At 53.0% G+C, this 56,568-nt stretch overlaps 2 protein-coding genes across 2 annotated transcripts; both read right to left on the bottom strand.

Moving 5' to 3' along the window:
- Positions 1–21,768: 21,768 nt before the first annotated feature.
- On the bottom strand, positions 21,769–43,999 carry LOC135877833 (coronin-1B-like). Its single transcript, XM_065403375.1, has 6 exons — positions 43,975–43,999; positions 42,364–42,467; positions 40,349–40,522; positions 39,780–39,902; positions 39,400–39,529; positions 21,769–21,842 (listed from the first exon to the last, which is right to left on the bottom strand). The coding sequence occupies exons 1-6, from the start codon at positions 43,997–43,999 to the stop codon at positions 21,769–21,771; spliced, it is 630 nt and encodes a 209-aa protein (XP_065259447.1).
- Positions 44,000–45,794: 1,795 nt separating this feature from the next.
- On the bottom strand, positions 45,795–46,766 carry LOC135878766 (probable G-protein coupled receptor 152). Its single transcript, XM_065404514.1, has one exon. It carries the CDS (start codon positions 46,764–46,766, stop codon positions 45,795–45,797), a length of 972 nt encoding a protein of 323 aa, XP_065260586.1.
- Between the last annotated feature and the right edge of the window lie 9,802 nt (positions 46,767–56,568).

The following is a 56,568-nucleotide window of genomic DNA, read 5'->3' as shown; positions in this document are numbered from 1 at the left end:
TAACAAACCAGCGTGTGGAGCCCCAGTGCCTCTACAATAACAAACCAGCATGTGGAGCCCCAGTGCCCGTACAATAACAAACCAGCGTGTGGAGCCCCAGTGCCTCTACAATAACAAACCAGCATGTGGAGCCCCAGTGCCCGTACAATAACAAACCAGCGTGTGGAGCCCCAGTGCCCGTACAATAACAAACCAGCGTGTGGAGCCCCAGTGCCTCTAAATGACCCTATAATAACCAACCAGTGTGCATAGCCCTTAGCATCCATAAGTGACCCTATAATAAGCAAACCAGTGCCCTGAGAGACCCTACAATAATAACAAACCAGTGCACATAGTCTTAGTGTCCCCGAGTGATCCTACAATAACAAACCAGTGCATAGCAGCCCGAGTGACCCTTCAATAACAACAAACATGCACTGCCCTGGCATCCCTGAGTGTCCCTACAATCAGTGGTGAACTGGAGCCGGTTCGCGGGAACCGGTTGTTAAATTTAGAAGCCCTTTTAGAACCGGTTGTCCCGCATGGTTCTAAAAGGGCTTTTAAATTTAACAACCGGTAAAGCTCTGGCAGCTCCCTGCCCCGTCCCTGGCCCCAGCTCACCTCCGCTCCGCCTCCCCCTCCTCCCCTGAACGCTCCGCCCCGCTTCTGCTCCCTCCTGCCACTTCCCGCGAATCAGCTGTTCACGCGGGAAGCCTGGAGGGCTGAGAAGCAAGCAGCGGCTTTGCGCTCAGGCCCAGGGAGACGGAGCGGAGGTGAGCTGGGGCGGGGGGTGCGAGGAGGGCCACGCGGTGCAGCAGGTGACCCCCTGCTCCCCCCCTAGCTACGCTACCCCGCCCCTAGGAGCCAGAGGGACCTGTCGGATGCTTCCCGGGGCAGCAGGGGCAGTGCCAGGCAGGCCAACCTGCCAATGGAAGGGACATGGAAGAAATCAGGACGGGGCTTCTCTCCCAACCATTGCCCCTAGGACATGGGCACTGCCAGCTTCATCTCCTGCAGGGGAAGTGTGGTCCAGTGGCTAGAGAACCAGGTGGAGACCTAGTTCTGCCACTGGCCTGGGCCTCCTTAAGCAAGTTACTTCCCCCTGGTGCCTCAGTTTCCCTTCCTCACTCTGAGTCTATATACCTTGACAGCTCTTTGCAGGAGGGCCTGTCTATCGCAGGCTCTCCAAGTGCTAGGAATAGTGATTACACCTTTGTCTCCAGGGGGAATTTTCCCCAACTCACTGTCAAGGAGAGGCTGGCACATATCCTGAGAAGGGAGGTGTTGGGGGTGGGGAAGGTCAGGACTCCTGGGTCCTATTCCCGGCTGCTTCGATGCAGCCAGCTGCTCCTGTCATGGATCCTGTGTAGGTTTGGCACCACAGGGGTTTCCATCCAACAGCGCCACCCTTTTCGCTCTGATGCCTGTGGGATTAGCCGGTTTGTCAGCCCCTTTGGGGCCCCTACAGGGTGGCAGTCAGGATTAGGAATGAACATTTACCTTGTCAATGGCATTGTGCTAGCACCCCAGCTGAGATCTGCACCCCACTGAACCAGGTACTGTGCAGAGGGACAGTCCCTGCCCTTAAAAACTCTCAATCTAAACAACAACCCATAGAGAGACAAAAAGAAGAGGAGTACTTGTGGCACCTTAGAGACTAACAAATTTATTTGAGCATAAGCTTTCGTGGGCTACAGCCCACTTCTTCAGAGGCATAGAATGGAACATATATTGAGGAGATATATATACACATACAGAGAGCATGAAAAGGTGGGAGTTGTCTTACCAACTCTGAGAGGCCAATTAAGTAAGAGGAAAAAAAACTTTTGAAGTGATAAAGATAGCCCGGTACAGACAGTTTGATAAGAAGTGTGAGACACTTGGTGTGAACACTTGGTGTGAACACCTCACCCTCCCTGATTGAACTAACCTCGTTATCTCCAGACTGATTCTTGCCAGCGTATTTATACCTGCCCCTGGAAATTTCCATTACATGCATCCAACGAAGTGGGCATTCACCCACGAAAGCTTATGCTCCAATACATCTGTTAGTCTTAAAGGTGCCACAGGACTCTGTTGCTTTTTGTCAAGATATCTTCACCCCCCCCCCCCCCCACACACAACTCTCAGTGATTTCAGCTGCCAGTGGATACTGGATAGGTTCTTGCAATAGAGACAGTGTCTCAAAGAAGGTCTAATACTTAGAAACTATTTCATCTGTACTCTTTTCATACTATGATAGAAGAGCTAATCTAGATTCAATTGAAAGCTAAAATCACTGATACCTAGAACTAAGACCCTTAAACTGGACCACCCCTAACAACTCCATATCCTTATCCCCACCCTCTCTCAACTCATTGGGCTTTGGAACCCATGTCCCTTGCCTAGCAACTGCTATTAACTTGAGGGTGAGTCCCTCCATGCCAGGTACAGTTCTGCTGCCCTCGGTTCACACAACACGGATAACAACACTTTATTACTCCTGCCTCAATAACAAGGAGACTGGGGATCCAACACCAGCGTCAAGTGATCATTTGGACAAGCAAACCCATCATGCTGAGCACCTAGTCCAAACCCCTGCTCAAAGCAGGACCAATTCCCAACTAAATCATCCCAGCCAGGGCTTTGTCAAGCCTGACCATAAAAACCTCTAAGGAAGGAGATTCCACCACCTCCCTAGGTAACCCATTCCAGTGCTTCACCACCCTCCTAGTGAAAAAGTTTTTCCTAATATCCAACCTAAATCTCCCCCACTGCAACTTGAGACCATTACTCCTTGTTCTGTCATCTGCTACCACTGAGAACAGTTTAGATCCATCCTCTTTGGAACCCCCTTTCAGGTAGTTGAAAGCAGCTATCAAATCCCCCCATTCTTCTCTTCTGCAGACTGAACAATCCCAGTTCCCTCAGCCTCTCCTCATAAGTCATGTGCTCCAGCCCCCTAATCATTTTTGTTGCCCTCCGCTCGACACTCTCCAATTTTTCCACATCCTTCTTGTAGTGTGGGGCCCAAAACTGGACACAGTACTCCAGATGAGGCCTCACCAACGTCGAATAGAGGGGAACGATCACGTCCCTCGATCTGCTTGAAATGCCCCTACTTATACAGTCCAAAATGCCATTAGCCTTCTTGGCAACAAGGGCCACTGTTGACTCATATTCAGCTTCTTGTCCACTGTAACCCCTAGGTCCTTTTCTGCAGAACTGTTGCCTAGCCATTCGGTCCCTAGTCTGCAACAGTGAATGGGATTCTTCCGTCCTAAGTGCAGGACTCTGTACTTGTCCTTGTTGAACCTCATCTGGTTTCTTTTGGCCCAATCCTCTAATTTGTCTACGTCCCTCTGTATCCTATCCCTACCCTCCAGCGTATCTACCACTCCTCCCAGATTAGTGTCATCTGCAAACTTGCTGAGAGTGCAGTCCACGCCATCCTCCAGATCATTAATGAAGCTATTGAAGAAAACCGGCCCCAGGACCGAACCTTGGGGCACTCCGCTTGAAACCGGCTGCCAACTAGACATGGAGCTGTCATAACTATAAAGGGAAGGGTAACAACTCTCCTGGGTACAGTGCTATAAAATCCCTCCTGGCCAGAGACTCCAAAATCCTTTTACCTGTAAAGGGTTAAGAAGCTCGGGTGACCTGGCTGACACCTGACCCAAAGGACCAGTAAGGGGACAAGATACTTTCAAATCTTGGGGGGGGAAAGGTTTTTGTTTGTGCTCTTTGTTTGGGAAGTTGTTCGCTCTTGGAACTGAGAGGGACCAGACATCAATCCAGGTTCTCCCCATCTTTCCAAACAAGTCTCTCATATTTCAAACTTGTAAGTAAAAAGCCAGGCAAGGCGTCTTAGTTTACTTTGTTTTCTCAACTTGTAAATGTACCTTTTACTAGAGTGTTTATCTCTGTTTGCTGTACTTTGAACCTGAGACTAGAGGGGGGTCCTCTGAGCTCTTTAAGTTTGATTACCCTGTAAAGTTATTTTCCATACTGATTTTACAGAGATAATTTTTACCTTTTTCTTTAATTAAAAGCCTTCTTTTTAAGAACCTGATTGATTTGTCCTTGTTTTTAGATCCAAGGGAGTTGGATCTGTATTCACCAGGAGTTGGTGAAAGGAAGGAGGGGGGGAAGGGTCAATTTCTCCTTGTTTTAAGATCCAAGGGGTTTGGATCTGTATTCACCAGGAGTTGGTGAAAGGTTTCTCAAAGCTTCCCAGGGAAGGGAATTAGCTTGTGGCAATGGTGGCAGCGGATCAGATCTAAGCTGGTAGTTAAGCTTAGAAGTCTTCATGCAGGCCCCCACACTTGTACCCTAAAGTTCAAAGTGGGGATACAGCCTTGACATGGTGGCAGAGTGGTGGAGATCGTTTTAAACCCAAAAGCCAGTAAGATTTTTTTTTCCTTCTAGCTGCTTGGAAAGCAGAGCTGAAGGTAGATGCATATCTTATCTCTCCTTGCCTGAAGGCAGAGGTGTTAAGTTTTTTTAACAAGAGCCTTTGTTAAGAGAAGGGTTCAATTAATGAGCAAACGACTGGTAAAAGGAATTTACAAGCTGAATTGTTTTTTTTTTCTTTTTACATCCTCGGGAGTAGCTAGTTAGAAAGTCTCTGTTAACTCAGCAGGAGCCTGAGCTAAGTGCATCCCAGTTTCAGTCAACTGCAGAGGGGTGTGACCCAGCACAAGAAAACAGGAAAATGACTACAAAAGAAGAAAAAGCCAAAGAGGAGGCCCACAAGAGAGCTATGGAGCTAAGAGAACGAGAAGAGACAGCCAAAGAGGAGGCCCACAAGAGAGAGATAGAGCTAAAAGAAAGAGAAGAGAAAGCCAAAGAGGAGGCCCACAAGAGAACTATGGAGCTGGAGAAAGCCAAAGAGGCGGCCCACAAGAGAACTATGGAGCTGGAAAAAGCCAAAGAGGAGGCCCACAAGAGAGAGATGGAGCTGAAAGAAAAAGAGATGGAGGAGAGAGAAAAAGAAAGGAAGCATGAACTGGAAGTAGCAAGGGCTAGGCCGGATACAACAGCCAGTCCTAACAACCCCTCTCCAGGTACCACTTCCCATCCCAGGAAATTCCCCACCTACAAGGCAGGCGATGATACTGAGGCCTTCTTAGAAAATTTTGAAAGGGCCTGCCTTGGATACAGCATCGCTGCAGACCAGTACATGGTAGAGCTGAGGCCGCAGCTCAGTGGACCCTTAGCAGAGGTGGCGGCTGAAATGCCTAAGGAACACATGAACAGTTATGAACTTTTTAAAAACAAGGCCAGACTCAGAATGGGGCTAACACCCGAACATGCCCGTTGGCGGTTCAGAGCCCGAAGGTGGAAACCAGATGTGTCATTTACCCGGCATGCCTACCACATTGACAAAAATTGTGATGCCTGGGTATCAGGAGCAAATGTTAAATCTCTGGAAGATCTGGTTTCCCTAGTAAAAATGGAGCAGTTTTTAGAGGGTGTTCCTGAGGAAATAGAAAGGTACATCCTAGATAGGAAGCCCAAAACTGTAACCGAGGCGGGGGAGATTGGAGCCAAATGGGTGGAGGTGGCAGAAAAGAAAAAAACTAGTAGCAGTTGGAGTGAATACCAGAAGGGGCAAGCCGAAACAAAACCTTACCACCGGGGACAACCCAGGGCCCCACCCACATCCCAAGGGAAACCCCAGACGCCTTCTCACCCCACCACACCAGTCTCCACCAACCAACATCGCTCCGGTGATACCTTAGCAGGGCGATGTTTTAAATGTAATGAACTGGGACATATAAAGGCTCACTGCCCCAAGAACCCCAACCGATTACAGTTCATTACACCACAATCACACCAAAGATCCCCAGACCCAGATGCCTCTCTCATACCCTCGGAGGGAAGGGAAACCTTGAGAGTGGGCGGAAAGAAGGTTATCGCTTGGAGAGACACTGGGGCACAAGTGTCAACTATCCACCAATCCCTAGTGGACCCCAAACTCATCAACCTGGAGGCTCCAGTGACAATTCAACCCTTCGTGTCACAGTCTGTAACCTTGCCTACAGCCAAGTTGCATGTCCAGTACACGGGCTGGTCAGGAATGTGGACTTTTGCAGTCTATGACAATTATCCCATTCCCATGCTACTGGGGGAAGACTTGGCCAACCATGTAAAGCTAGCCAAGAGGGTGGGAATAGTCACCCGCAGCCAGGCTAAGCAAGCTTTCACCCCCATCCCTGTTCCTGAGCCATCCACCAGGGCCCCGTCTGTGTTACCAGAGACCCAAACAAAGGTGGTGGAACCGGATCCCCTGCCAACGACTGCAACAGCCGTAGTGGATCCAATCCCAGAGACCCAGCCAAAGCCAGTCCCAGAACCGGAACTGGCAAGGCAACCAGCACCAGAACCATTGCCAGCACTGAGTCCAGCGCTTGCAAACCCGTCTACAACTCCAATGCCAGAGGGCACCAGCAAGCCTGAACTGGCGGAAGCAGCAGATAACCCTACCCAAGAGGCTCAGCCAGAGCCTGAAATACCACATAGTGCACCAGCGGACAGCGGTTCACAGTCAATGGAAACAGCCCCAGCACCTGCATCGCTTCCAGAGGGACCAAGCCCCAGTCCACAGTCCAAGGAGGAACTGATGTCTCCAGCATCAAGGGAACAGTTCCAGGCCAAGCAGGAAGCAGATGACAGCCTTCAGAAAGCTTGGGCGGCGGCACGGAGCACCCCACCGCCTCTCAGCTCTTCTAACCGATCCCGGTTTGTTGTAGAACAAGGACTTTTATACAAGGAGACTCTTTCTGGTGGGCACCAGGAAGACTGGCATCCTCAAAGACAGTTGGTAGTTCCCACTAAGTATCGGGTAAAGCTCTTGAGCTTAGCCCATGATCATCCCAGTGGCCATTCTGGGGTGAACAGAACCAAAGACCGGTTGGGGAAGTCCTTCCACTGGGAGGGAATGGGCAAGGACGTTGCTAATTATGTCCGGTCTTGTGAGGTGTGCCAACGAGTGGGAAAGCCCCAAGACCAGGTTAAAGCCCCTCTCCAGCCACTACCCATAATTGAGGTCCCATTTCAGTAAGTAGCTGTGGATATTCTGGGTCCTTTCCCAAAGAAGACACCCAGAGGAAAGCAGTACATACTGACTTTCATGGATTTTGCTACCTGATGGCCGGAAGCTGTACCCTTAAGCAACACCAGGGCTAAAAGTGTGTGCCAGGCATTAGCAGACATTTTTGCCAGGGTAGGGTGGAGCTCCGACATCCTTTCAGATTCGGGAACTAATTTCCTGGCAGGGACCATGAAAAACCTGTGGGAAGCTCATGGGGTGAATCACTTGGTTGCCGCCCCTCATCACCATCAAACCAATGGTCTGGTGGAGAGGTTTAATGGAACTTTGGGGGCCATGATACGTAAATTCGTAAATGAACACTCCAATGATTGGGACCTAGTGTTGCAGCAGTTGTTTTTTGCCTACAGGGCTGTACCACATCCCAGTTTAGGGTTTTCACCATTTGAACTTGTGTATGGCCGCGAGGTTAAGGGGTCATTACAGTTGGTGAAGCAGCAATGGGAGGGGTTTACGCCTTCTCCAGGAACTAACATTCTAGACTTTGTAAGCAACCTACAAAGCACCCTCCGACACTCTTTAGCCCTTGCTAAAGAAAACCTAAAGGATGCTCAGGAAGAGCAAAAGGCCTGGTATGATAAACATTCCAGAGAACGGTCCTTCAAAGTAGGAGACCAAGTCATGGTCTTAAAGGCGCTCCAGGCCCATAAAATGGAAGCGTCGTGGGAAGGACCATTCACGGTCCAGGAGCGCCTAGGAGCTGTTAACTATCTCATAGCCTCCCCCACCTCCAACATAAAGCCTAAGGTATACCATGTTAATTCTCTTAAGCCCTTTTATTCCAGAGAATTAAACGTTTGCCAGTTTACAGCCCAGGAAACAGATGACGCGGAGTGGCCTGAAGGTGTCTACTACGAAGGAAAAAGGAATGGTGGCGTGGAAGAGGTGAACCTCTCCACGACCCTTGGACGTCTGCAGCGACAGCAGATCAAGGAGCTGTGCACAAGCTTTGCACCAATTTTCTCAGCCACTCCAGGACGGACCGAACGGGCATACCACTCCATTGACACAGGTAATGCTCACCCAATTAGAACCCCACCCTACCGGGAGTCACCTCATGCCCAAACTGCTATACAAAGGGAGATCCAGGACATGCGGGTATAATCCGCCCCTCTAATAGTGCATGGGCATCTCCAGTGGTTGTAGTTCCCAAACCAGATGGGGAAATACGCTTTTGCATGGACTACCGTAAGCTAAATGCTGTAACTCGTCCTGACAACTATCCAATGCCACGCACAGATGAGCTATTGGAGAAATTGGGACATGCCCAATTCATCTCTACTTTAGACTTAACAAAAGGGTACTGGCAAGTACCCCTAGATGAACCCGCTAAGGAAAGGTCAGCCTTCGTCACCCAGGCAGGGGTGTATGAATTCAATGTACTCCCTTTCGGGTTGCGAAATGCACCCGCCACCTTCCAAAGACTTGTAGATGGTCTCCTAGCGGTATTGGGAGAATCTGCAGTTGCCTACCTCGATGATGTGGCCATTTTTTCTGATTCATGGACAGAACACCTGGAGCACCTGGAAAAAGTCTTCGAGCGCATCCGGCAGGCAGGACTAACTGTTAAGGCTAAAAAGTGTCAAATAGGCCAAAACAGAGTGACTTACCTGGGGCACCAGGTGGGTCAAGGAACTATAAATCCCCTACAGGCCAAAGTGGATGCTATCCAAAAATGGCCGGTTCCAAAGTCAAAGAAACAGGTCCAATCCTTCTTAGGCTTGGCCGGATATTATAGGCGATTTGTACCACACTACAGCCAAATCGCCGCCCCGCTGACAGACCTAACCAGAAAGAAACAGCCAACAGTGGACTGATGAGTGTCAAAAGGCCTTTAACCAGCTTAAGGCGACACTCATGTCTGACCCTGTGCTAAGGGCCCCAGACTTTGACAAACCGTTCCTAGTAACCACAGATGCGTCCGAGCGGAGCGTGGGAGCAGTTTTAATGCAGGAAGGACCGGATCAAGAATTCCATCCTGTCGTGTTTCTCAGCAAGAAACTGTCTGAGAGGGAAAGCCACTGGTCAATCAGCGAAAAGGAATGCTATGCCATTGTGTACGCGCTGGAAAAGCTACGCCCATATGTTTGGGGACGGCGTTTCCAACTACAAACAGACCATGCTGCGCTACAGTGGCTTCATACCGCCAAGGGGAATAACAAAAAACTTCTTCGGTGGAGTTTAGCTCTCCAGGATTTTGATTTTAAAATACAACACATTTCGGGAGCTTCTAACAAAGTGGCTGATGCACTCTCCCGGGAAAGTTTCCCAGAGTCAACTGGTTAAAAATTGTTCTTGGAATGGAACATATTGTTAGTTTTTATATAATCAGTAGTATGTCTAAAGGTACATGTGTCTTATTAACTCTGTTTTCTCCTAGAGCTCCAGGAAGAAATCACAGCCAGTGTGGAACCGGCTGTCCAACACTATCTGTGATTTGGGGGGCGTGTCATAACTATAAAGGGAAGGGTAACAGCTCTCCTGGGTACAGTGCTATAAAATCCCTCCTGGCCAGAGACTCCAAAATCCTTTTACCTGTAAAGGGTTAAGAAGCTCGGGTGACCTGGCTGACACCTGACCCAAAGGACCAATAAGGGGACAAGATACTTTCAAATCTTGGGGGGGGAAAGGTTTTTGTTTGTGCTCTTTGTTTGGGAAGTTGTTCGCTCTTGGAACTGAGAGGGACCAGACATCAATCCAGGTTCTCCCCATCTTTCCAAACAAGTCTCTCATATTTCAAACTTGTAAGTAAAAAGCCAGGCAAGGCGTCTTAGTTTTACTTTGTTTTCTCAACTTGTAAATGTACCTGTTTATCTCTGTTTGCTGTACTTTGAACCTGAGACTAGAGGGGGGTCCTCTGAGCTCTTTAAGTTTGATTACCCTGTAAAGTTATTTTCCATACTGATTTTACAGAGATGATTTTTACCTTTTTCTTTAATTAAAAGCCTTCTTTTTAAGAACCTGATTGATTTGTCCTTGTTTTTAGATCCAAGGGAGTTGGATCTGTATTCACCAGGGAATTGGTGAAAGGTTTCTCAAAGCTTCCCAGGGAAGGGAATTAGCTTGTGGGAATGGTGGCAGCGGACCAGATCTAAGCTGGTAGTTAAGCTTAGAAGTCTTCATGCAGGCCCCCACACTTGTACCCTAAAGTTCAAAGTGGGGATACAGCCTTGACAGGAGCCTTTGATCACTACCCGTTGAGCGCGATGATCTAGCCAGCTTTCTATCCACCTTATAGTCCATTCATCCAGCCCATACTTCTTTAACTTGCCGGCAAGAATACTGTGGCAGACCATATCAAAAGCTTTGCTAAAGTCAAGGAATAACACATCCACTGCTTTCCCCTCATCCACAGACCCAGTTATCTCCTCATAGAAGGCAATTAGGTTAGTCAGGCATGACTTGCCCTTGGTGAATCCATGCTGACTGTTCCTGATCACTTTCCTCTCCTCTAAGTGCTTCAGAATTGATTCCTTGAGGACCTGCTCCATGATTTTTCCAGGGACTGAGGGGAGGCTGACTGGCCTGTAGTTCCCCGGATCCTCCTTCTTCCCTTTTTTAAAGATGGGCACTACATTAGCCTTTTTCCAGTCATCCGGGACCTCCCCCGATCGCCATGAGTTTTCAAAGATAATTGCCAATGGCTCTGCAATCACATCCGCCAACTCCTTTAGCACCCTCGGATGCAGCGCATCCGGCCCCATGGACTTGTGCTCGTCCAGTTTTTCTAAATAGTCCCGAATCACTTCTTTCTCCACAGAGGGCTGGTCACCTTCTCCCCATAGTGTGCTGCCCAGCGCAGCAGTCTGGGAGCTGACCTTGTTCGTGAAGACAGAGGCAAAAAAATCATTGAGTACATTAGTTTTTTCCACATCCTCTGTCACTAGGTTGCCTCCCTCATTCAGTAAGGGTCCCACACTTTCCTTGACTTTCTTCTTGTTGCTAACATACCTGAAGAAACCCTTCTTGTTACTCTTAACATCTCTTGCTAGCTGCAACTCCAAGTGTGATTTGGCCTTCCTGATTTCACTCCTGCATGCCTGAGCAATATTTTTATACTCCTCCCTGGTCATTTGTCCAATCTTCCACTTCTTGTAAGCTTCTTTTTTGCGTTTAGGGTCAGCTGTTCTTTGAGCTGGTGGTGGTGGGCAGATGAGAAGAAGCGGTCCCCGTGCCAGGCACAGATGGGCCCTGCACCCAGTTGGAGTGAGGAGTGAGCGGGCACTGGGTAGCCGGGGCTGGTGCCCTCAGCAGCAGCAGCTGCCATGCCAATCAGACCTGCCCCACCCCCTTTCTGGGAGAAGCAGGATGGGCTGAGAACAGGTGCGGGGAGAGCGGACCCAGCCACAGACCGAGAGAAAGGGACAGTGGCTGGATGGAGAGAGGGTGAAATGTGGGAGGGGAGGAGGGGAAGCCCCATCCCAACCCCTCCTGCTCTGGCTCAGGAAGGCGGCCCCCACCCCGAGATGGGGAACCCCTGCAAGCCGCCCTTTGGCACCTCTCCACCCAGGAGCTTGTGCCTCCTGCTGCTGCCATCCTCCCACCCACAGGGACCTCACTCAGCACGGGGGCAGGGCAGCCCCTGCTCTCCAGAGGGGGAAACTGATGCACAGTGCTCATCTGGCCAGTCAGCAGCAGAGCTGGGGATAGAACCCAGGTGTCCTGACCACACCCTCCCCCACTCCTAACACCACTGCTTGCTCACTGTTAGTGGCTAGGTCTCTCTGTTCTCCATACCCTGGGCACCCCCTCACTGGGCCAACAGTCCCTGATTGGCAGGTCTATGCTGCTCCGCAATGGGAGGGAGGGAGTGGGTTAGAGCCACTCTGTGCTGTCCAGCTTGGAGCTAGTTAGAGCAGCCCTGAGGCTGCACAGCCTGGCACACCTAGGGCAGGTCTCAGATCAGGGCCCCACTGTGCCAGGGGCTGCACAGGGTAAGAGACAGTCCCTGCTCCAAAGAACTCATGGTTTAACTAGACAAAGGATGGCTCATCATTCCCTATGGTTGCCTGTGGGAGAGGCAGACATTGAAGCCAGATCTCCTGGGTCCCACCCCAGTGCATCAGCCGCAAGCCCAGTTGCCCCCATCATGCTGTCTGGAATGGCTCATGAGACTGTGAGTGCCAACCTCAGGGCAGGCTGTCAAATACAGGGCAGACACCCCAAACTGGTGGAGTGTCTATCATTAGATTTCACCAACCAAGTTCCAAATGTAATCTCCTGGATCACTATACCAGTGTTCCCTCGGAGTCACAGACGCTCCACTCTATCTTGCCACCCAGACAAACTGGACTTAGTGATAAATGGTCACTTACACCAAAAATCACAGGTTGCTCCCAGTTCCAAGAGTCCAGTCACTCACCCCAAATCAATTGGTACCCTAGATCTTACACCAAAGACAACACCCTGCAACAAACTATCTAAAGGTTTATCAACTAGGAAAGAGAAATAAGAGAGTTATATACAGGTTAAAGCAAAGCAGATGTAAGCAGAGTCTGAATGAGCTCTCCCCTGACATCTAGTGGTGAGCTGTGGAAAAAGACTTCAGAAGCTGATCTTCTTTATATGGACACACCCACCCTGCCTAATGACTGTGGAAGTAGAGCAAGAACTGACAGGGCTTTGAAGGGGATCTCAATACAGACAGTCCCCTCTGTGAGCAAGAGTCAGGCTAGCTGTAACCCTAATAACGCGAGATTTGTAGAAGCGAGGATTGTGTGAGGCGAATGGGAAAGAACGGTGTGAGAGGTTGTTTTGACCCTGTGTTAAGATAAAAATGGAATGCAGACTATAGCAGAAATTGTTGAGAGAAATAAGATATCAAGAAGGAATATGTATAAACAATATGCAACTGTTGCTTATTATTGTATGTAACCAAAGCTATAAATGTTGGCTGTAATTGTTTATCTTTAGAGAGACCTGCCTAGGAGGGGGAAACCCTGTATCCTAGTGCACTCTCTCCCTCTATGCAATTGCTTGAGAATAAAGTATTTGACTTGCTGCACCCAACCAAAAGAATGAGAACTCTGTTTTTCTCCAACATCAGTCAGGCTGAGAAAAAGATCCTGGTTGTTGGGGAGAACGTTGTGCTGTGTGCTCTCCGCAAGCTCGTCCTCTTCCTCATCATCATCTTCCCCGTCCGCAAAATCCTCAGGCATGGCTGAGAGTAACCCCTCATCGGAATCCACGGTCAGGGGTGGGGTAGTGGTGGCAGCCCCCCCTAGAATTGCATGCAGCTCAGCGTAGAAGCGGCATGTCTGTGGCTCTGCCCCGAACCGTCCGTTTGCTTCTTTGGTTTTCTGGTACGCTTGTCTGAGCTCCTTAACTTTCACACGGCACTGTAGTGAGTCCCTATTGTGGCCTCTCTCCATCATGTCCTTGGAGATTTTTTCAAATGTTTTGCCATTTCGTCTTTTGGAATGTAGTTCTGCTAGCACGGAATTGTCTCCCCATATAGCAATCAGATCCAATACTTCCTGTACGGTCCATGCTGGTGCTCTTTTTCGATTCTCGGACTGCATGGTTACCTATGCTGATGAGCTCTGCATGGTCACCTATGCTGATCAGCTCTCCACGCTGGGCAAACAGGAAATGAAATTCAAAAGTTTGCGGGGCTTTTCCTGTCTACCTGGCCAGTGCCTCCGAGTTCAGATTGCTGTCCAGAGTGGTCACAATGGTGCACTGTGGGATAGCTTCCGGAGGCCAATACCATCGAATTGCGTCCACACTAACCCTAATTCGAACCGGCAATGTCGATTTCAGCACTACTCCCCTCGTCGGGGAGGAGTACCGAAATCGATTTTCAGAGCCCTTTATGTCGAAGTAAATGGCTTTGTTGTGTGGACGGGTGCAGGGTTAATTCGATTTAACACTGCTAAATTCGACCTAAACTCGTAGTGTAGACCAGGCCTATGAGTCAGCAGGACATGTAGGGACATGCCTGTGGACAGGGAACTGCAAATACTTTTCCATGCTCATATGCTGTGAGCTTGTGTTTGGGACAAAGGATGTACAAGCCACATGACAAAGGATATAAAAAGGCAGCTGCAGCACATCCATTTTGTCTTCAATCCTGCGTCTCACCTCTGGAGCAACATCTCTACAAATTGAAGTTTTGGACAAAGGACTGATAGACCCATCCAAGCTTTGGATGTGTTCCAGGGGAACTTCACAAGCCAGCAAACTCACCAATGCTGCTAAGAACTTGATATATGGACTCTGAAGTCATATGTATGTACCTGGTTGCTTTGACCATTTAACAACTCTCTTCGCATTCTTTTCTTTTATAATAAAACCTTATGAACCATTGTGCCCCCACCCCGGGAGGCAGGGCAGTGCTGTGATCCCCGTTGCACAGATTGGGAAACTGAGGCACGGAGCCGCTAAGGGACTTGCTCCAGGTCATGCAGGGAGTCTGTAGCACAGCAGGGAATTGAACCAAGTCCCAGGCTAGTGCTTTAACCACTAGACCATACATTCCATCCCATTTAGCAATATGAAGGGGCAGGGCAGGTGTGACCTCCCCACACCTCCAGTTGAGACCCCCTGTCCTAGTTATCCCACCCCCTTCCTCAAGAAAATAATGAGCCTGAGCCATCATCCCCACCCAGGGCTCAATAGTCCTTGTGCTCCCTTGTGGCAGACATGTGCCCGCCCCTTCCTGCAGGGGTGACATGGGGACCCAGGCCTCCCACTCCTCGGGCTTTCTTCCAGCCCAGGAACCCTGGAGTAAGCAGCTCCATCCATCCCACTCAATGCTACTGCCCATGGCCACTTCCTACCTTCAGGCTGATGCCAAGTCTGCTCAGGTTGCCTGGCCACACAGCCCCGAGCAGGCTGGGCCCATTCCAGATCCCTGGGAGGCCCCTTGTTCAGATGCTGTTCTGGCCCGGGTCTCTCTGCCCCTGGGAGCTCAGCTGCTCTCTCTCTCTAGGAGGCTTCTCTTTCCAGGAGCAGCCTATGAGCTCAGCTGTTGCTAGTCAGCAACTTCCTCACAGCACTTATGCTCATTAACCCCTTTGTGGCTGCTATAGTGTGCTACACTATAGCTATGCCGGTCAGTTTCTGCAGGAAGATAAGTCTCAGGGTGTGTCTGGTTTAGTTTTCAGAAACTAAAGGGACTTTTCCATCTCAAACTCTACAGTTCTGGGCTTTGGCAAACCCTGATTCGTCTTTGAGAGAGGAAATACACTAATGGTGAAATCCAGAGCGCACGGAGGCGGATGAAGACACTCCCATTGGGGTCTGGCTCAGTGTGCAGTGAGCATCCTGTACTGGTGGCTATAATGGATTGTGTGTTGGCCTTTCAGAGCTTGGAAGCTATTGAAAGGCTGTGGGTTTGACACACATTGCTGATTCTTACCCCCTGGGAGAGCAGTGTCTGTGTGAGTGCAGATAAATGAGTTCCTCTGCCGCAAGATATTCTAGCCTGTGTTATGCATGTGACCAGATGATCATAACGATCCCTTCTGGCTTCTAAATCTATTATTCTTACTATTTGTATTTATGGCAGTGCCCAGAGGTTCTGGCTGAGATCAGGGCGCCATTGTGTAGGGCGCTGCACAGACAGTCATGGAGATGTTCTGTTCTGCCGGTCTCTGCATAGACACAGTAAACGAGATTGGGGCCCATTGTCCCAGGCACAGAGTGAGAGGGTGTCCCTGTCTGAAATGCTTGCAGTCTAAATAGATGAAACCAACCGAAGCTGCATCATTATCTTGATTTTGCAAGTGAAGTCCGAAGAGGAAGTGACTTGACCAAGGTCAAACAGTGAATCTGTGGCAGAGCAGGGAATTGACGATGGGTCTCCTGCATCCCAGCACTGATCCTTAACCAAATTCTTTAGGGGATAGGATTGTGTTAGCCTTAGGGAAACTGAGGCACGGCTCGGCATTGCTTCGGCCAAGATCAATGCTGAAAGAGGGGGAAATTGAGGCACAACTCTGCATTGCTTTGGCCAAGACCCCAGCTGAAAATGGGGAAACCGAGGCAGTTGAGGAATACTCCACAATATGTGATTCCTATGCAAGATTGGAAAAAGCCCCTGCTACGTGTGCAGTAGACAGGAGACCACTGCCTACGCTAGATGCCCCTTTTCAGAGGGTGTCCATAGATACTGGGGGACAGCTCAGTCACGGGGCTCGACAGCAGCGATGGATGAATTAGACTCAAGCTTGTGAAGACCACGATGAAAAAGAGCTGGAGAAATATTTGCTGCCAGTTTGCATCCAAACTTTAGCACAATAGAATAAATTGGGGATTGGTCCTGCTTTGAGCAGGGGGTTGGACTAGATGACCTCCTGAAGTCCCTTCCAACCCTGATATTCTATGATTCTATGAAATAGATACAAACCTGTTTCTCTCCAGATACTGGGGTGGTTCTAGGATGGAGGTATTCCCACACACTTGTCATTTGTCTCCTGCTTCTAGGAAGCAAGGCCAGATTCCTGGGAAGGCAGAGATGGGATTTTTTTCATAGCGGGATGGAATGTTTTTCTGTCTCAATTTGCTATATCCCTGTAACCCCTGCAGCACCCCCTTCTGGCTGGGGGGAGGAGTCCAGATCCCGACCCCCAGAGACAGCTGCCCCCCTCCCCACCCCAGCTCCTCGGCCATGCCCATGTTCCACACGATCACCACGTTATCACAGCCTGGGGGGACCAGTCCATTACACCCCAACCCCCAAAGACAGCTCCCCTGCCCGCCCCCCGCCCATGCCCATGTTCCACACAACCACCACATTACCACAGCCTCGGGGGACGAGAACTATTCTCCACCCCCACTGTCCCCACTCCAGAGAGCATAAGAATGGCCACTGGGTCAGACCAACGGTCCATCTAGCCCAGTATCCTAGCCACTGCCAGCGACCAGATGTTTCAGAGGGACTGAACAGAACAGGGAAATTATCGAGTGATCCATCCGCTGTCGTGCAGTCCCAGCTTCTGGCAGTCAGAGGTTTAGGGACACCCAGAGCATGGGGTTGTGTCCCTGACCATCTTGGATAATAGCCATTGATGGACCTATACTTTGGCCTTCACAACATCCCCTGGCAATGAGTTCCACAGGTTTGACTGTGTCATGTGAAGTACTTCCCATGTTTGTTTTAAACCTGCTGCCTCTTAATTTCACTGGGTGACCGCTGGTTCTTGTGTTATGTGAAGGAGTTGGTAACACTTCCCTATTTTCCACACCATTCATGATTTAATAGACCACTATCATATTCCCCCTTAGTTGTCTCTTTTTGATCTCTCCTTATATGGAAGCTGGTCCAGACCCCTCGTTGTTTTTGTTGCCCTTCTCTGTATCTTTCCCATTTCTAATATTTTTTTTGGAATGGGGAGACCAGAGCTGCACACAGTATTCGTGGTGTGGACATACCACGGGTTTATATAGAGGCATTATGATAATAAGACAAACTATCTATCCCTTTCCTAATGGTTCCTAACATTCTGTTTGCTTTTTTTGACTGCTGCTGCACATTGAGTGGATGTTTTCAGAGAACTATCCACAATGATCCCAAGATCTCTTTCTTGAGTGGTAACAGCTAATTTAGACCCCACCATTTTGTATGTATAGTTAGTATGTTTTCCAATGGGCATTACTTTGCATTTATCAACATTGAATTTCATCTGCCATTTTGTTGCCCAGTCACCCAGTTTTGAGAGACCCCTTTGGGTATGTCTACACTACGAGAATAGTTTGAGTTTACTTAAAGCGAATTTGTGGAACCGATATTACAAAGTCGAACGTGTGTATCCACACTAAGGACAGTAATTCGACTTTGTGAGTCCACACTAACGGGGCAAGCGTCGACATTGGAAGCGGTGCACTGTGGGCAGCTATCCCACAGTTCCCGCAGTCGCCGCTGCCCATTGGAATTCTGGGTCGAGCCCCCAATGCCTGCTGGGGCAAAAAATGTGTCGAGGGTGGTTTTGGGTAACTGTCGTCATTCAACCGTCACTCCCGCCCTCCCTCCGTGAAAGCGCCGGCGGGCAATCAGTTTGCGCACTTTTCTGGTGATTGACAGCGCGGACGCCACAGCCAGGGCCGGCTTTAGGAAGTGCGGGGCCCAATTCGAACAGTTTCGATGGGACCCCAGCAGGGATGACTAAAAAAAAAGCCACTTTAAAAGAACCCTTTCATTTCTTCCATGTATTATTTACTTTCCATGACTATATAAATAATAACAAAATTATATATTACATACATTGCGTCATATATTAATTAGCTGATTTTCACTTTCATATTAGGAAAATAATTCATGTTTTGATAGTTGTACAACTGATTTTCTTCAATAATGTTTATTTTATTAAAATTTATAAAATATTTCCTTATTAATATAAAATTGTGCCTTCCTCCCCCCCCCCCCCCAGCGCCTCCCGGCCCACGGAAACAAACCCTGCTTCCCCAGCGCCACCCCGCCGAAACAGCTGTGGGCCGAAAAGGAAGAAAAGGAAGGTTTTGGGGGGGGTGACATAGGGTGACCAGATCACAGCAGTAAAATAGGACCCGACCCCTCCCCGCTCAGCCCCACCATCACACCCCTCTTCACCCCCTAGCCCCCTGCTGGCTTGCTGTGTCCCTCCTAGTCAGTCCCCCACCCACCACTTGCCTCCTTTCACCTTCTCCCTCCCCTGCCAGAAACCCCCATGCCTGCCCCTAGAACCCCTGCTGGCTCACTGCTTGCCTCTTTGCCCACCCGCCGCTTGCCCACCCGCTCGCCGCTCGCGCCCCCCCCCCCCCCAAGTATAAAGCCTCATTCAAAGACCCAGGGCTCACTATGTTACTGCACACAGCAGTCAATCAGTGCAGTTGAAGATAAATCTCTGCATTATGCATTTTTGTATAACTTTTATATGACTTTGTATTGAACCTTGGTAATGTTATAGCTGGCCCCTAAGGTAGTATAATTAAGGTAAAAGAAAAATGTCTTTTTGCTAGAAGTAGAATAAGATCTTCCCCCCACTTTGTAATCAATTGACTGTTGAATGAATGAGGTGTGAATGAGGAAGGTGTGGAAGGCAGGCACTTCCAGACAGCTGCAACCCTTGGAGAGGGGCTGGGAGCCAGCCAAGGAGAGCTTTGCCCAGGGCTGAGTGGGACAGAGTTTGGGTGCAGGGTCCGGGCTGGGGCACGGTGTGGGGTGCAGGATGGGTGGAGGGGTGCAGGCTCTGGGAGGGAGTGCGGAGGGGTGGGTGCAGGCTCTGGGACAGAGTTTGGGGGCCGGAGAGGGGGTGGTGGGTGCTGGGGGGGAGGGGACTGCCATCACATGTGGCTTCCTTCCTCCCCTGCTGCCCCTCACCATAGCCTCGGTGGGGGATGGGGCTGCCCCTTGCCCAGTGTTTGCAGGAGTGGTGGCTGGGGGGAAACCCAGTCAAACTCTGGTTTTACTCTTTCATTGATGGGTCACTTTAACCCCTTACAAATCCCTTCCTGCCTCTCTCATCCCCCTTTTCTACTGGGCTTGTTTGATCTTTTCAGTGGAGCCAGATGAAAACCACAAACCCCAGCGAGAGCAACAGGCTGGAAGACTAGACTGAACCCACCACCCACCCAGTCTAGTCCATCCCAGAGCCCAGGACTGAGGGCAAATGTCCCCTCACCCCCGGACCACCTGCTTCCACTCCTGGCCTCTCCTAGCGCCGCCAGAGATTCTGTGTGGCTGCATCGGGTGGGATTTCAACCGGACCCCCCCCCCCCGCTAAATTCACCCCTGTTTTGCGACCACTCTGCACCAAGAGCACCTTCCTTCCCTGCCCTAGAGATGCTGGATGGCTAGAAAGCTGAGCTGGGTGTTTGATTGATCCAGAATATTATCGTGCCCCCCCCTCAAAAAACTTAATGTCCACACAGCTTGGGGGGGGGGGGATATTCCTCCCCCGCAAAGCCGGTCTATTTTATTGTTGCAGGGCAAATGAAGGAGCCAGAGTTTAATGGAAATATTCAGCCCCTACAGTGGTCTTGCAGCAGGGGAAGCAGAATTGATGGAAAGGGAACTGGTTTGCATAGGAGCCCCCCGTCCCCCTCCTTTGCAAAATAATTTGGGGAGGGGAATCAGATCACTCCGTGCCTCAGTTTCCCCTCTCTCGGGGGAGAAGGGAGAGATAAAAGTCTCAGCCTGCCGTGTTGCAGACCTTTCGCATTCTCCCCTCTTGATGTATTTGATTTCCTCCTCCAAACCTCCCTCTCTCTCTCTCACCTGGAATTCACAGCACTAAGTACTGGCTCGGGGCTTTCTTCCTGGGTTACATGATCCCGAGTTTAGTTTTGAAACAGACACAGGCAGGCACAAACTCACCCTCAAACAGCAACACCACCGAAAACCACAAAACCAACCCAATATTACAAACCTATGGGGAATCACGGGGTCAAACACTCACCGACCAAAGCCCCAGCAGTTGCTAAGGTGAGTGAGGTCCACTGCAGAGATTCCTGTCTCCTACCGGACCGGAAGCCCCCTCGGTGTCTCCTCCAGGTGAGTGCTGGGGAGAGGGGAGGGGAAGGCTGCAAAGCACATGTGCCTTCTCCTCCCCTCCCCCCTCCTGACCTGCAACAGCCGCTGCTGCCTCTGCCTCAGCCCCCTGCCGGCCAGCGTCTCTCGTTGCCTAGCAGCCAGGGCCGGCTTTAGGCCGATTCAGCCGATTCGGCTGAATTGGGCCCCACGCTAAGAGGGCCCCGCGCTGCAGCTCTCCACCACGCCCTCAGCTCACTTCCCCCTCCTCCCCTCCCCAGAACGCTCCGCCCCCTCAATCTCTGATTCGCGGGAAGTCTGAAAAGAAGCAGGGGCGGGCAGGCAGCACCAGGTAAGCTGGGGTGGCGGGGGGCGCGAGAAGGGTTCCGGGGAGGCGCGGCCCAGTCCGGCCCTGGTTCCGGCCGAGCACGCAGGCCCGGCGCAGCTCCGGCCCAGCGCGGTCCCTGCAGCGCGGCTCCGGCTCCGGCCCCGGCCCGGTCCCCGCGGCGGAGCTCCGGCTCCGGTCCCGGCCCGGTCCCCGCGGCGCGGCTCCGGCCCCGGCCCGGTCCCCACGGCGTGGCTCCGGCTCTGGCCCCGGCCCGGTCCCCGGGGCGCGGCTCCGGCCCCGGCCCGATCCCCGGGGCGCGGCTCCGGCTCTGGCCCCGGCCCGGCCCCCGCGGCGCGGCTCCGGCTCCGGCTCCGGCTCCGGCCCCGGCCCTGGCCCGGTCCCTGCGGCAGAGCTCCGGCTCCGGCCCCGGCCCGGTCCCCGCGGCGCGGCTCCGGCTCCAGCCCCAGCCCAGCCCCCGCGGCGCGGCCCGGCTCCGGACCCAAGCCCGGCAACCCCGGCTGGAGCGCGGCTTGATTCCTGGGGGCGGGGCTTGCAGCAAGCCCCGCCCCCAGGAATTGGGCCCCACTCTTGCTAAAGCCGGCCCTGCTAGCAGCAAGAGCTGCTGCTTCCGGGAGAGCCACGGAGCTTTGCTTCAGGCAGGGACACTGCCCGATCTGCGCGGGGCCCTCTTAGGGGCGGGGCCCAATTCAGGGGAATCGGTGGAATCCGCCTAAAGCCGGCCCTGGCCACAGCACTGCGAGCATGGAGCCCGCTGCGATCATCGCTGCAGTTATGGCCGTTGTCAACACCTTGCACCTTATCATCCACCTTTTTCAGAGGCAGATGCTGAGAAATCGGGCAAGGAGGCTACGGCAGCGCGGTGAGGACATTAAGTCTGAGAGGGGCACAGACCTCTCACAAAGCATGGGACCCCGCGTCGTGAACATTATGGTGGCAATGGGTCATGTTGATGCTGTGGAACGGCGATTCTGGGCCCGGGAAACAAGCACGGACTGGTGGGACCGCATAGTGCTGCAGGTCTGGGATGAATCACAGTGGCTGCGAAACTTTAGGATGCGTAAGGGAACTTTCCTGGAACTTTGTGAGTTGCTGTCCCCTGCCCTGAAGCACAAGGACACCCGGATGCGAGCAGCCCTGACTGTCCAGAAGCGAGTGGCGATAGCCCTGTGGAAGCTTGCAACACCAGACAGCTACCGGTCAGTCGCGAATCACTTTGGAGTGGGCAAATCTACTGTGGGGGTTGCTGTGATGCAAGTAGCCAATGCAATCGTTGAGCTACTGCTCTCAAAGGTAGTGACCCTGGGAAACGTGCAGGTCATCATAGATGGCTTCGCTGCGATGGGATTCCCAAACTGTGGTGGGGCTATAGATGGAACTCACATCCCTATCCTGGGACCGGCCCACCAGGCCAGCCAGTACATTAACCGAAAGGGCTACTTTTCAATGGTGCTGCAAGCAGTGGTGGACCATAGGGGACGTTTTACCAACATCAACGTCGGATGGCCGGGCAAGGTTCATGATGCTCGCGTTTTCAGGAACTCTGGTCTGTTTAGACGGCTGCAGGAAGGTATTTACTTCTTGGACCACAAAATAACTGTTGGGGATGTGGAGATGCCTATAGTGATCCTCGGGGACCCAGCCTACCCGCTAATGCCCTGGCTCATGAAGCCCTATACAGGCGCCCTGGACAGTGAAAAAGAACTCTTCAACTACCGGCTGAGCAAGTGCAGAATGGTGGTGGAGTGTGCTTTTGGACGTCTGAAGGGGAGATGGAGAAGCTTACTGACTCGCTCTGATCTCAGCGAAACCAATATCCCCATTGTTATTGCAGCTTGCTGTGTGCTCCACAATCTCTGTGAGAGCAAGGGGGAGACGTTTATGGCGGGGTGGGAGGTTGAGGCAAATCTCCTGGCTGCTCATTACGCCCAGCCAGACAGCCGGGCGATTAGAAGAGCCCAGCAGGACGCGCTGTGCATCCGGGAAGCTTTGAAAGCTAGGTTCCAGAGTGAGCAGGGTAACCTGTGACTATTAAGTTTGTTTAAACAGAAGCTGAACCTGCCCCCGTTTCTTTACCCAGTTAATGTTGACTATCCTCTCCAGTTACCAACCCCCTTCCCCCCCTTCCAAGACACCTTTAAAAATAAATGAAACTTTGTTCATTAACACCGTTTTCTTTATTAAGGATTTCGTGGTAAAGTGTTGAAACTGGGACGCAGACTGTGGTGGGGAGCGGTGTAGTGATGGAAAGGACGCTTCTAAACTCGAGGAATGACAGGCTCCTGCTCCTAGAGTGGTCCGCAGTGGTGGACTGGTTGTTTCAACGGAGCCTGCCACCCCTCCTTTTCGGGACTCTGTGTGTGGGGGCTATGTGACTTTGTGGCGGGGGAGGGCGGTTACAGATCCCCTGCTGCATGGCTCTGTCATCCAGGCTAAGGACCGCTGCATAAGATCTGTAACCGCCCTCCCCCGCCACAAACTCACATAGCCCCCCCACACAGAACATGAAAACCACCTCCCAGACTGATCAGGGTGCCTAGTGACTGCAATGTGTGTGTGACCTTCTGCTGAACCTGCCCCCATGTCTGTACCCTGGTAAAGGTGACTGTCCTCTCCAATTACCAACCCCCTTCCCCCCCTTCAAACACACTCTCCTCTAAAAGAACATGACGGAAACAGTAATTAACAGAAACGTATTTTTTATTAACAACTACACAGTTAGGGGATGAAACTGGGACGGGGGCTTGGGTGAGGTGCTTTTGGAATGAAGGAAAGGACTTATCAAATCTTTGGGAATGGGAGCCTTCTGCTACTTGAGCAGTCTGCAGGGGTGGAGTGACTATTTTCACGGCCCCTGCCGCCCCTCCTTCTTGGGACTTTGGGTGGGGGGGGATGGGACTTTGTGGCGGTGGAGGGCGGTTAGAGATAGAATGCAGCGGGGCTCTGTCCTCCTGCCTCCGGTCCTGCAGAACATCTACAAGGTGCCGGAGCGTGTCCGTTTGCTCCCTCATTAGTCCAAGCAGCGTTTGAGTCGCCTGCTGGTCTTCCTGCCGCCACCTGTCCTCCCGTTCGCAGTGTGATCGCTGGTATTGCGACATGTTCTCCCTCCACTGGGTCTGCTGTGCCGCCTCGGCTCGGGAGCAGCCCATAAGTTCTGAGAACATCTCGTCCCGTGTCCTTTTCTTTCGCCGCCTTATCTGCGCCAGCCTCTGGGAGGGGGATGCCGGGGTAGCTCGGGAGACACTCGCAGCTGTGGGATGGGAAAAAGGGAGTGAATTCCTCACAAAGATACAGTTTTGCGAACAATGAATATAGTCTTTCTCTGTGAACAAGACCATGCACAGTACCTATCACATGCGCACTCAGTACAAGGTCGAATTCTCGGCCTTCCCATTGAGTGCCTGGGGTCTTGCTGTACAGATCACACAAGCAGGGCCGGACAACGGAATTCGGCTAGCAGGCGGACATGGTAAGCCGTAGACTTTTGGCTGCTTAAAGCTTAATTTATAGCAGTGCCCTCCTTTCACGTTCCAAGCAATGCTCCTAGCGTTGGCCAGTTCCTGCTGCTGGCAATCCGGACAGCATGAACTCTGCCCCTGTCCCACCCCCCTCGCGGCTGTCCCCGGGAAAGATCCCTGCATGCTGCCCCTGTCCCGCCTCCACCGCGTGGCTGTAAACCGCCGGTTACAGTTATGTAAAGGAACAGGCAATCAGTCCCAATACTAACATTCCCCTAATTCAAAGCAGGTCACCATGAGTGATATCACTCTGATGAGGATTTCGGAGACAGAGAAAGACCGCATGCTGCGTGAATGCCAGCAAACACCAGGACCGTATGCCGCCATGCTTTGCGAGGCAATGATCCCAGAGTACTTGCTGCTAGCCTGGCGCGGAAAAGTTTCCTACCATGGAGGACGCAATAAGGCCGCTCTTCCCAGGAACCTGATGCAAAGGCTTTCACAATACCTCCAGGAGAGCTTCGTGGAGATGTCCCAGGAGGATTTCTGCTCTATCCCCGGACATATTGACAGAATTTTCCAGTAGCTGCACTGGCAAGGACTAAAAACTAAAGCGCCTAGGGCAAACTAATCATGAAAAACCCATTGTTAAGATACCATTCCTATTCTGTTCAAAATAAATGTTTAAAACACTTACCTACTGATCCTTCCCCTGATTCACGGTCCAGGTTACCGCCTTGGGAGGGTTGGTAGGGGATCTCCGTGAGGGTGATGAAGAGATCCTGGCTGTTGGGGAAATCAGCTCTGAAAGCGCTGTCGACTGCCTCGTCCTCCTCATCTCCTTCCTCATCTTCCCCGTCTGCGAACATCTCCAAGGAAGCGGCCGTCGACAATACCCCATCGTCAGAGTCCACGGACAGTGGTGGGGTAGTGGTGGCGGCCGCACCTAGAATGGAATGAAGTGCCTCGTAGAAACGGCATGTCTGGAGTTGGGATCCGGAGCATCCGTTTGACACTTTGGTCTTCTGGTACCCTTGTCTCAGGTCCTTGATTTTCATGCGGCACTGCGTTGCATCCCGGCTGTATCCTCTCTCCGTCATGGCTTTTGAGATCTTCTCGTAGATCTTCGCATTCCGTTTTTTCGATCGCAGCTCCGAAAGCACGGACTCATCGCCCCACACAGCGATCAGATCCAAGACTTCCTGATCAGTCCATGCTGGGGCCCTCTTTCTATTCTGCGATTGCATGGTCACCTCTGCTGGAGAGCTCTGCATCGTTGCCAGTGCTGCTGAGCTCGCCACGATGTCCAAACAGGAAATGAGATTCAAACTGGCCAGACAGGAAAAGGAATTCAAATTTTCCCGGGGCTTTTCCTGTGTGGCTGGTGGCTGGTCAGAGCATCCGAGCTCGGACTGCTGTCCAGAGCGTCAACAGAGTGGTGTACTGTGGGATAGCTCCCGGAGCTATTAGCTTCAAATTCCATCCACACCTACCCTAATTCGACATGGCCATGTCGAATTTAGCACTACTCCCCTCGTCGGGGAGGAGTACAGAAATCGATTTAAAGAGACCTCTATGTTGAAATAAATAGCTTCGTTGTGTGGATGGGTGCAGGGTTAATTCGAGTTAACGCTGCTAAATTCGACATAACCTCCTAGTGTATACCAGGCCTTTGTAAACCTTCACAGTCTGCTTTGGATTTAACTATTTTGAGTAATTTTGTATAGTCTGCACATTTTGCCACCTCAGTTTATCCCTTTTTCCAAATCACTTATGAACATGTTGAACAGCACTGAACACAGTACAGATGTATGGGGGGGCCCTGCTGTTTACTGTTCTTCACTGTGAAAACTGACTATTTATTCCTACCCTTTACTTCCTCTCTTTTAACCAGTTCCTGATTCATGAGAGGAACTTCCCTCTTATCCCATGACTGCTCAGTTTGCTTAGGAGCCTTTGGTGAGACTTCTGACAAAGGCTTTCTGAAAGTCCAAGTACACTATAGCCACTAGATCACCCTGGTCCATGTTTGTTGACACCCCCGCCCCTAAGAATTCTAATAGATTGGTGAGGCATCATTTCCCTTTACAAAAAACGTGTTGACTCTCCCTAACATATCATGTTCATCTATGCGTCTGCTAATCCTGTCCTTTACTAATTTGCTTGGGATTGAAGTTAGGTTTATTGCTTCAGAGCCATTTAAAACCAAAGCAAACAAACAAGGCTTTACATTAACTATCCGCCAGTCATCTGGTACAGAGCCCTCCACATATAGCCCCACCTGCTCCCCTTGCTCCCCTGCAGGGACCCTGCCCCGCCCCACCCCACACGCAACCACAGAGATACAGCGCTGGGGGAGCCTTTACAGCGCTGTAACTCGCAAGTGTAGCCAAGGCTGGGGGAGCTTGTACAGCGCTGTGAGTTAAACCTGACTTTGTGCAGCTGAGTAGGGAAAGCGCTGCAGTCTGTCCACACTGACAGCTGCCCAGCGCACTGTCGTGGCCACATTTGCGGCAATTGCAGCGCTATTGGGAGTGGTGCATTATGGGCAGCTATCCCACAGAGCACCTTTTCCCATTCTGGCGCCGTGGGTTGTGGGAAGGGGGCGTGGGTGCGGGGGATTCTGGGTCCTGTCCCAATGCCCTGTGATGCATCGCTTCGCATCCCAGAAATCCCTTTGTTTCCGTCCACCTTTGGCGCCATCTTTCAACGGTTTCTGTGCAGCGCAATCTGTCTGCGGGAAATGGAGTCCGAACTGCTGAGGCGTATGCTGACGAGTCTCGCCAGCACGTCACGTTTGGCTGTCGAACTATTCCTTAAGATCCAAAGTGAGAGTGAGGGTGAGAAGTCCGACGATGCTATCGAACCGCGTAACGTGTATGACATGAAATTGCTTGTGGCATTCACGGACATGCTCAGCACCATGGAACTTCGCTTTTGGGCTCGGGAAACAAGCACCGAGTGGTGGGATCACATCGTCATGGAAGTCTGGGATGACGAGCAGTGGCTGCAGAACTTTCGGATGAGAAAAGCCACTTTCATGGGACTGTGTGAGGAGCTTGCCCCCACCCTGCAGCGCAAGGACACGAGATTGAGAGCTGCCCTGCCAGTGGAGAAGCGGGTGGCTATTGCAATCTGGAAGCTGGCAACTCCAGACAGCTACCGATCGGTCGCAAACCAGTTTGGAGTGGGAAAGTCGACCGTTGGAATCGTGTTGATGCAAGTTTGCAAGGCCATTAATCGCATCCTACTCAGAAGAACCGTGACTCGGCGGCGAACAGCAGAGGCTAACAGAGGGAGTTTGCCTGGGAGCTGTCCGAGAGGAGGTACGCTAAGTGCTGCATTAGGGGGGCTGTGTTGGTGAGTATCTGAGGGTGTCTACACTACGAAATTAGGTCGAATTAATAGAAGCCGGTTTTATAGAAATCGGTTGTATACAGCCGATTGTGTGTGTCCCCACATAAAATGCTCTAAGTGCTCTAGTCGGCGGACTGCGTCCACAGTACCGAGGCTAGCGTCGACTTCCGGAGCATTGCACTATGGGTAGCTATCCCACAGTTCCCGCAGTCTCCGCCGCCCATTGGAATTCTGGGTTGAGATCCCAATGCCCGAATGATGCAAAACAGTGTCGCGGGAGGTTCTGGGTACATGTCGTCAGGCCCCTCCCCCTCCGTCAGAGCAACAGCAGACAATAGATTCGCGCCTTTTTACCTGGGTTACCTGTGCAGACAACATACCACGGCAAGCATGGAGCCCGCTCAGCTCAGCTCACCATCACCATATGTCATCTGGGTGCCGGCAGACGTGGGACTGCATTGCTACACAGCAGCAGCAGCTAACTGCCTTTCGGCGGTAGACGGTGCAGCATGACTGGTAGCCTTCATCGGCGATCTGGGTGCTGGCAGCTGTAGGGCTGCATTGCACCAGCCCCTTGCCTTTTGGCAGTAGATGGTGTATTACGACTGGTAACACATTAGCAGAGTCTTCCCTGAGCAGCAGATCTTGCAATAGGCCTGAAGGCCATCGTCATCATACAGGAAAAATGTGGCTATCAGTCTTAGTACACTAACTGCCAAGCGCCCAGTATTTGCTGCCAAGCACCCAGAAGATGCCGAGGGCTATCAGTCATGCTGCACCGTCGTCGTAAGATGTAAAAAATAGATTTGTTCTGTATTCATTTGCTTCCCCCTCCCTCCGTCAAATCAACGGCCTGCTAAACCCAGGCTTTTGAGTTCAATCTTTGGGGGGGGGCCATTCTGTGTGACAGTTGTTTGTGTTTCTCCCTGATGCACAGCCACCTTTGTTGATTTTAATTCCCTGTACCTGTACACCATGTCGTCACTCGCCCCTCCCTCCCTCCCTCCCCTGGTCCGTCAGATACTAGTTTCGCGCCTTTTTTCAGACCAGACGCCATAGCTAGCACTGGGATCATGGAGCCCGCTCAGATCACCGCGGCAATTATGAGCACTATGAACAGCACGCGCATTGTCCTGGAGTATATGCAGAGCCAGAACATGCCAAAGCAAAACCAGGAGCAGCCAAGGAGGCGATTGCAGCGCGGCGATGAGAGTGATGAGGAAATTGACATGGACATAGACCTCTCACAAGGCACAGGCCCCAGCAATGTGCAAATCATGGTGTTACTGGGGCAGGTTCATGCCGTGGAACGCCGATTCTGGGCCCGGGAAACAAGCACAGACTGGTGGGACCGCATCGTGCTGCAGGTGTGGGACGATTCCCAGTGGCTGTGAAACTTTCGCATGTGTAAGGGCACTTTCATGGAACTTTGTGACTTGCTTTCCCCTGCCCTGAAGCGCCAGAATACCAGGATGAGAGCAGCCCTCACAGTTGAGAAGCGAGTGGCGATAGCCCTGTGGAAGCTTGCAACGCCAGACAGCTACCGGTCAGTCGGGAATCAATTTGGAGTGGGCAAATCTACTGTGGGGGCTGCTGTGATCCAACTTGCCAGGGCAATCAAAGACCTGCTGATATCAAGGGTAGTGACTCTGGGAAACGTGCAGGCCATAGTGGATGGCTTTGCTGCAATGGGATTCCCAAACTGTGGTGGGGCCATAGACGGAACCCATATCCCTATCTTGGCACCGGAGCACCAAGCCACCGAGTACATAAACCGCAAGGGGTACTTTTCAATACTGCTGCAAGCCCTGGTGGATCACAAGGGACATTTCACCAACATCAATGTGGGATGGCCGGGAAAGGTACATGATGCTCGCGTCTTCAGGCACTCTGCTCTGTTTCGAAAGCTGGAGGAAGGGACTTTCTTCCCGGACCAGAAAATAACCGTTGGGGATGTTGAAATGCCTATCGTGATCCTTGGGGACCCAGCCTACCCCTTAATGCCATGGCTCATGAAGCCGTACACAGGCAGCCTGGACAGGAGTCAGGACCTGTTCAACTACAGGCTGAGCAAGTGCCGAATGGTGGTGGAATGTGCATTTGGAGGTTTAAAAGCGCGCTGGCGCAGCTTACTGACTCGCTCAGACCTTAGCAAAAAGAATATCCCCATTGTTATTGCTGCTTGCTGTGTGCTCCACAATATCTGTGAGAGTAAGGGGGAGACATTTATGGCGGGGTGGGAGGTTGAGGCAAATCGCCTGGCCGCTGATTATGCGCAGCCAGACACCAGGGCGGTTAGAGGAGCACCACATGGCGCGGTGCGCATCAGAGAAGCTTTGAAAACGAGTTTTGTGACTGGCCAGGCTACGGTGTGAAACTTCTGTTTGTTTCTCCTTGATGAACCCTCCGCCCCCCCCCCCCCGGTTCACTCTACTTCCCTGTAAGCCAACCACCCCACCCTCCCCTTCCCCCTTCGAGCACCGCTTGCAGAGGCAATAAAGTCATTATTACTTCACATTCATGCATTCTTTATTAATTCATCACACAACTAGGGGGATAATTGCAAAGGTAGCCTGGGATGGGTGGGGGAGGAGGGAAGGAAAAGGACACACTGCAGTTTAAAACTGTAACTCTTATTGAAGGCCAGCCTTCTGATGCTAGGGCAATCATCTGGGGTGGAGTGACTGGGTGGCCGGAGGCCCCCCCACCGTGTTCTTGGGCGTCTGGGTGAGGAGGCTATGGAACTTGGGGAGGAGGGCTGTTGGTTACACAGGGGCTGTAGCGGCGGTCTCTGCTCCTGCTGCCTTTCCTGCAGCTCAACCATACGCTGGAGCATATCAGTTTGATGCTCCAGCAGCCGGAGCATCAACTCTTGCCTTCTGTCTGCAAGCTGACGCCACCTATCATCTTCAGCCCGCAACTTGCTCTGTTCATCCAGCACGCCACCTCTCCTCTCGTTCATATTGTGCTTTTCTGTAATCAGTCATTGACTGCCTCCACGCATTCTGCTGTGCTCTGTCAGCGTGGGAGGACATCTGTAGCTCTGTGAACATGTCATCACGCGTCCTACGTTTTCTCTTTCTAATCTTCACTAGCCTCTGTGAAGGAGAAACATTTGCAGCTGGTGGAGGAGAAGGGAGAGGTGGTTAAAAAAGACACATTTTAGAGAACAATGGGTACACTCTTTCACGTTAAATTTTGCTGTTCACATTACACAGCACATGTGCTTTCGTTACAAGGTCGCATTTTTCCTCTTATATTGAGGGCCTGCCGGTTTGGTGTGAGAGATCACTCACGCAGTGCCAGGCCACAGATTTCAGCTTGCAGGCAGCCATGGTAAGACACAGTCTTTTGGCTTTTTTAACCTTCTTAACATGTGGGAATGGTTTCAAACAGTAGTGCTCTCATTTCCCATACCAAGCACCCGTTGGGTTGGCCATTTAAAATGGGTTTGCAATGTAAAAGGAGGGGCTGCGGTTTCAGGGTTAACATGCAGCACAAACCCAACTAACTCCCCTCCCCCACACACCCAATTCTCTGGGATGATCACTTCACCCCTCCCCCCACCGCGTGGCTAACAGCGGGGAATATTTCTGTTCAGCAGAGCAGGAACGGGCACCTCTGAATGTCCCCTTAATAAAATTGCCCCATTTCAACCAGGTGACCGTGAATGATATCACTCTCCTGAGGATAACAAAGAGCGATAAGGAATGGATGTTGTCTGCATGCCAGCAAACACCGGGACCATACGCTGCCATGCTTTGTTATGCAATGATTCCAGACTACGTGCTACTGGCCTGGCGTGGTAAAGTGTCCTACCATGGCGGACGGGATAAGGCAGCCCTCCCCAGAAACCTTTTGCAAAGGCTTTGGGAGTACATGAAGGAGAGCTTTCTGGAGATGTCCCTGGAGGATTTCCGTTCCATCCCCATACACGTTAACAGACTTTTCCAGTAGCTGTACTGGCCGCGATTGCCAGGGCAAATTAATCATTAATCATTAAACACGCTTGCTTTTAAACCATGTGTAATATTTACAAAGGTACACTCACCAGAGGTCCCCTGTGTGCCCTCAGGCTCTGGGAGCACGCCTTGGGTGAGTTCGGGGGTTACTGGTTCCAGGTCCAGGGTGATAAACATATCCTGGCTGTTGGGGAAACCGGTTTCTCCGCTTCCTTGCGGCTGTGAGCTATCTACATTTTCTCCATCCTCATCTTCCTCGTACCCCAAACCCGCTTCCCTGTGTGTTTCTCCAGTGAGGGAGTCATAGCACACGGCTGGGGTAGTGGTGGCTGCACCCCCTAGAATGGCATGCAGCTCCGCGTAGAAGCGGCATGTTTGCGGCTCTGCCCCGGACCTTCCGTTTGCTTCTCTGGCTTTGTGGTAGGCTTGCCTTAGGTCCTTAATTTTCATGCGGCACTGCTGTGCGTCCCTGTTATGGCCTCTGTCCTTCATGGCCTTGGAGACCTTTTCTAATATTTTGCCATTTCGTTTACTGCTTCGGAGTTCAGCCAGCAGTGATTCATCTCCCCATATGGCGAGCAGATCCCGTACCTCCCGTTCTGTCCATGCTGGAGCTCTTTTGCGATCCTGGGACTCCATCATGGTTACCTGTGCTGATGAGCTCTGCGTGGTCACCTGTGCTCTCCACGCTGAGCAAACAGGAAATGAAATTCAAACGTTCGCGGGGCTTTTCCTGTCTACCTGGCCAGTGCATCTGAGTTGAGAGTGCTGTCCAGAGCGGTCACAATGAAGCACTGTGGGATAGCTCCCGGAGGCCAATAACGTCGAATTCCGTCCACACTACCCCAATTCCGACCCCCTAAGGCCGATTTTATCGCTAATCCCCTCGTCGGAGGTGGAGTAAAGAAACCGGTTTAAAGGGCCCTTTAAGTCGAAAGAAAGGGCTTCGTCGTGTGAACGTGTCCAGGCTTAATTCGATTTAACACGGCTAAAGTCGACCTAAACTCGTAGTGTAGACCAGGCCTGAGTGTCTGTTGCTGGGACAGTTTGTCAGTTTGACCGTGTGCTTGATTGCTTGCTTGTTTGTTTGAAAAGTGTGAATTGGGAGTGCTTTGTTCCAGGTGGGCCTGACTGGTATATAAGGGCAGTCAGCAGCCAACCAGCTGAGCGGCGAACAGCAGAGGCTAACAGAGGGAGTTTGCCTGGGAGTTCGCCTGGGGAGAGCTCACTGAGGCTTTCATTTGCAGGTTTCTCTGACTAGGTACTGCAACAGCTGAGGAAGCTCTTAAGGGGAAGGTGATATGGAAGGTGAGCAATCAGCTGTTGTAACCTGCACAGGTTGTGCCATGTTTGTCTTTCTTCCACAGGACAGAAGCGACTTTGTCTGTACAAAGTGCAAGCTGGTCTCCATATTGGAAGAGAAGGTTCGAGGTCTGGAGAAACGAGTATCGACTCTGCGTTGCATACGAGAAAATGAAGATTTCCTGGACAGACGTCAGGAGATGCTTCTACGGCCACAATGTTCTGAAGATTCAGAGCAGCCGCAGCAGGGACAGAAGGATGATGAAGAAGTTTGGCAGCATGTGACCTCCAGAAGGAGAAAGAGGAGCATCCATGTACCAGCAATGGAGATACAGGTGAGCAATCGTTTCCATGTTCTCTCTACAGGTACTAATGCAGAGAGTGGACTAGATGACATATCTGAAGGAAGGGAGCAGAAGGAGACTCCACCACAGGCTTTGGATTCTTCGACCATGGGATGGTGTTCCAAGAAGGAGGAGTGCTAGGCAGAGACGGGCTCCACCTAACGAAGAGAGGGAAGAGCATCTTCGCCAGCAGGCTGGCTAACCTAGTGAGGAGGGCTTTAAACTAGGTTCACCGGGGGAAGGAGACCAAAGCCCTGAGGTAAGTGGGGAAATGGGATCCTGGGAGGAAGCAAGAGCAGGAGAGCGCAAGAGGGGAGGACTCCTGTCTCATACTGAGAAAGAGGGACAATCGATGAGTTATCTTAAGTGCCTATACACAAATGCAAGAAGCCTGGGAAACAAGCAGGGAGAATTGGAAGTCCTGGCACAGTCAGGGAACTATGATGCGATTGGAATAACAGAGACTTGGTGGGATAACTCACATGACTGGAGTACTGTCATGGATGGATATAAACTGTTCAGGAAGGACAGGCAGGGCAGAAAAGGTGGGGGAGTTGCATTGTATGTAAGAGAGGAGTATGACTGCTCAGAGCTCCGGTATGAAACTGCAGAAAAACCTGAGAGTCTCTGGATAAAGTAGAGAAGTGTGAGCAACAAGGGTGATGTCGTGGTCGGAGTCTGCTATAGACCACCAGACCAGGGGGATGAGGTGGATGAGGCGTTCTTCCAGCAACTAACAGAAGTTGCTAGATCGCAGGCCCTGGTTCTCATGGGAGACTTTAATCACCCTGATATCTGCTGGGAGAGCAATACAGCGGTGCACAGACAATCCAGGAAGTTTTTGGAATGTGTAGGGGACAATTTCCTGGTGCAAGTGCTGGAGGAACCAACTAGGGGCAGAGCTTTTCTTGACCTGCTGCTCACAAACAGGGAAGAATTAGTAGGGGAAGCAAAAGTGGATGGGAACCTGGGAGGCAGTGACCATGAGATGGTCGAGTTCAGGATCCTGACGCAAGGAAGAAAGGAGAGCAGCAGAATACGGACCCTGGACTTCAGAAAAGCAGACTTTGACTCCCTCAGGGAACAGATGGGCAAGATCCCCTGGGAGAATAACATGAAGGGCAAAGGGGTCCAGGAGAGCTGGCTGTATTTTAAAGAATCCTTATTGTGGTTGCAGGAACAAACCATCCCGACGTGTAGAAAGAATAGTAAATATGGCAGGCGACCAGCTTGGCTTAACAGTGAAATCCTTGCTGATCTTAAACGCAAAAAAGAAGCTTACAAGAAGTGGAAGATTGGACAAATGACCAGGGAGGAGTATAAAAATATGGCTCAGGCATGCAGGAGTGAAATCAGGAAGGCCAAATCACACTTGGAGTTGCAGCTAGCAAGAGATGTTAAGAGAAACAAGAAGGGTTTCTTCAGGTATGTTAGCAACAAGAAGAAAGTCAAGGAAAGTGTGGGCCCCTTACTGAATGAGGGAGGCAACCTAGTGACAGAGGATGTGGAAAAAGCTAATGTACTCAATGCTTTTTTTGCCTCTGTCTTCACAAACAAGGTCAGCTCCCAGACTGCTGCACTAGGCAGCACAGTATGGGGAGGAGGTGACCAGCCCTCCGTGGAGAAAGAAGTGGTTCGGGACTATTTAGAAAAACTGGATGAGCACAAATCCATGGGGCCGGATGCGCTGCATCCGAGGGTGCTAAAGGAGTTGGCGGATGTGATTGCGGAGCCATTGGTCATCATCTTTGAAAACTCATGGCGATTGGGGGAGGTCCCGGATGACTGGAAAAAGGCTAATGTAGTGCCCATCTTTAAAAAAGGGAAGAAGGAGGATCCGGGGAACTACAGGCCAGTCAGCCTCACCTCAGTCCCTGGAAAAATCATGGAGCAGGTCCTCAAGGAATCAATTATGAATCGCTTAGAGGAAAGGAAAGTGATCAGGAACAGTCAGCATGGATTCACCAAGGGGAAGTCGTGCCTGACTAACCTAATTGCCTTCTATGAGGAGATAACTGGGTCTGTGGATGAGGGGAAAGCAGTGGATGTGTTATTCCTTGACTTTAGCAAAGCTTTTGATACGGTCTCCCACAGTATTCTTGCCACCAAGTTAAAGAAGTATTGGCTGGATGAATGGACTGTAAGGTGGATAGAAAGCTGGCTAGATCGTCGGGCTCAACGGGTAGTGATCAATGGCTCCTTGTCTAGTTGGCAGCCGGTTTCAAGCGGGGTGCCCCAAGGGTCGGTCCTGGGGCCGGTTTTGTTCAATATCTTCATTAATGATCTGGAGGATGGCATGGATTGCACTCTCAGCAAGTTTGCAGATTACACTAAACTGGGAGGAGTGGTAGATAAGCTGGAGGGTAGGGTTAGGATACAGAGGGACCTAGACAAATTAGAGGATTGGGCCAAAAGAAACCTGATTAGGTTCAACAAGGACAAGTGCAGAGTCCTGCACTTAGGACGGAAGAATCCCATGCACAGCTACAGACTAGGGACCGAATGGCTAGGTAGCAGTTCTGCAGAAAAGGACCTAGGGGTCACAGTGGACGAGAAGCTGAATATGAGTCAACAGTGTGCTCTTGTTGCCAAGAAGGCTAATGGCATTTTGGGCTGTATAAGTAGGGGCATTGCCAGCAGATCGAGGGACGTGATCGTTCCCCTTTATTCGACATTGGTGAGGCCTCATCTGGAGTACTGTGTCCAGTTTTGGGCCCCACACTACAAGAAGGATGTGGAAATATTGGAAAGAGTCCAGCGGAGGGCAACAAAAATGATTAGGGGTCTGGAGCACATGACTTATGAGGAGAGGCTGAGGGAACTGGGATTGTTTAGTCTCCAGAAGAGAAGAATGAGGGGGGATTTGATAGCTGCTTTCAACTACCTGAGGGGGGGTTCCAAAGCTTTACCTAGGGAGGTGGTGGAATCTCCTTCCTTGGAGGTTTTTAAGGCCCGGCTTGACAAAGCCCTGGCTGGGATGATTTAGTTGGGAATTGGTCCTGCTTTGAGCAGGGGGTTGGACTAGATGACCTCCTGAGGTCCCTTCCAACCCTGAGATTCTATGATTCTATGATTCTATGACTCTGGGTAACGTGCAGGAAATAGTGGATGGCTTTGCACAAATGGGTTTCCCTAACTGTGGAGGGGCGATAGATGGGACACACGTTCCTATTTTGGCACCACCCCACCTAGGATCCGAGTACGTTAATCGGAAGGGGTATTTCTCTATGGTTCTCCAGGCGCTTGTGGATCACCGTGGGCATTTCATTGACATTAACACAGGCTGGCCCGGAAAGGTGCATGACGCACGCATCTTTCAGAACACTTGGCTGTTCAGGAAGATGCAGGCCGGGACTTTTTTCCCAGAGTGGAAGATCATGGTAGGGGAAGTTGAAATGCCCATTGTGATCCTTGGAGATCCCGCTTACCCGTTAATGCAGTGGCTCATGAAACCCTACACAGGGAGCCTTGACAGCAGCAAGGAACGGTTCAAGTACAGGCTGAGCCGGTGCTGAATGACTGTGGAGTGTGCCTTTGGCCGTTTAAAGGGCCGCTGGCGATCTCTGTATGGGAAGCTGGACTTGGCCAAAAACAGCATCCCCGCGGTTATATCCGTGTGCTGTGCCCTCCATAATATTTGTGAAGGGAAGGGTGAAAGCTTCACTCAGGCATGGACCTCCGAGGTTCAACACCTGGAGGCTGAATTTGCACAGCCAGAGAGCAGGGCTATTACAGGGGCCCAGCGCAGGGCTGCAATGATTAGGGATGCCTTGAGGGAGCAATTTGAGGCTGAAAACCAGCAGTGATATCTGGTGCCCTGCACGGGAGTGAAGTGCAGTAGTTCCAATCTTTAGGAATCAGTGTCTGCTTAGCAGACAAGCAGACTTGCAGTGCCTGTTTATTTCCTGGGCTAAGGAGTCTTTTACTTTATGCAATAATAAAGAATGTTTTCAAAGCCAAAGAATCCATTTATTGAAAAGAAAAAAAAATTATTTATTGAAAAGAAACAAGGGGGTGGAGTGGGGAACAGTACAATCACAGATTCGCGTATGTCCTGTCTGGTGTGCTCTGCAGTGAGTGCTGCACTTCAGGACAGCTATACTGCATGGTGATGGGGGTTGAGTGCAGAGGGTAAGGGTCGTGGTTTTCAGGGCTGGGTGGTGAAGATACTGGTGTTGGAGGCAGCGGGTGGCGTGAAGAACACGGAAGTTGGGGAAAGTGGGTTGGAGGTGACAGTGGGGCACAACGGAAAGAGTTTTGGGACAAGGGCTGTAGGGAGGGGGGTGGCGTTTGCGTTTGCGGTACTGCTCCTCTTTCTGCATGGCTACCAGCTCCTGGATAGCATCTGCTTGGTGCCCCAGGATGCTTATGAGCCTATCAGTGCTTTGCTGCCGGTGCGCGGTGCTTTTCCGCCGGTGTGCTGCGTTTTCCTGGCGGATCCTGCTTTCTCTCTCCCTCCAGTTCTGTGCTTTCTCATTCTCTTTAATAGATTACCGCATCACTTCTTGCAGCATGTCTTCTTTGCTTTTTCACGGTCTCTTCCTGAGTCTTTGCAGTCTCTGAGCAGGTAATAAGAGGGACGGCTGAGGTCTCAAGGTTGATGCAGCTGTATAGGCAAAATGCAACATTTAACAGAGGCAGCATTGTTTATACCAGACAGAGTAATGATTCCCCCCGCACTTAAGGAGTAGAAAACACACAGGGTCTACACAATAGCATAATTTTCCTGTCCGAAACAGAGCACACATATCCCATGGGAGCCTCAAAATGGTGAGTAAGGGGGACTGATTGTTTCAGGGCTGCACTGTCCTCTGGGTTTCTGTGCCTTGGGGAGAGCCAACAGCTTCAGGGGGCACCTACACTGAACACTGTCCCAACATTTTCCACAGGAGTTTGTCCTGGACAATATCTCGCTGCTGAGGGTGACCTGGGAAGCAAGGGAGGGTCTTCTACTGCAATGCGGCTTCCGCCCTGGCCCATATGCAGCTTGCCTGTGTGCAGCAATGGTCCTCCCGCCCCTCGCGGCACAGTGGCGTGGACACGTTAGCCTGGCTGGGACAAGGACCACAGTGGCTCTCCCGATAAACCTGCGCAAGCGCATTGCACACGTTCTGGATGAGACATTAGAAGAGATTACCGAGGCCGATTACTGCGATGTGATAAACCACATCAATGCACTATTCCGCATCTAGGCATGCATGCCTAACCCTCCTCTCCCAAAGAGCCCGCACCAAAAAAATTCCTTCCCGAAAAAAAACCCTGCTTACCGGGAACCTGCTCTTCTGTTTGTCCTCCACCAAGTACCGGCCGCTGCGACTGGCTACCTTCCTCCTGGCTCGAGAAGAGCTCCTGGCTGCATGGCTCCAGGGATTCCGGGGTGTCTCCATCCGGCCCACCATCACTCCCGTTTTCCTCCTCCCCCCCCAACACCGGCTCTGACGGGTCCATGGTGGTGCTCGGAGTGGAGGTGTGGTTAATCCCAAGTATCGCATCCAGCTCTTTGTAGAATCGGCAGGTTGCAGAGGGAGCACCCGAGCGGCCGTTTGCGTCGCAGGCCTTGCGGTAGGCACTCCGCAGCTCCTTCACTTTAATCCTGCACTGCAGGGCGTCCCGGTCATGGCCCCTTTCCATCATGTCCTTTGATACCTTCCCGAAGGTATTGTAATTCCTACGGCTGGAGCGTAGCTGGGACTGTACAGCTTCCTCCCCCGAAACACTGATGAGGTCCAGCAACTCGCCATTGCTCCATGCTGGGGCTCGCTTGGCGCGTGGAGGTATGGTCACCTGGAAAGATTCGCTGATAGCACTCCACGCCACGCCGGGCTGAGCAAACAGGAAGGGGATTTTTAGAATTCCCGGGGAATGTAAAGGGTCGGTCACATGGTTGGTTACCTGAGGCCAGGGCAGTAGAGTTTGAACTGATGACTAGAGTGGCTAGGCATTGTGGGATACTGCCGAATAATTCTGGAGGCCATTCACGGCGCATTGGGCGGCCACACTGGCGCCGCAGCGCTGCAGCAGCAGCGCAATACTCGCTATTCCTCTCGGAGAGGTGGAGTACATGCAGCGCTGCAACCACAGAATCATGGGGAGGGGAGGCTGTACCTGCGCTGAGGAGGACATTGCGGGTGGTCGGGTGCCAGGTGACGATGCCCACGCGCTTCGAGTGCCCCTCCAGGGGCACCACGGGCTCTGTCAAGGGCTGTGTTAGTCCATTCTCTGGGATCTGCCAGACCTGTCAGGGCACAGAGGTTAGAGGGGGCCTGTGGGAAGCCTGCACCCCCTCCCCCGCCACTGTGCCCCTCGCCCCACCAGAGAACCCTCTTGGCTGACACAAGCATCTGCTCCACCTGCCACCATGGGCATGCCCTGACACACATGGGGAGGAGACAGATTGCTAATCACACCGAATCCAGACGGAGCTGGCTGCCCCTGCCCCAACCCCTTCCCCCACATAGGGCCACCCCTGCCCCCAGCCCTCTCACCATGACGGTGCAGTACTCGGAGCCGCTGGCGATGACATGGTCATTGTGTGGGCACCAGTCGATGTCCAGGACAGGGCCCGTGTGCCCACACACCGTGGGGTACGACTTATCGATGCGCCCTGTCTGGGGGAGAAGGGCAGAGTCACAGGAGATTCCTCCCCAATCTACAGCCGGAGCCCCTCCATCCCAACCCAACCCGCAGCCCCCTGCTATCCCAGCCTTGGACTCCTCCTATACACTTGCAATCCTGTTGATTTTTTTTGAGGGGGGGGAGTGGAGGGGCGTATTTGCAGGGATGCACATGTGATGCAGCTGAGAACAAACTCATTACATCTGTGAGCTACAAAATTCCAGGACATCACCTTTCCAACTACACTGTCCCCTTAATGCCAGGGGGAAACAGCTGGGGGCCTGGGGGAGAATAGTCCCTCACACAGACCCATTCTCCACCCCCACTGCTAACCGCAGCTCTCCCCATTCCCATCTCTCCTGAGGCTCAAAGCACATTAGTGTCACCAGTGCAATGAGCTGGTAGGACTCAGCTCCTGCCCCCCCGCTACCCCAGTCACCTTGAGCACTGGCAGCACCGTGAAGGCCCCTCCCCCGCTGGCCTCCACGATCACGGCCACGAACTTGGGGTTGACAGCACAGAAGCTGCTGTCCCAGGTGATGCGGGAGACGCGGATGTCATCATAGCACTGGTCATTCTTGACGGGCTGCCCGAAGACATGGCGGAACGTGCTCTGGTGCACAGAACCAAACAACGACTACGGGATCTGTATTGGTGGCCAGGGATGGACTCTCAAACTGAAGCACTCATAAAATCCTGTGTCACTTGCCAAATGCATGATAAGACAGCAGTGACGTGTAACCCTCCATTACAGCCTGTTCCTCTTCCTGAATCTGCATGGGAAAAAGTGGCAATTGACATTGTAGGACCCTTTGATACTGCTCCAACTGACTGTTGTTATGCCATCACTTTAATAGACTATTTCAGCAAATGGCCTGAGGTAGCGTTTACATCGCAAATTTCTTCTGCTACAGTAATTAAGTTCCTCTCTTCAGTTTTTAGCTGGGAAGGTAACCCCAAAGAACTGGTTTCAGATAATGGTAGTCAATTTACTTCCCTGGAGTTTGAATCTTTTCTAGCAGAGAGGAACATTTTACACAGAAGGTCATCCCTATATTACCCTCAAGCCAATGGGGAAATCGAATGGTTTAACAGAAGTTTGAAAGAGAGTTTGCAAACAGCTAAACTGGAAGGGCGATTGTGGATACCCTTCACTACTAATTTCTTGCAAGCATACTGGGCTACACGACATGCCACAACGCAAAGATCAATCACAGAGTTACTGCATGGGAAACAGCTGAATACTAAACTGAACATTGCTGGATTGTTAAAGGCACGACCTGATGCCCCAAACAAGGATGATGTGAGAAAGACAGTTGAACAGAACCAAGCAAAGTCTAAGGCTTTCACAGACAAACGGCGAGGTGCTAAGGAACCAAAGTTTGAGTGTGGTTCCTTTGTTAGAATACGAAAACCTGGAATCTTACGCAAAGGGGACCATAAATTCACAAATCCTCTTAAAATCATAGAGAAGAAGGGACCTTACACCTATCGACTTTCTGATGGGTGGGTATGGAATGCTTCTTATCTTGCACCTGCCTATGCACCAAGAGGAGATTATGCCAACACCCAGTCTGCATTGGATGACTTCACTGTAGAACCAACACAACAAGACATTGCACTGGAACTGGGGCTTGAGAGATGGCCTGTCAGACTCAGACGACCACCTGCCTGGACTAAAGACTATCTACAGTGTTTTCAGTATAATATTCCTGCCAACAGTATAGTGCCTTGTTTCATATTTGTTCCTGTGGTTAGAACAACAATGTTCATTTTAATTTGGAAAGTTTCTTAAGAGAGGAGGGAATGTGGTGTTTAGATGCTGCATGTGATTATTAGAACTGGGAGCACTGGCTGTTGGGAGTCTCAAAGGACAGGAAACAGGAGGGAGGGGGGAGGAGTTGAGGAGAAAGTGAGAGTTACAGAGTGTGCAGCTACAGCTTGGTAAAGAGATTTTCACTGTAAATAAAGTTCTGTTGAAGTTTGTTAATAGCTTGCCTGGGTGATACAACACCTCCCCACAAAATAACCCAGAATTCCTCCCTTACCAGCCCCAGAGCTTTGTAGGGCAAAGGGGCCTGTTGGGTCTGGGCTGAAACCCAGCCTGATTCCCACCCAGAGCAGAAACTGATGCCCAGGGAATCAGCCATGCCCCAGAGCCAGCCAGGCAAACCTCTGCCCCTGCCACAGCCGCGGGGGGGGCATACCCTGGAGACGGGAGGCCAAAATGCCATGAACTCTGCTCGGCCAGAGGGACCGAAACTGAAGGGGGGGGGGGGGGAGGGGAGAAGCACATTGTAACCTGCGCACCCCCCCGATTTCACCATTTACCTGCAGGATTTCATTTCCGACTTCCCTGTACACCCCCCGGGGGCTAGGGCCGCCCCAGAACGCTCGGCGACCCCGCCCCGGAGCGGGAGTAAGGGCCCCCCAAACCCCGACGGCCCCCCTCACCTGGGGGCCGCACTCACCGGCTGTGCTGGGGCTGGCGGTCGGGGCCGCTGCCTGGTGGATGGAGGCGCCGGGCAGGAAGTAGTGGGGGAGGCCGCTCCCTCCACCTGCGTGGGCCGGGTCTGGGACTGGCTGCGCCGAGATCAGCCCACCCCGCCCCGAGCAGCGGGGGGGAGGGGGGTGTGGCAGTCAGCTGGAGGTGGGGATGGGCCAGCGGGGGGGCAGGAATGGGGATGGGCCAACATGGGGGGATGGTTCAGGACAGTGGGAGGGGGATGGGCCAGTATGGGGGGGATGGTTCAGGATTGGGACACATGGGGGGGGGATGGGCCAGTTCAGGGGAGCCACAGGGAGGTGAGGATGGATCCTGTCATCTCAGATACCCATGGGGGGCTGGGCCTGACTGCTGTGAACCCCCCCACACCCGAGGGACTGAGGAGATGGAGCATCCCCTTCTGGGCTCCCTCTGTCAAACCTGGGATGGAGTGTGTAATGGGGACTGGTTGGCTCCGGGAACCAGGTTTGACAGGCTCACTCCAGGGGACACTGGCTCCAATCCAGATACACGGCTCACTACGCCCCTTTGCGGAGGTCCTCAAAGAAGCACAGGACACCCTCTCCAGGAACACATTTAATAAAACCAAAAAGAGGACAAGTGACATCACACGAACACATGTGTGAGGCTGGGGAGGGCGCTGAGTGCGCGGGACGTACGGCCACAGGTCTGTCTCAGCACCCATCGCGGAGCCTGGGCCAACAGGGGGCAGACCCGCTGTGGGCTGTCAGACACAGGATGTCCCTCTCACGACTGGTGTGTGATCCCTCCTCCCTGGGGGTGACAGCAGCTTTAACGCTACCCCGTCCCTAGCTGGACTGGCACAGCGGCCTTATTGCAGAGCAAAACCTTGCTAGCATATGGGATGCAGCAGGTGGCCAAGCAGCATCTGTACTGGTCACTCCAAGCCACAAAACTACTGGTGCTGGACATGACAGCACAGCAAATGCAATGGACGATCCCAGTCTCCTTGCAGCCCTGGAGGACACACACAGATGTGGTCCCCACCGTAGCATGGCACCACTGGGTAAAAGGAGCCCTGAGAAGGGGCTGTGAAGCTGCAGCAACTGTGACTGTAGGAGGCGACTGGTGGCCTGTGGGATGCAGGGGGCAGAATGCGGCCCCAAGGAGGGGAGTGGAGTCGGACTGCGGGGAGCTGTTGTGACTCAGGCCCGTTCTGCACGGTGCTCTGCTCTTGCTGGGGTGCCTGAGCCTTAGCTACAGCTTGCTGGGCCTGCTCCACCTGTGCTAACAGAGCAGGGGGCAGGTTTCAGAGGGGCAGCCGTGTTAGTCTGTCTCAGCAAAAACAGCGAGGAGTCCTTGTGGCACCTTAGAGACTAACAAATTTATTTGGGCATAAGCTTTTGTGGGCTAAAACCCACTTCATCAGATGCACAGAGTAAAAAATACAGTAAGCAGAATATATAGTATAGCACATGAAAAGATGGGAGTTGCCTTACCAAATGGGGGGTCAATGTTAATGAGCCAATTCAATTAAGGTGGAAGTGGCCTATTCTCAACAGTTGACAAGAAGGGATGAATACCAAGGCTAGGGTTACCATACGTCCGGATTTTTCCGGACATGTCCGGCTTTTTGGGCCCCAAATCCCCGTCTGGGAGGAAATTCCAAATAGCCGGACATGTCCGGGAAAATAGGGAGGGAGGGGCCGGTGGTGCTCGGCCGGGGGCCGGGGGCCGGTGTGGGGCCGGCGGTGCGGGGCCGGGGGTGTGGGGCTGGGGGCCAGGGCCGGGGCCGGCGGTGCAGGGCCGGGGCCGGGCCGGGGCCGGCGGTGCTCAGCCTGGGGCCGGGGCCGGCGGTGCGGGGCCGGCGGTGCTCGGACGGGGTCCGGGGTCCAGGGCCGGCGGTGCTCGGACGGGATCCGGGGCTGGGCCGGGCCGGGGCCGGCGGTGCTGGGCTGGGGGCCGGGGCCGGCGGTGCTGGGCCAGGGGCCGGCGGTGCTGGGCCGGGGGCCGGGGCCGGCGGAGCTTGGCCGGTGGCCGGCGCCCCACGGCCCGAGCCGAACGGGAGACGCCGGGGCCAGAGCCTCTTGGCCTGGGCCGGCCAGCCGCCGGAGGGAGCCGCTCGGCCAGGGGGACCAGACTGGGCCGCGCCCCGCCCCACCCCGCCCCAGCCCCAGCTCCAGCTTACCTGCTGCCTCCCTGTTTCAGGCTTCCCGCGAACATTTGATTCGCGGGAAGCAGGGGAGGGGGAGAAGCAGGGGGCGGAGCGTTCAGGGGAGGGGGCAGAGTTGGGGCGCAGACTTTGGGGAAGGGGCGGGGGTGGGGAAGGGGCGGAGTTGGGACAGGGCTGGGGCGGGGAAGGGGCAGAGTTGGGGCGGGACCGGGGCCCCGTGGAGTGTCCTCCTTTTTTTAAATTAAATTATGGTAACTCTAACCAAGGCCGGGGGGGGGGGGGGGGGGATAGGAAATTACTTTTTTTGTGCTAACAAGGGCAATGCAATCAAGGTGGCCCATTTCAAACAATTGACAAGAAGGTGTGAGTATCAGCAGAGGGAAAATTACTTTTTGTAGTGACCCCTCCACTCCCAGAGCAGGGGGGTTAGCTCAAGCAGTAGAGGTTTATATTTTTAGCTACCAAGGTCATGGGTTCAATCACTCCTGCCAGTGGCCTGCGTGGGAAATGGCGGCTGTTGTCCTGCTTCCTCATTCTTCACTCCAGGAATGAACTTACAGCTCCTGTCTCATCCTACTGGGGTCACTGAGCAGATCCAGACTAACTGGGGTCTGGATCCCAAGGCCCCTGATGCAATTAGGCAGCTCCCTGGAAATGTGGGCGTGTCCCCGGCTGGGGGTAGGAGGAAATCACTTCCCCCTCCAACACCTTGTGATGCTTCTCTCAGCCCCCTAGCCCAGTGTCAGTGTGGCTGAGATTGCTCAGCAGGGGGACCCCTTCTCCCCAAGCACAAATAGGCCCAAAGGGGCAGAGTCCCCTTCACCGCAATGTCTCCTGGCACCTGTGGGTTGGCAGCTGCAGTCACGTCAGTGTTTACATTGCCTTGCCTAGGGCGTGGTGTTCCCGGGCCATTGACCTGCGTGGAGCTGGGCCTGGTTTGCATCTGCTGAGGATCTGTCCCCGCTGGAGCTTGCCTAGGCTGGGGAAATGGGGCAAACTGGGCCTTGGCACTGGTGTGACTTCTCCTGGTAGCTTCCTGGATCTGGTTATGCCTGACCAAGCCCCACCTTGCACCCATTTACACAAGGCTTTGCACTAGTGAACCTACAATCATGCACAGACCCCCCCCTCCTTGTGGCCAGGCCCAGTCAGGGGAGCCAGTGACCACTCGACTGGTGACTGGAGCTGGGCCAGAGCAGGGGCTGGGCCATGGAGGGAGAGGAGAGCAGGGTCTTGCTGGCAGGGCTAGGCTGAGAAGGACATGCTGGGCGTGTCCCCAGGGCTTTTCCCTTGCTCCTCGGTGAGGGCTGTGGCAAGGGAGGAGGTCGTGTGGCGGCCGCAGCCCGTGCAGATGTTGGAGCCGAAGAAGATGTAGATGAGAGGGTTGATGCTGCTGTTGAGGTTGATCAGGTAGCCAAAGTAGACCATGAAGGGGAAGATGCGATAGTTGAACTCCTCGTGCTGCCAGGAGACCAGAAAGAGCAGCTGGATGATCTGGAAGGGGAGGTTGAGCAGCACATAGGCCGACAGGGTGGCGGCCACGATGCGGTAGAACTGGCTGGGGGACCGGGTGTGGCGCCGGAAGGTGCGGGACAAGGTGGCGGCATGGGTGGTCACCATGACGATGAAGGGGAAGAGTCCCTCCAGCAGCACCTCCAGCAGGCGCAGGGGCCACTCATATTTGCCCCGGTTGTTGGAGCAGGCGAGCACCCCATCTGGATACAGGACAACGTTGACGAAGACGAAGCCCTTGATGCTGAGCAGGGCAGCCACCAGCCAGGCGCCCAGGCAGATGTAGCTGGAGAGCCTCAGGGGGCGGTGGCAGCGGTACCAGAGGGGCAGCAGCACCAGCAGGCAGCGGTCCACGCTGAGGGCGGCCAGCAGGAAGAGGCTGCAGTGGTAGCTCAAGTCGTAGAGGACGTGGCGCAGGCGGCACATGGGGGTGCCCAGCACCCAGTTGTCGTCCAGCAGGGTCTCCATGATCTGCATGACCGTGAGGAAGAGGAAGAGGAAGTCAGAGGTGGCCAGGCTTAGGATGAAGACGGACAGGCCCCGGCGCCGCAGCTGCCACCCTGTCAGCCAGATGATGAAGGCATTGGCGGGCAGCCCGATGCCCAGCGTGCCGATCAGGAAGGCTGCTCGCCATGATGCTGGTATAAAGGTTTCCGGAATAAAGGGTTCCGTCTGGTTGGCGTGCAAGGTGTTAAACGGCTCCATCCACCACTCCCAGCAGTCTCAGTGGGGGCAGCGCCAGGCAGGCCAACCTGCGAATGGAAGGGACATGGAAGGAATCAGGACAGGTCTTCTCTCCCAACCACTGCCCCTAGGACATGGGCACTGCCAGCTTCATCTCCTGCAGGGGAAGCGTTGTCCAGTGGCTAGAGAACCAGGTGGAGACCTAGTTCTGCCACTGGCCTGGGCCACCTTAAGCCAGTAACTTCCCCCTGGTGCCTCAGTTTCCCTTCCTCACTCTGAGTCTATATACCTTGACAGCTCTTTGCAGGAGGGCCTGTCTATCTCAGGCTCTCCAAGTGCTAGGAATAGTGATCACACCCTTGTCTCCGGGGGAATTTTCCCCAACTCACTGTCAGGGAGAGGCTGGCACATGTCCTGAGAAGGGAGGTGTTGGGGGTGGGGAAGGTCAGGACTCCTGGGTCCTATTCCCAGCTGCTTCGATGCAGCCAGCTGCTCCTGTCATGGATCCTGTGTAGCTTTGGCACCATAGGGGTTTCCGTCCAACAGTGCCACCCTTTTCACTCTGATGTCTGTGGGATTAGCCGGTTTGTCAGCCCCTTTGGGGCACCTACAGGGTGGCAGTCAGGATTAGGAATGAACGTTTAACTTGTCAGTGGCATTGTGCTAGCACCCCAGCTGAGATCTGCACCCCACTGAACCAGGCACTGTGCAGAGGGACAGTCCCTGCCCTTAAAAACTCTCAATCTAAACAACAACCCACAGAGAGACAGTTTGAGAGGGGAAACTGAGGCACAGAGAGGTGGGAAACGACTTACTTGAGATCACCCACTGATTTGGTGGCAGAGATGGGTCCCTGAATCCTGATCCACTGGGCCCCATTGCCACCCCACATCCCTCTCGTTATGGTACTCAAATAGCCATGTTGTCTCAAAACATTCCCTGGCCAGCAGAGGTCACTCCGTCCTAGGGACATGGACCTGTCTGGAGGGATCCAGCCATTGCAGCCTGGCTTATTTTGGCTGGGAGCCGATGTGAAAAGATTCCAGCTGCAGCACAGTTGCCTGACTGTACAGCCAAACAGATTGTTGCAAATGCATCACCCTAGCCTCCACGGGATACGTCCCCCTGGGGATCCCAGAGCGATGCCCACACATACTGGCCATGCTCCCGTAGGACAACGGCACTGTGAATGGGTCCTGTGGAACTCCCTGCCACTGGACATATGGAACCCTGGGTCTCACTGTGTGCTGAGCCTAGTTTGGAGACTCAAATTCTCCTCAGTGCCTCCTTCCACGCTCAGACAGATTCATGCCCGCCTGCCAGGCAGCAGATCGAGGTATTTCTCCCCAAGGCAGTGACAGATCTGTCTAATCTGAGCCCCTCAGAGGCCTTGTATCCCAGCAGTGGGGGAGACCCCGCTGGAGCTCTCTAGCTCTCATCTCCAGTGTGTGTGGGGGTGTCCTTTCGCAGGCTGTGGTGGGGTGAGGCCAGGTCCGGCTCTATGATTTTTGCCGCCCCAAGCAAAAAATTTTTTGCCCCTCCCTTTTTTTTGTGCTCCTCTGCCCCCGGCCCCGCCCCAACTCCACCCCTTCCCCAAATCCCCAGCCCTGCCTTCTCCCCTGGTGTGCTGCATTCTCCCCCCCCCCATTGCTTCCTGCGGGCCCCCCGCAACCTCCCGCCCTAGCTCACCTCCACTCCGCCTGCTCCCCCGGGCGTGCCGCTGCTCCGCTTCTCCCTTCTCCCTCTCAGGCGAGGGAGGGGAAGAAGCGGAGCAGCGGCGCGTTCAGGGGAGCAGGCGGAGTGGAGGTGAGCTAGGGTGGGGGGGTGCAGGAAGTAACGGGGGTGGTAGAGGAACCGCTCCCCGCTCCAGCTCACCTCTGCTCCACCACCGCCGCCTCTCCCGAGCACCTGCCGCTCGGCTTCTCCTCCCTCCCTCCCAGCCCTGCTGCGCGAAACAGCGGTTTCGCGTGCGGCAAGCCTGGGAGGGAGGGGGGAGAAGCGGAGCGGCGGCGCGTTCAGGGGAGCAAGCAGAGCGGAGGTGAGCTAGGGTGGGGGGGCGCAGGAAGTAACGGGGGGGTAGAGGAACCACTCCCCGCTCCAGCTCACCTCCACCACCTCCCCCGAGCGCCCCGCCACTCGGCTTCTCCTCCCTCCCAGCCTTGCTGCGCAAAACAGCTGTTTCGCGTGCGGCAAGCCTGGGAGGGAGGGGGGAGAAGCGAAGCGGTGGTGGTGTGCTCAGGGGAGCAGGTGGAGGCGGAGCGGAGGCTAGCTGGGGCGGCGAGCTGGGGCGGCGGGGGCACTTTTTCTCCATGCCCTGGAGTCGGCGCCTATGATGGCCGGCGCCAGAATGCCGCCCCTAGAAATGTGCCGCCCCAAGCACCTGCTTGTTTTGCTGGTGCCTGCAGCTGGCCCTGGGTGAGGCAGGCTAATCTGTGCTGGTCGTGGCCTCGCCCCACTGCTTCTGCTATCAGCTAAGATTCCCCGTCCCTCGGTCGGATCAGAATGTGCCTCATGAGCTGAGCCTTGGCAGGCTGCCCCTGATGAGCTTCCTGGAAGCAACGGGGCTCAGGACAATGGGGAGGGGAAGAGGGGTCTGTTTGGGGGAAGAACCCCCGGAGCCCGGGGAGAGGCTGGGTTATTTGCCATGGAGTTCTGGGCCTGATGTGTGGGAAGATCCTAGGCTGTGTCACCAGGGTGTGGGGAGAGGGTGTCGGACTGAATGATCACAGCACCCCCTTTTGCCTTTCCAATCTATGGATCCATGAGACCATGGGGGCACAGAGCCTCCAGCCTCATGGGGTGTCTATCCCCTCCTCACTGCACGCCGAGAACAGCCCCTCCACTCCACTGCCGCAGACACCGGTCGTCACATAGAAATGCCAGCGGGTGTGACCCTGGCAGGCCAGATGCCAGCTCTTGCCCAGGCTGCAGGGGTTAACTAAGAACTGACAACCTCGCAGCTGGAGCCCAGATCAGGTCACACCTGTACGGTAGTTTTGCTCAAAACAGGGATTAGTTTTACAAGAATATATTTAGTGTTTAGACTCTGTGAAATGCTTGTGAGTCGCTGCCTACATTCATCTCACTTGCCATGGCGGCACTCCATGCTATAGGGAAACATGTAAGTTTTACTTAATAGCTTTGAAAATGTTTGGATGTTTGGTCTGAGCCTGTGAACTCAGGCCTGGGAATTGTCCTCACACCTCCCCCCCTCCTCCCCCCCGGCCCCTCCAGATGCGGAAACATGGAACCTCGCAATACAAACAATTAGTTAATGGCCCTGTCAGACCTGGGAAATGCTATGTGCCAGGAAGCTGGTCATGTGGGCTTGGAAGCTGAATGGAGGAAATTAAGCCACAGGAACATTTTCCATCTTTCTTTTTGGCTGTTTGAACTCTGAAGCCAGAGATCCCCTGGGCTGCCTCCTGGATCCGCCCTGAAAGACCCTTTGAAATGACACGACAACTCTGTCACTCTTAGGATTTAGATGGTAACTCATTGGTGTGTACGTTTGTGTAACCCTTCTGCCAGGTGGAGCCAGCAGCAACAAGGGCTGGGGTCAGTATCTAGGGGTTCGTTTTCAACAATACAACACAAAACTACCTCGAGCCCCCACTCAGTGACCTGGGACAATTACACACCGCCCCCAGGGCACCTCTAAAAGGCAATACTTCCCCTCTCACAAGCACAGAGTCTGAGGGTACATCCAGACTACCCGCCGAATCGGCGGGTAGTAATCGATCTATCAGGGATCAATATATCATGTCTCATCTAGACACGATATATCAATCCCCGAACACACTCCCATTGACTCCGGAACTCCACCAGGGCGAGCGGCGGTAACGGAGTTGATAGGGGAGTCGCGGCCGTTGATCCCATGCCATAAGAACAGGAGGTAAGTTGAAATAAGATACATCAACTTCAACAACACCATTCCCACTGAAATTGCATATTTTACATCAACCCCCACCCAATGTAGACCAGCCCCGAGCATAGCAAAAATTTTTAGTTTTCAATGATTTCAGCCACACTCTCAGCAGACAATGCTCCTATAATAAAGTCACTATCCCAAAACAGACCTAATACTTAGACGCAGCTATGAGTGATTTCCACTGTGCAGTATATAACAAGACTCTCAAAAAACCTCAAACAACTCTTTTTCTATACCATGGTACACATATCAAAACCCATCTTCTGCCAATTCATTGAGCTTTGTAACCCATGTCCCTTGCCTAGCAAGTATCATTCACTTGAGGGTGAGTCCCTCCATCGGGGTATGCCAGGTACAGTTCTGCTGCCCTCAGTTCACACAACAAGAATAAAAACGCTTTATTACTCCTGCCCCAATAACAAGGAGACTGAGGATGCAACACCAGCCAGAAGTGATCATTTGGGGAAGCAAACCCATCATGCTGAGCGCCAAGGCAGGGTGGGTGTGTCCATGCAAACGAGATCAGCTTCTGAAGTCTTTTTCCACAGCTCACCACTAGATGTCAGGGGAGAGCTCATTCAGACTCTGCTTACATCTGCTTTGCTTTAACCTGTATATAACTCTCTTATTTCTCTTTCCTAGTTGATAAATCCTTAGATAGTTTATTGCAGGGCATTACCTGTGGTGTAAGATCTACGGTACCAATTCATCTGGGGTAAGTGACCGGTCTCTTGGAACTGGGAGCAACCTGTGATTTTTGGTGTAAGTGACCATTTATCACTAAGTCCAGTTTGTCTGGGTGGCAAGATAGAGTGGAGAGTTTGAGGGACTGTCTGTGACGCCGAGGAAACACTGGTACAGTGATCCAGGAGATTACATTTGGAAGTTGATTGGTGAAATCTAATGATAGACACTCCACCAATTTGGGGTGTCTGCCCTGTGTTTGACAGCCTGCCCTGAGGTTGGCACTCACAGTCTCATGAGCCATTCCAGACAGCATGACGGGAGCAGCTGGGCTTGTGGCTGATGCACTGAGGTGGGACCCAGGAGATCTGGCTTTATAGAATATTAGAATCATAGAATATCAGGGTTGGAAGGGACCTCAGAAGGTCATCTAGTCCAACCCCCTGCTCAAAGCATGCCTGCCTCTCCCACAGGCAACCATACAGAATGATGAGCCATCCTTTGTTTAGTTAAACCATGAGTTCTTTGGGGCAGGGACTGTCTCTTACCCTGTGCAGCCCCTGGCACAGCGGGGCCCAGATCTGAGACCTGCCCCAGGTGTGCCAGGCTGTGCAGCCTCAGGGCTGCTCTAACTAGCTCCCAGCTGGACAGCACAGAGTGGCTCTGACCCACTCCCTCCTTCCCATTGCGGGGCAGCATAGACCTGCCAATCAGGGACTGTTGGCCCAGTGAGGAGGTGCCCAGGGTATGGAGAACAGAGAGACCTAGCCACTAACAGTGAGCGAGCAGTGGTGTTAGGAGTGGGGGGAGGGTGTGGTTGGGACTCCTGGGTCCTATCCCCAGCTCTGCTGCTGATGGGCCAGATGAGCACTGTGCATCAGTTTCCCCCTCTGGAGAGCAGGGGCTGCCCTGCCCCTGTGCTGAGTGAGGTCCCTGTGGGTGGGAGGATGGCAGCAGCAGGAGGCACAAGCTCCTGGGTGGAGAGGTGCCAAAGGGCGGCTTGCAGGGGTTCCCCATCTCGGGGTGGGGGCCGCCTTCCTGAGCCAGAGCAGGAGGGGTTGGGATGGGGCTTCCCCTCCTCCCCTCCCACATTTTACCCTTTCTCCATCCAGCCACTGTCCCTTTCTCTTGGTCTGCGGCTGGGTCCGCTCTCCCTACACCCGCTCTCAGCCCATCCTGCTTCTCCCAGAGAGGGAGTGGGGCAGGTCTGATTGGCATGTCAGCTGCTGCTGCTGAGGGCACCAGCCCCGGCTACCCAGTGCCTGCTCACTCCTCACTCCATCTGGGTGCAGGGCCCATCTGTGCCAGGCACGGGGACTGCTTCTTGCCATCTGCCCATCACCCCCAGCTCAAAGAACATGCCCCGGAGGCCTCATCCTATGCCCCATCAGAGCCGTCCCATGGAAGCTAGTGGGGTTAATGACCCCCTAGCACCTCCACGATACCCCTGCAGGGGGGCAATCAGGAACCCAAGCCCTACTGCTCCCCTCTTCTGGGAAAGGGGGCCAGCTCAGCAGAGGGTCTGCCCAGAAGGGTGACTGCTATCCATCCCCACACCCACGCTGGTCATTCTTCCCCCTGTGCTGCCTGCCTGCCCTGTTCCAGGGTCACCCCATTGGGAATCAGGCCCCATAACTGCCCCCAGGGAGCGGTGATCTGCCCCTGGAGGAAATGGACATGACTGGAGGGGGTAGGGATGGAGTGACAGGGAGAGAGAGAGACTCTGCCTAGAGCCAGGGAGGGAAGGGATGGCTCCCTCTGACCACCACAGCACACAGCCACAGCCTGGTGGGCATGGACATTGCCATGACATGCAGCTCATGGCACTCGGGCTTGGGCTCTGCCCCCCGTGCCCCTCTGCCCAGACTGGCACCAACGTGCTGAGACCCACCAGAACTTGTCTCCTGGGTCAGGGCTCTCCCCAAGACCTGTCTCTGAGGCTGGGAGAATATATCCCCCCCCATGTTGGCACAGAGCCTAAGTTCCCACCGATGCCAAGTTGTACTATCCGTCCCTGAGATGGAGACCATGGGCAGGGCCACCTGGGCATCAGTCACACGCTCCCTGGTCATGGCCAGCCCGTCAGAGCAGGACCAGGCTGCAGAGCCAGCCAGACAGGGTCCAGTGTCAGCTAATTAGTGCCATTCATGAAGCGTTAGTCTCAATCTCCCCCTGCAACCTGCCACCAAAGGCTGGGAGGTCACCCATGGGAAGGGGGGATAAAGTAGGACCTACCTGAAGTGTCTGCAGTGAGAGTCAGGCAGGGGTTAGGATGGAGTGAGCTCCCGCCTGGTGTCGAATCACTGCCAATCTGGAGAAGGATGAAAGGCAGCGGGAGCAGGACGCTGATTTATATCGGTGACAAGGGAGGAAGCAGCACGGGAGGGGTGGGGAGTGGAGGCACATGGTGTGAGCCAGTGGGGCGGGGAGGCAGATACCATTTAACTGGTGGCAGTCCAGCTAGCGCTTGCCGCAGCCCGCCTCCAGGCCCCACCCCCAAGCCTCAGGCCCCTTGGGCCCAGTCGGGTTGGGAAGAACTGACATCCAGCCTGGGATCCTGCGCTCACCTGTCCAGCTAGCTTCACCCATGGCTGCAGACTCCGTCAAGTGAAAGCCCAAGGATAGCCCCTGTGGACAGGGACAGGGCACCTGCCAGCCCGGGGTGGGGACTTCACGGGGTTAGGACTGCATGTCAGCAGGGACAGGCTGTTGGGACCAAGTGCCTTGGCTGGGAGAGCTGGGGAATAAGATCATTTAAGAGGCAGTGTGGTCTAGTGGGTAGAGCACTGGACTGGGAGCCAGGAGATCTGCTCTGCCCATGGCCTACTGGGTAACTAGGATCAAGTCACGTCCCAGCCCTACACCTCAGTTTCCTCTCCTGCCCTGTTTCTGGCTGGTCTGTTTAGACTATAAGCTCTTTGGGGCAGTGGCTGTCTCACAGGATGGCTGTACAGCACCCAGCACGGGGGAAGCAGGGGATGGGATGGGACTGATCTCAGATGGGTCCTGGAGGTGCTGCCGGTCTGCCGCCTGCTCCTCTCCTCTCCTCTCCTTTGGGGGTCCTGAGGGAAGTGAGTTAAGATTTGCCGCCCTGCTCTATCCGTATCACGCAGCAGGCATGTGGTTAAACAAAACTCCCGACCAGCGAGACTTGGAAACCACGGCTGCAAATGCTGCCCGACTACAAAGCCTCGGGCAAAATCAGGGCAGGAGGTTTTGATCAGCTACCAGGGGTTGGCTCCAGGTGATCAGTGCGGGGTTAAACAAAGGAGCCGGTCCTGTCCCGGGGAGCACGCTGATCTGAGCTGCGGGCTGAGAGCAGAGGGAGAAAAGGAGGAGAAAAAACATGTGTTGCTCAGCAACCAGTGATGGAGAGAGGCAGGTCAAGATGGGGTCATTTTGGGGAGGAAAATGTGGGTTTGGGTTAAAGGAAGAGGGAGCATTTCTGAGAATCAGATCTGGGGGGTGGGGGAGAAGGAGGTGGGTTTGTTAACTGAGCAATCAAAGGGCAGCTCAGCCCACAGGATCCTCGATTAGTGCCTGTTAGAAACCGCCACTGCAGGGTGGGGGGATAGCAGTGCAATGAGACCAGGTTTGTCCCAGAGTTTGCTCCACCCCCCAGTATTTGGGGCCTTGCCGGGTTATTTCCAACTGCATTTCCTTGGTGCAGTCCTGTTTAATTACTGAATTCTCCCAACACAGTCCTGTGCCCCTGCAACAAGAGGAACAATCAGCAGCTGACTGTTTCCTTGCTCAGAAATCCCGAAGCGTGAATCTCCAGCCAGTCCTGTGCCCCAAGGAGCTCAGCTCCTCATGGCCATGCTCACAATTCCTGCCCTTCCTGTCTGCTGCCTTTCTGCCTTGTAGCCTATAGGATTAACCCGCTTGCTTGCATACATATATCTTTTCTTATAGTTTAAGTATATGGTTTATTGTGATAGGTTTATAGATTTATATTAAAGTAAGTTCGGCTGTAATTCAAGGGACCTACAGGCCATATCCTGTATGTTGAGCTAAGGCAAAGTTAGCATATCTATGTCTGGTACCTTTCACCCAGATAGCAAAGTCAACACACACACATGTCTGGGACCTTTCACCTAGATAAATAGATAATGGTAGAATGGCATAGGGGGGGTTCCAAGTCTGTACCCTCAAACTTAACAGGTACACCACAAGGAAAGAACCGAAAGAACCGGGAAACAAAAATAACATATGTGTGTATATTCTAATGTCATTAATATGTATGTACATGTCATCAATACGTACAAGCATACTAGCCTATGGAGTAAGTGTACCCTAACATTTTTGTGGGTAAGAAATGAAGTTTGTGCATAAAAGGAGGGTTCAAATACCTGTGCCCTATAAAAGAGGGCCTTGCGAGAGAGGCTCTACTTGTTTTTGTTAGAACTTTCTAAGTTCCAAGGGGCTAGGCAAAGCTTAGTTTCCTTAAGATTTTGTTCTTAGTTTTGTTTATTAGGTTTTAATTTTAAGTTTAAGCGTATGTCTACACTACGAAATTAGGTCGAATTTATAGAAGCCGGTTTTATAGAAATCGGTTTTATACAGTCGATTGTGTGTGTCCCCACATAAAATGCTCTAAGTGCATTAAGTCGGCGGACCGCGTCCACAGTACCGAGGCTAGCGTCGACTTCCGGAGCGTTGCACTGTGGGTAGCTATCCCACAGTTCCCGCAGTCTCCGCCGCCCATTGGAATTCTGGGTTGAGATCCCAATGGCTGATGATGCAAAAACAGTGTCGCGGGGGGTTCTGGGTACATGTCAGGCCCCTCCCCCTCCGTCAGAGCAACGGCAGACAATCGATTCGCGCCTTTTTACCTGGGTTACCTGTGCAGACGACATACCACGGCAAGCATGGAGCCCGCTCAGCTCAGCTCACCATCACCATATGTCATCTGGGTGCCGGCAGACGTGGTACTGCATTGCTACACAGCAGCAGCTAATTGCCTTTTGGCAGTAGATGGTGCAGTATGACTGGTACCCGTCATCGGCTATCTTGGTGCTGGCAGATGTGGGGCTGCATTGCTACACAGTAGCAGCTCCTTGCCTTTTGGCAGTGGATGGTGTATTACGACTGGTATCCGTCATTGTAATATTCCTCAGTGAGTTCAATCAGAGGCACCTGGGCAGACATGTTTTGTCTCCTGGAGACTCAGTCCTGCCGGCAGTCCTATTGAACCGTCTTGAGGAT

Source organism: Emys orbicularis, chromosome 4 (genome assembly GCF_028017835.1).
Source record: "Emys orbicularis isolate rEmyOrb1 chromosome 4, rEmyOrb1.hap1, whole genome shotgun sequence".
Lineage (NCBI taxonomy): Eukaryota > Metazoa > Chordata > Testudines > Emydidae > Emys > Emys orbicularis.
This window is presented reverse-complemented; position numbering and strand designations above follow the sequence as displayed.

Coding starts and splice junctions, on each gene's coding strand:
- LOC135877833 (XM_065403375.1), bottom strand. CDS start 43,999: ATGTCCGGAAAAATCCGGACGTATG. Junction 39,903..40,348: donor CGGTGCTGCCAGTGCTCAAG/GTGACTGGGGTA, acceptor CTTCTCCCCCAG/ACAGGGCGCATCGATAAGTC. Junction 39,530..39,779: donor CCGAGTACTGCACCGTCATG/GTGAGAGGGCTG, acceptor GTGCCCTGACAG/GTCTGGCAGATCCCAGAGAA.
- LOC135878766 (XM_065404514.1), bottom strand. CDS start 46,766: ATGGAGCCGTTTAACACCTTGCACGCCAACCAGACGGAACCCTTTATT.